The 72089-nt window shown below is 40.3% G+C and overlaps 1 pseudogene; it reads left to right on the forward strand.

Annotated features, from left to right (window-relative positions):
* The first annotated feature begins 10086 nt into the window (after positions 1-10086).
* On the forward strand, positions 10087-31286 carry LOC115275092 (annotated as a pseudogene).
* The last annotated feature ends 40803 nt before the right edge of the window (positions 31287-72089 follow it).

The raw sequence follows: 72089 nt of genomic DNA on the forward strand, positions 1-72089 counted from the left end.
TCTCTATAACGCCCCTGCTCACTCACACAGACACTCTCACTCTCTCTCTCTCAAAAATAAATAAACATTTAAAAAAGAAGTAAAATCATAGAATTTTAGAGCTCCTTGGAATTATGCAATACATATTTTGAGTCTCCTTAGTATAGTGGTTAGGAATGTGGGCTGAGAACCAGGCTGCTTGGGTCCAAATCCTGGTTCCATTGCTTGTATGCTGGCCCTGAGCAACTTACTTTATATTTCTATGTCTTAGTTTATTCTACACAATGGTACCTACCTCATAAAATTTTAACAATTAAGTGAATGAAAGTATGTGAAGCTCATAGTACTTGGATCATGATGAGCAATAGGTAAACTTTAGCCATTAATTAGCTTTATTCTGTTATACAGAGAAGCCTAGAGACCTTTCCAAGGTAATACCCTTAACTTGGGACAGACCTGAGACTAGAACTCATCATATCTCCTAATTTCTAGAACAATTTGGTTTTGGTACAAGTTGCTGAATGATGACAGACAATCTCGAAAGGTGAGATCTTTATTAATATTTAAGAGACAAGGTGAATAATGTTTTGAGAACAATTTAGAAAATCATAAATATCACATTACATAGTACATTCTATCTATGAACATTAAATGTAGATGGAATTAAAACTAATGCACAGAGAGCATTGTGGCATCAAATTATTATAGAAGCTTCCTGAAAGAGAAGAGCTTTGCTTGTAGTTCCTTTGGGTAACACTGGGTTTGGCTGGGAATATAAAATGGGAAAGGCTTTCTTTGTGCGGAAAGGACATGGTGGTAACCATGACCAGGAGTGGGTAAAACAGGGGCTCCCGAGTAGATGGGCTGGATTGTAGGGCACTGAGGTCACTTACTGGGGGCTTGCAAGCATAGGCTTGGTTCATGTAGGTCTTTGTTTGGCCTAAAGAGTTTCATAAAAGTTTGATTTGGCTACTTTATCTGTCAGGATTCTTCAGAGAAACAGAACCAAGAATGTGTGGAGGGGGGGCAAGTCCAAAATCTGTGGGGCAGGCTGTCTGACTGGAAATTAAGATAAAATTTTCATGTTACAGTTTTGAGACAGAATTCCTTACTCTTTCTTCTCCAGGAAACCCCAGTTTTTTGCTCTGAAGGTCTTCAAATGATTGAATGAGTCCTTTCATATTATCAAGGGTATTCTCTTTTGCTTAAAGTCAACAGATTGTGGATGTTAACCACATTTACAAAATACCTTCTCAGCAACACCTAGACTAGTGTTTGACTGAGCAACAGGGAACCATAGCGTAGCAAGTTGACGCATAAACTAACCATCATAGCTACACATTAAAAAGAAACTCAAGATTTTATTTTTTTTATTTTTTAATGTTTATTTATTTTTGAGGGGGATAGAGTGAGGGGCAGAAAGAGACAGACACAGAATCTGAAGCAGGCTCCAGGCTCTGATCTTTCAGCACAGAGCCCGATGTGGGGCTTAAAATCAAAAACTGTGAGATCATGACCTGAGCTGAAGTCAGATGCCCAACTGACTAAGCCACCCAGGCACCCCCAAAATCTCTAGAGTTTAAAAGGAAGAGCCAGATTTCTAGATTCTTTGGACAAATGGAAAGATCTGGCAACTCTGGAATTAAATCGTTTAGATGAGGGATGGATTTCTGGATTGCCTCAATTTTCACCTTGTCCATGGCCATTTGGGCTTGTATCCTGAACCCTGAGGGGGAATGGAGAAACCTGAATTTGATAAAGGAAGGAAAGACCATTTGATGGAAGACATTGAAATCTAAGTTCAGGAGAGAATCCTAGCAACAAGGAAGAAACTTAGAGATCTTCCAAGTCAATGATTTATCTGTGGAGGCTGCTGGGCAGGGTTTCCGGGCATGGTAGAAGCAGTAACATCTGGTTCCTGTGGATGCTTTCATCTGATGGTTCTACTTTAATCTGGTTTATGATTTGGGCTGCTTAAAATTTTGGAGACCACTCTTCAAGACCATCATAGCCATTTCATAATTGAAGAAACTGAACCCATATTCTTAGTTTGGTTTTTATATTAGAGGAAATAGAGCATGTTTGAAACACACCATCCAGGAAAAGAGCAAACTTTCATGGCATCTTTTGTTATGCTGCATATGGTAATATCCTGATGACTATGGATAAAATTCTGAATATGTGTTGATAACTCATTATTGATCCCTATTTCTCAAATGTATCTAACTCCTTCTTGAATCTACTTATATTTTTTACTTTTCCACCTCTCAAGATAATTATTTTCATGCCTCTATTATTAGAAGTATATTTAGGCACCTGGGTGGCTCAGTCGATTGTGCATCCGTCTTCAGCTCAGGTCATGATCCCATGGTTTGTGGGTTTGAGCCCGCGTCAGGCTCTGTACTGACAGCTACCTCAGAGCCTGGAGCCTAACTTAAGATTGACTTTTCAATACAATAATAGAAGTGTTCAGAAATTAAAAAGCCGGATGTCACAAAGATGCAGGGAAAAATGGAAACACATTTTATCTCCAATTATATATGACTGATTGAAAGAACTTTGATGTATACTCACTTGCATATATATAAAGGCATAAAAGTTTTTTTTTTTTTATCTCAGATGATTTTAAAAGTTCATCTCAAAATGATTTAAAACAATTCTTTGAGCTCTCTTAAACTTGGGCAGTCATGGAATCATATGAAAGAGTTACCTGGCGAGAAATAACCAGATGAGGGATTGGGATCAGGAGGACCCTGGAGAAGGCATGTCACTCCCTTTGTTGAAGGATTCATGGCCTTGACCACATAGTAGCTCTGAGATAAAGAAGAATGAGTAATAGTTGCAGACAAGCTGGAGATAAGTAAGAAAGGGGTGGGCAGAGGCGGAGGAATCCCTAAGATGTGAAGCCTGTGCACCAGGGAAATAATGTTACTTTTGACAGAAATAGGAAAGCTAGAACAGATTCCATTTGAAGGGCTAACATCTTGAACATCACTTATGTATTTGGGACTCGAGTTTATTTTAAACTGGGATTGGCTGACTTCACCCTTCCTTCTATTCCTTTTAACAAATGTGTGTTTTACTTTGGCTCGAGGATTTGCCAGGATAAACCTAGTATCTGAATAGGAATGACTGAGGGTTTGGTGATATTATAAATGTATAATTTACACTTGAGATTTTAAAAAACTTATTTTAAAAAGCTTAGAGTCTTAAAGGGTACAGACAAAATATAAACTTTAAATATGTAGCAAAATAAACATATGTAGTATTTAATGAGTTAAATTCTTATTAAAGAAAATGTGTGCAGTAATGAACTTTTAACCTCTGCAGTAAAATCTATTGTAGAAGGAGTTTTAACTGGCTTCCTACAATTGCCTTTTTAATATATGTAAATTAACACCTAGCATTGTGCCCTAAAGTTATTTAATTTTAATAGACTTTTCCCTCTGAGTAGTGTTTTCTTAATTGAACTAGTCTAGTCCCCAATCTGAATTAAATACTGCCCAGTCTCATCCTTAGATGAGAGGATATTCTCAGACATTCTACCTCAAAATACTTTGTGTATATCATGTCAGAATATCATCTTTGACTTTAATATAAAAAGATGATCTAAACTGGCCACTGACTTAAGTAGGCAGCATCTTACCAATACGTTGTAGGTAATATTTTGTATATTACTACTCATGTTGAGATATATAACAATGACATTCACAGGAAATATAAACTATAAGTCCAGCTAGAACACAGTAGGAGGGCAGAGAAGTGGGGGAGACAAGGATGAGTGTAGTAGAAAGCCTGAAGAATGACAACTGGATTTTAGCAGACAACTATGGTTTAGGGCTGGAAGAAGGAAATCCAGCCATTTAAAGAAATAAGAAGAAATACATAGAGAAACAGGAGAATCTGATATTAGAGAAACCAAAGGAAAAGGACCTTCCAACAAAGGGTGAAGGTGACTGATGACCAACCAGGTCAGAAACAGCAGATGAAGATGCTGGACAGGTCATTGGATTCCATCAGGTAGTGTTTGGTAATGATGTGGAGAGAGTAGTTCCAGCAGGTGAAGAGAATAGATGTCATATTGAGGTGAGAGTGGATATTGAGAGAACAAAAGAGAAGGAATAAAAACAGGCTGAGATTCAGAGAAAAATTTACCACCTTTAGCCAAGAGTACAGTGCTGCCTCCCTTGAAATGCCTTGTTTACTTGAATTTACAACTGAAGCAAATCTATTCTGGCTGTGATTCATACTCAAAACAATGACTCCATATTGTTTTCATTAATTACCCAAGACAGAGGTTCATTAGTCAGTGAGTGGACACCCTAATGATTAACCCACATAGTTGGATTTGTGGTATTATTAACATCTTTGGATTAACATTCCCTTTACCATGGATTTGCCTGGTCACAGAGACAACATAGCTGTCAGCTGCAGAAGTAGAATTTTGGTCTTTAGATCTATGAATCTTATTTCTCTGAGGCTGGCAGAGAAAAACTGTACAAAGGAAACAAGTCATAGGAGTTACAGCAATTTCTCTAAGAGATAAGCAGTGCTCAACAGTGAGAGTCACCATGGGAACGTTTTAGATCTTCTTGGGAATCCCTCACCAGTCCTTATATCACAAACCTTCTGTTGTGTCTGTGTTGGTTGGCCATTGTCTTTCTTCAAAATGCGCTCTCTTGGCTCCCCTAGCACTAGCTTTTCTCTGGTTCTCTTCTCTGACCTCCCCTAAGTCTCCTTGGTTCCCTTTTCTCTACCAGCCTCCTAAAGGATGTTTTCTCTTTCCAGATACAGTCACCAGCTCTCTTCTTCCTTTATGCCTTTTTTTTCTTTTGAAAATTTCGTATCTTGCCATGGTATCACCTGTCATCTATATTGAGATGATCTCAAATCTTCAAACACAGTTGCTTTAATATCAATATTCCTAGCTGTCTACTGAATAGCTACTCTGAAAGGTTTTATGAGGCACCTTGAACTCAGCAATCTCAGTACCAGACTTGCAGGCTCCTTACCCAATACATCAGTCTCCACCATACCTGCTCTGCTTCCCTTAGGTGATGACATCAGCATCTACCCAGCTACCTGACCCAGAAATCTTTGTTAAAATTTTATTTGAGAGAGACAGAGGGACAGAGAGAGAGAGAGAGAGAGAGAGAGAGAGAGAGACAGACAGATAGACAGAGAAGGGGAGAGGGGCAGAGGGAGAGAGAGGGAATCTTAAGCAAGCTCCACACTCATCATGGAGCTCCACACAGGTATGGATCCCATGACCCTGGGATCATGACCTTAGCTGAAATCAAGAGTCAGATGCTCAAGTGACTGAGCCACCCAGAACCCCCTGTTCTAGGAATCTTAGAATGGCCCTCATACTTTCTCCATCCCACCTCCCACAGCCAGGTTGTTCCTGAATTATGGTTGCTCTGCTCTTTGACGTTTCCCTATTCATTCATTCATTCATTCATTCATTCATTCACTCATTCATTCAACAGATGAGTCAATTGTACACATGCCAAGCACTGGGGTAATGGCAACAAACAAAACAGATAAAGTCCCTCCTCTTGAAACTTATATCTAATGGGGTGAAATAGGCCATAGAGAAATAAATATATAATGGTAGCTAATATTAATTGCCAGCAAAAAAAGTAAAGCACAGTAAAGGAACACAGAGCAATAGAAGGGATTTGCTATTTTAGATACACTGATTAGAGAGGACATCTCTGCTGAGGTAACAAAGGAAGAGACAGCTGGGTAGGGGAGGGAATGATGCCCATGAATGTCTGAACACAACCCTGTTATTGCATTCTTACTGGCTCTGCCAGGATCCATTCTTCATCACTGTTTTCCTGAGAGTTTTCAGGTTCCATGCTTCAGACTTTATATTTCTTGGTCTCATATGAGTTCTTGTTCCTTTCTGGCCCTGGAGTGTCCACCATAGGGCCAGTGCACTGAGTTCTTTACAGTTCTCTGAACATACCACCCTTTTATTTTCTTAGACATGTTGTGTTATGTCACTCCTTTTGCCTGGAATGTCCCTTCCCCAGTACCACTTGTGGATGAATCCTTAGTTATCCTTTCCACATCCTTGTGCAAACTGCCCTAAATCTGTTCTCAGAGAAGGCAAATAGGGATAGATCATTGAATAAAATTCAGTCCAAATTTTACCTTTTTAACATCTTTGAAATTCCTATAAAAACTTAATTTACCCTTCCTCAGTGCTGCCAAAGCTTTTTTTACTAGAATCTTCTACAGGGGTTAGCAAGCTTTTTCTCGAATGGACCAGAAAGTAAATATTTTAAGCTTTGTAGGCCATATGGCCTCTGTCGTAACTACTATGCTCTGCTTTTGTAGCATGAAAGCAGCCAGAGACTATATGTAAATGAATAAGGATGGATATGTTCCAATAAAATTTATTTACAAAACAGGAGGCAAGTCACAGTTTGCTGATTCCTGATTTATCGCCATCTTGTATTTATTAGAATTATTAGTTTATTTTTCTGTTTCCACAATTAAATTAAGAGCTTCTTTCAGAATAAAGGCCCAGTTATCATATAGTATTCATTTTTAGTCCTAGCCTGTGGCAGATTGTTTTTCCAAGTGGTTGGCCACCCCAGCGTCTCCCATTCCCCACAGTCTTGTGCAGCGATTAATCACTGCCCTTCTGGAGGCAGGGTCTAAGTCTACTCCCTTGAATCGGGGGTGGTTTGTCACCATAGAACATCGTGGAAAGTGAGGCTGTGTGACTTCCATCTCTGCGAAGGCCACACTCTGTGGTTCTCTTGTAACACTCACTCTGGGGTTGCTCCCTCTGGGAACCCAGCCACCATTTTGTCAGAAGCCCAAAACATCTATGAGTGAAGAGGCCACTTACAGATGCTCACATCGACACTGCCAACTGAGCCTATATTTGCATCTTCCCAGTCCAGGTACCAGATAGGTGAGCCAAAAAGACTTCCTATGATTCTAGCCCCAACTCCTCATCCTGTTCTCCCCAAGCCCTTCAGCTGAGGCCCCAGAAACTGCCGAAGAGTGGAGTTACTCCCAACTAGCCATGACCAAATTGTAGATTTGTAAACAAAATGGTAATTAGTGTTGTTTTACTCCATGAGGGTTTTTTCCCCCTGAGATTTAATTTCTGGAGATATAACTGACAGATAGTATTGTGTAGGTTTAAGGTGTACGGCATGTTGACTTGGTACACATATGTGCTGCCAAATGATTACCATCAGAGCTGTTGGCTAACATATCTATCATGCCGCGTAATTACCATTTTTTTTTTTTTTTTTTGTGGTGAGAACATTTAAGGTCTACTCCCTTGGCAACTTTCAAGTATGTAAAATGGTATTATTAACTATAATAACAAACTGTACATTAGATCCTATTACATTTTGAGATAGTTTGTTACATAGTAAAAGATATTGGATCATAGCCCATGCTATGAATTTTGGTTTTATTTTTAACATCAGATCAAGGACAAAAATAAAAACCCGAATGTCATACTGTCTCTGTGTGATTTTAACTTTAAAATATTTCAGTGTGTGATATATATGGGTATAAGTTAACATTAATCTAAATCCTAGGGACTTAAACTAGCATTTTGACAGATTTTAATCAAGAATACACCTTTTAGGCAGGATTGCTTAATTAGTACTTAGAGCCCTCTACCTGGGAATCCACATTCCAAGGAAGTTGGCACTAGTGTTATAAATATAGGCACCTAAGTCTACACGTGAGGGGTTAATTATTATAAGAGATATTAGGAACAATTTCACTGGTGATATTAACAGTTTAAAAAATATGTGGAAAGTTAGATTTGATAGGCCCTTGGATAAATAAACCATCACAGTCAGTAGGCCCAACAACAACACATATTTGAAGTTAGGACCCAAGGTCTGGAAATTGATTTGGTCCTATATTCCCTGCTTAGAGAAGGACCATGCCACCTAGAAGGTTTGCTGATTCTGCTTTCAGAACATCATTCCATCTGCCTCAGAGGGAACTCTTTTTGTAAGATTTTTGTTGGACTACATGGCCCGGGACAGAGAGCAGGGACTTCCCTTAGGGTAACCAGGTTTTGTTCCTGATTACTAATAAATTCATATATATGACAACACTTGGTTTGAGATTTCTATTATATCATACACCTAGTAGTCAGTTTGTAGAGTGACAGCCTGACTTACTTCTAATCTGACAATTTGTTTAATGATCCAATTAGCTTAGATTGGTTTGCAACACAGAAATACAGGTATCCCTGTCTTGTAGAGGGGATCAAAATATTTTCCAGCTTACATTCGGTTTCAGTTTCTGGAAGAAGGAAATCCTTTTTGTCAGGCAATGTGTCACATGGGGGCAATTGCTGTTGATGATGTGATAGACAGTATATTGCTGTGAGTTTATTAATCAGCATCATGCTAAATTGCCTCTGATTTCCCCTGGAAGGTGATGCCGGCACAACCTCACCCGGGTTTAGGATTATAGATTGAACAAGGAGGGTTGGTTAGTGAGTAATGACAAGCAGACACCTTATGAGGTTCATGAATAGCATCATGTAGCATGAAATAATTACTTAGCCCCTTTGAATACAATTTTGTTTCACTCTGCATGTCACTGAAAGACCAGTTTTGATTTGCAGACCCTAATGGCTGTGGAATGGGCATTAATGTTCCAGATGTACTAGTTGTTTGAGTGCAGAGTTAAGTAAAGAGAATCGCAGAGTATGTTAATGGCCTGCAGTCGCTCTAATGGAGATGTATGTCTCCACTCTGCTGTACTTAATTACCAATCAGCCAGCCCATCTTGAAGAGGCCTCCCCCTGGCTGCGGAGAACAAAGAGTGGCTGGGTTTGCCAGTCCTGGCACAGCTGGTGGCTGCTGCTGCTTCTGATTTGCAGCTGTGTCCTCAAAATCTGCTAAGATGTCCCACAGGCATCTCAAAACCAATGGTCCAAAGCTGAACACATCATTCTCCCAGCTGAAACCCCCTCTTTTCCTATGCTCCCTATTTTACTAAATGACACCACCGTCTGCTCCGATGCACGAGTCAGCAACCTGGGGGTTCTCTTTGACCCTTCCTGCTTCTCATAAGCTGTATCCAACCAACCTCAGGTTCTGTTTCCTGGACACTGCCACAACTGTAGTCCAAGGTGTCTAGTGTGACAACATGGTGACCTAATGCTACCTGACCTCCTATGTTGCCTGCAGTAGGAGATTATTTGAGATAAAGACATATATGTATTTTATTCCTGTGTCTCTCCTTTCCCTTTTCCCCAGTTAAGCACGATCAGTAATATCTACAGTGGATATCTACCACAAAGAATAGGAAGAACAGGCTCTAAAAAAACATTAGTAACAAACTATGGGGTTGGGTTATTTCATGAGCAGTGAAATGCCTAGGGTGAGTCTGCATGGTTAGCTGATCAAGAATGCCATGGGTCTGTGGGTACCATTCGGATGATATTGGTTCACTACAGCTGACATATCAGTGGGGGCCATTGTGAGAGTTCTGTGCCTGCTAGGACTTCCAGGACTATAACGGCGACTGCAGAAATTTCCAGATTTGTTGGTGGAGTCTACCTTCCTTCCTGCTCTCTCATCTGGGGTTGCCTTCTATCCTCCCATTCAGCCCGGCTCCTCCTTCCATGTCATTCGTCCACCCCTCCTAGGAAGTGATCATAATTAACCTATCCTTGTTTGAGAATGCAGGCTGGATGGTGGACTTGAGTTCATGGTTAGTCATGTTATGGATGAATTATGATATTGGAGAGAATGTTATCATGGATTTTTGTTTTGTGCTCATTGCTTCAGAGAAGGGATATAGAAGGCAAGAGAACTAAAATTTTTTATTTTGTTCCCATAACTTAATAAATATATTGTGAAGTGCATCGTGAAAAAGACAACTTGTCCAGGTCATAAATAATAGCAGAAAAGACTTTAGCCTAGACTAAACATACAGCCTCCCATTTCTCCCCAGCCTCAGTGCTCAATTCCATTAGTTATAAATGCCAGAAGACCTCAAATGTTTCACTTCTCCCAGGGAGATTTTTATTTTAATGTAAAGCTAAGGAGTCTCTAGTCTTGGAATTTTAGGCCTGGCAAGGGGAACAGGACTAAAATGGCCCTCTTGGGTCTTCAAAGACCACTCTACCTGCTTAATAGCTATGCCATCTATGCTGTCAGCATGGCCGGTAAGGTTTGGTGCAGTACCACAGCTTGGGACTTTTTCTTTTCTCTGCAGTGTGTTAGAAAAAAGAATTAGGAATTGTTACTATTCGTTTCCTACTCCTTATAGAGAATTGAGGATAATCTGATATTTTTTAAAAAATTTTAATGGCACCAGGGCTTAATATGTTCACTACCATTTCAGAACAGACACAGTTCTTTATATTCCTTAATAGAGCTGAGGTAAAGTCCGTTGTGATACATGTGGCAACTCTGCATGGAGCAGGTCTATCGGTGCCATTTTTCCAACAGCATTTGCTCACTTCATGTCTCTGTATCACATTTTGGTAATTCTCATAATATTCAAACTTCTTCATTAATATTATGTTTGCTGTGATGATCCATGATCGGTGATATTCGATGTTACTACTGTAATTGTTTTGGGGTGCCACGAACTGTGCCCACATGAGATGGAGCTCTAAACTGATAAGTGTATGTGTTCTGACCGCTCCACTGACTGTTCTTCATCTCTCTCCCTCTCCTTGGGTCTCCCTTTCCCCTGAGACATAACAATGCTGAATTTGTCAGTTAATAACCCTACAGTGGCTTCTAAGTGCTCAAGTGAAAGAATGGGTCACACGTCTGTCACTTTAAATCAAAACCTAGAAATGGTTAAGCCTAGTGAGGAGGCTAGAGGGCCAAGATAGACCAAAAGCTAGGTGTCTCACTCCACATAGTCAGCCAAGTTCTGAACACAAAGGAAAAGTTCTTTGACGGACAGTAAAAGTAGCACTCCAGTAAGTACAAGGATAATAAAAAAGAGAAACAGCCTTATTGCTGATGTGGAGAAAGTTTGAATGGTCTGGAGAGAAGACCACACCAGCCACAACATTTCCTTGAGCCAAAGCCTAATCCAAGGCAAGACCTTAATTCTCTTCAATTCTGTGAAGGCTGAGAATAACCAGGAAGGTACAGAAGAAAAATTTGAAGCCAGTAGAGGTGATTCAAGAGGTTTAAGGAAAGAAGCCGTCTCTATAACAAAAGTGCAGGGGGAAGCAGTAGGTGCTAATGTAGAAGCTGCAGTAAGTTCTCCAGAAGATCTAGCTGAGATCTTAATGAAGTTTGGCTACACTAAACAACAGATTTTCAGTGCAGATGAAACAGGCTTCTATTAGAAGATATCATCTAGGACTTTCATCATGAGACTTTTGTTTCCCTCTCTTCTCTTTTTACTCCCCTCTCTTATGTATTCATCTGTTTTGTTTCTTATTCCACATATGAGTAAAATCATGTGGTATTTGTCTTTCTCTGACTGACTTATTTTGCTTAGCTCCATCAACACTGTAGCTCCTTCCACAACATTCATAGGAGTTTGGAAGAAGCTGACCCTAAACCTCAGGGATGACTTTGAGGGGTGAGAGACTTTAGTTGAGGAAGGAACTAAAGACAGGGTGGAAACAGCAGGAAAACTAGGATGAGAAGACAGGGCTGCATGGCTACAATCTCATGACGAAACTTTAACGGATGAGGAGTTGCTTCTGATGCCTGAGCAGAGAAAGTGATTTCTTGAGGTGGAACCCATTCCTGGTGAAGAGGCTTTGAGGATTGTTGAAATGACCACAAAAGGGTTAGAATATTACATAAACTTAGTGGATAAGGCAGCACCAGGGTTTGAGAGGACTGACTCCAATTTTGAAAGAAGTTCTACTGTGGTTAAAATTCTATCAAACAGCATTGTGTGCTACAGAGAAATCGTTCATGAAAGGAACAGTTGATCGATGTGGCAAACTTCACTGTCTTATTTTAAGAAATTGCCACAGCCACCCCACCCAGCCACTTCCACCCTGGTCAGTCAGCAGCCAACAACACTGAGGCCAGACCCTCCACCAGCAAAAACATTATGACTTGCTAAAAGCTCAGATGATGTATAACATTTCTTAGCAATAAAGGACATTTACAGTACATTGTATACATTTTTTTAGACATAATACTATTGCACACTTAATAGGCTACCATAAAGCATCAACATAACTTTCATATGCACTAAGAAACAAAAAATTAATTTGGCTCACTTTATTATGATATTTCCTTTATTGTGGTGGTCTGAGGCATGCCCTTTCTTTATAGACTTTATTTTTAAATAATCTGTACACCCAATGTGGAACTCGAACTCACAACCCTGAGAGTAAGAGTCACATGCTGCACCAACTGAGCCAGCCAGGCTTCTCTGTCCCTGTCTCTGTCTGTCTGTCTTTAATGTGAATATATAATAGTGAAGAACAGCAATTACTACTATATTTTATGTCATTGGTTGGTTTTTGCTAAAGCACCAGCAGTTATATCCATCACTGCTCTTGCATCATCTGTACAAATGTTAGGATAATAATTAGAAAAATACTTTAATATTATTATGAAAATAAATTTGATGTTGTGGGTTTCCAGAAAGGGATTTGGAGCTCTGAGGAGGTCATGAGCACACTTTGAGAACATCATTTGATTATACACATACAGGAAAAATAAAAGTGAAGTAAATTGTCAAAAGCATTGTTAAAAGCTCTTTACAGTCAGAGTCTATTCTTTTGAAACACTTTTTGACTTGTGAGCCAAAAGTTCACATGATGTCACATACTGTGTCATACAAATGACTATCACATATGATTGTGATTTATTTGTCTCTTAAAGCAATATCTAAAATCATGCAGCAGTATTTAAAAATGGTATCATGTTTCATGAAGGTCACATCCAAACCTACATGTATATAATTTAAGAGGCACCTGGGTGGCTCAGTTGGTTAAGTGTCTGACTCTGGCTTATGATCTCACCACTGGTGGGTTCGAGCCCCGCATCAGGCTCTGTGCTGACAGCTCAGAGCCTGGAGCCTGCTTTGGATTCTGTGTCTCCCTCTCTCTCTGTTCCTTCCCTGCTCACATTCTATCTGTCTCTCAAAAATGAAAAAAAAAAAGTTAAAAAAAAAGAGTAATGGGTAACTATGAACGGGTTAATAGTACGAGATATATATTCCTAAAAGCCACTGTTTTGCAACAGTTGTAATCTGGTGTCCCCCAGAACTAAGCCCTCTGGGGTTAGAACATGAAGAGAAGCTTTGACACCATGGGGAAATGCTACTTGGTGAATACAAGAATCTACTGCATTCACTTTGAGAAAAACGATTTCAGGAATTAATTAATTTGTATTTTCTCTTAAGTGCTTCTGTATCTCAGATGTCCCCCAAAGTCAAAACCGTATCTCCAAAGTCAGCAAAGTTACCTCACAGAAAGTTTCATGTCGTTCAGTTGCAATCAGCTTTCATTCTGAGATCGTAAGCAATAGGACAAGACACGTAAAGAAATATTGCCCTGGAATCTGAATGGTGTTAGCTATGGGCATGGATGTTTAGGAGTATGGGTTATAATGTGTCAGTTCTCAACACTAGACTCTGAGGGAAGGAGGTGACCATGAGTTCTCTGCTACATTGTTTTTGAGCTTTTGTAACACATGGGGCCTTTAGAGTAGGGGGCCCAGCATTTTGGAAGGAAGATGGCAAAGTGTTAATTGGCTCTATAATGCTTTTTTCAATTTTAGTAAGCATTCAACTTGTGAAAAGGCTGGGAGATGACCAAACTGGAGGATAAGGGCCACACTGAAGATAAGAACATAATGTCTGGTTTTAGGACCAGTGGGTGAGGTCTGTTGCCCTTGGAGCGCCAGACACTGGGGTTTCAGTCTTTGGACTGATGTATTGTTTGGATTTATAAGATGTTAGGGAGATTTGCTGACAATTGACATTTAGAAACATTATTAAATCACACATGCGTAGCAACAAACAAAACTCCACCAAAACATAAACTATAAAACATGGTTTGGCCAAAGTAATCTCAGCAACTTATGAGAACTGCTTACCATTCATACGTAATTACTATGCAGCAAAATGTTAGACGCATCCATGAAGGTGCTGAATGAGCTTTTCTGCACAGTTTTGATAACCCTAAACTCAGTTCACATACACACAATTATCATAGTTTACGGTACATGACATAACAGTTGTTGGCATAAAATAGAGGATGCACTTTCTGTGACTACATTAAGCTCCTAGCGTTTATTTATCTCCATAGGTATTTTCCTACAGAAATTTTGATGGAGTGGTTGAGAATAGATGTTCATCTGTGGACCAAACATGTAATGCCCTGAAGGTCCAGTTGGAGCCCCTCAAGTGCAGAGGAAGAGCCAGTGTGAGGCCAGGGGTGGGCCCAAGGCTTTGGTGGAAACACCCCATTGTCTGGGGTGTTGGCACTGAAAGTGCGTATTGTGAACATGTGTCCCCACTAAGTCCACGTAAGCAAATACCACTAAGTGAACAAAGTCTCCTGGCACTTACACTCTAGCCGTTCATCAGACCTGACCCCGGAGAACCATCCTGTGAAGGTGCGCGGTGTTATTGTTACAGCCAGGACATAAAGAGAAACATGTACCCAATCAAATGAGACACTGTGAATTTTTGTTGAGAATAAGTCTGACTTAGTATACTTTTGGTGTCAGGAAGGATACAGAGAAAGACTTTGCTAAAGTAACAAAGTGACAGAAACAAAACATATGAGAACAGAATGTGTAAAAATGGAGGTATTCATGTAATTCCAGCTACTGCTTATAAAAACTGTCATCCTTTATTTCTTTAAATGTTAGTCATGATCCTAAAAGCCTTCCTGGAAAAGACCTGCTGCCTGCAAGATCTACAGGGTAGGGAAATGGAAATGTAGGTGGTTGTCTTTCTTATTAGGATTGATTTCAGGAAATAATATTTACCCATACTCAAAAATGCTGCTATTCTCTACTTCCAGAGCTGCCAGTAATGGCTCAGATTTGGCCTTTGGCATGGTGTCCTTTTACCACGTGAGAGTAGAGGAAGATGAATTGTGGGAGGCAGTGCAAACCCCAGTAAAGGACGTTTGAAGAGCAAACCTGGCATTTTAGATATATAGATGAAGCGCCATTTGATCAAAATTAGTCAGGCAGAGAGTCTCTCGTTTTTGCTAATGATATTTTGAAGATGCAAAATAAACTTACCTATGTTTGGACTGAGAAATGGAGATACTGGTGGGGAGTTAGGAGAAGCAGGCAGCATTAAAAGCAAACACATTTAAAGTTTTTCTTTGTTACAGTTCTGTTGTTTTTAAAGAGTTCTGCTCTTCAAATTATAGCATTAACAAACACATATAATTCTGTATGGTTAATGGGGGCTGACTCAACCATTTCTTCTTTGCCAATGGTTTAGAGTTACTGTTGGGGGAATTACTTTTAAAGCAGAACCTTTCTAAAGTGCCCCAGGTAATTAATTTTACCACAGATTTGGGTGGTAAATATCAATCCATTACTATTTTAGGTAGAATTAAGAGAAATGTGGTTGGTATTTTTGTTCTTACTGTGAAATTTCAAGAAATGATTTGAGTTTGTGTAAAATGTTAGCACACTCATTCATTCAGTGTCTTAGGTTGGGCTCCTCAGAAACAGATACTGAGTGGGGGCTGCTGGGTGGCTCAGTCAGTTAAGTGGTTAAGTGTCAGACTTGATCACGATCTTATGGCTTGTGGGTTCGAACCGTGCCTTGGGCTCTCTGTGCTGACAGCTCAGAGCCTGGAGCCTGCTTTGGATTCTGTGTCCCCGACCTTTCTCTCCCCCACCCTTACTCATGCTCTGTCTCTCACTCTCTCTCAAAAATAAACATTAAAAAAAAGAAGAAGAAAGAAAAGAAACATACGGAGCTAAGGACCCTCACCCGCCCAGCTCCGCCTCTCCCCCTCTCCCAGTCCCTTGGTCAGGGGAGCTAGGCTCTCTTTATTCATCAGTCAGTCCTTGGCTGTGGGCTGCCCAGGGATGGCATAATTGCCAGGGACTCAGGTCCCTGCCTGAGATGGCAAAGGACTTCTGCTCTGGTGGCCGTGGAGCTGTGTTCTGAAAATGAATTGGAGGGAGGGGGGCCCCTGGAATCAAAAGCACATAAAGGTATGCAAAGAAACACTACAAGAATAAAAAAGATCTGATTAGGAAGGAGAACCCAAAGTGTCCGCTGTACTCAATAAATATATACTGAGCACCTGGTATTTGGTAGGTTCTGTTCAAAGCTGGAGAAGTGAGTAGAATAGAAGACAGGGTTTTCTAGGTTGGTGACTGGAGACAAATAATACAAGTGAGGCAATCCCTGAAAGGCATAACAACTTGGTGATACGTGTCAGGAAGAATATAACACAGGGCAAGGGAATAGACAATGATTGGGGGTACTAGATGAGATGGGGTAGTGAGGGTAGGTTAAATTAACAAATTATACAAGAGATGTATTTGCATTTTCAGGGACTATTGTTTGGGAAGTACTGGCATTGTATATTGTTTTTCCCTAACCCTGGGGAGCTTCTAGAAGGGAAGTGAGCCTTCTATTTCAATAAACCTATCACAATGGGTATTCTTGACATAGGAACAACAAACATAAAATAAAATGCCTTAAAAAATGTTTCCCCTCTGCACTTATTTTTAAATGTTCTGAAGGGAAACATTTGGGGCAGCAAAGGAAAGAGAAAATTGGTTTTGGAAGTTAAGATTCTGCTCATGTATGTTGGAAAGCATCACAGTTCTGATGGAGAACTGAAAACAAAAAAAATCTAAGTTATTTGGGGAATAATGAACAGAAAGGGAGGAAAGCACAATTACCTGGCTTAAAATGCAAAGATATCCTTGATGTTTAAAGCTAAAGATCCTGGAAAATCTAACTAACAGTACAGAGGTGCCTGGGTGGCTCAGCTGGTTAAGCATCTGATTTTAGCTCAGGTCAGGATTTCAGGGTTCATGGGTTTGAGCCCTGCATTGGCCTCTGTGCTGACAGCTCAGAGCCTGGGGCGTACTTTGGATTCCGTGTCTCCCTCTCTCTCTGCTCTTCCTCAACTTGTGCTTTGTCTCTCAAAAAATAAATAAACGTTAAAAGAAACTTTTTTTTTTTTTTAATGACACAATAGACATTTGAAAGAAAAGTATGTGATGAGGCCAGTGTTGCAGAGTGGCTATCAAAGGTCAAGTACGGATCTTTTTTGTTTTCAGAGGCAACTGGACTCCTCTTATTGATTCAAGCCAAAACTCAAGTGATTGCCAATCTATTAATGTCTGGGATCAAGTTGGTGGGGGATCTTACTGGAGAATCCTGGCTTAGAAATTTTTTTCTCTCCCCACCTGACCTTAAAAAAAGAAATTCTTTCTCCTGAGTATTTCACCTGAAGAAATTTCTGGCAAAGCTCATTTATCCACTGTCTCATCACCCCTGATTTCCCTTTGGTTTTTTGGGCCAGATATGCAAGATATGATGGTAGAAAGAGCCAAATAAGAATTTGCTAGAGCAATAGAATAGTTTCCTTTCATTTTCTCTATGATAAATATTTCAAGCTTTTATAGTAGGGAAGAGAGAAGATAGGACATAGATTGTAATGGTCACACTGTATAATTTTTAGTAAGTAATGCTTCCCAGCTTTGTTTTATTAGAGAAATATGCATCATGTTAAGAAATTAAATGGATTGTGGATATTGAAACTTTATTAATTAGGATTAATATTATGATAAAAAAATTTTAATTAAGCAGTAACTTGGGCACCTGGGTGGCTCAGTCGGTTAAGTGCTGACTTCAGCTTAGATCATGATCTTACGGTTTGTGAGTTCAAGCCCCATGTTGGGCTGTATGCTGACAGCTCAGATTCTGGAACCTGCTTTGGATCCTATGTCTTCCTCTCTCTCTGCTCCTCCCCTGCTTGCACTCTGACTCTCTCTCTCATTCTCTCTTCTCTCAAAAATAAATAAACATCAAAATTTAAAAAAAATTAAGCAGTGACCAATTAATTTAAATAAGTTAATATAATGTTGAAATGAATTATGTGGCAATGCCCTTCAGACACCTATTTTATTGTTATTTTATTTTTTTTAAGTTTTATTTTATTATTTATTTTTGAGAGAGAGTGAAGAGAGAGTATACACAAGTAGGGGAGGGGCAGAGAGAGAGAGAGAGAGAGAGAGAGAGAATCCCAAGCAGGCTCAGCACTGTCAGTGATTGATTCCCGGCTTGAACCCACAGACCACGAGATCATGACCTCAACCAAAGTTGGACACCCAGCCAACTGAGCCACCAGGCACCCCAGAGCAAAAAGAGTGCTATTGATGGACAAAAAAAATATATAACAGATATTTTTCTCCTTTGGTTAGCCTAACTATAGAGAAAATCGCCTGCTCTGTCACTCAACAAGCATATAATGATCATCCACTGATCTAGGTGCTCGAGATTTCATGGTGAGGACCACAGGCATGGAGCTTACATCTTATATGCAGGATATGGACACACACACATTATGATAAGTGTTGTGAAGATCGTAAGTGGAGCGACAGGACAGAGCGAGGGTTGGCAAACTTTCCGTGAAGGGCCAGATGGCAAGTATTTTAGGCTTGCAGGTCATATGATCCGTCTCAGTGACTCCAGTCTGCAGCTTCAGTAAGAAAGCAGCCATAGCCAAGAGGTGAATGAATGGGCACGGCTGTGTTCTGACAGAAGTTGATCTATAAAAACAAATAAACAACCCCAAACCAACAACAGGTGGGCCAGATTTGGCCTGCAAATATAGTTTGATGCCTCCTGGGACACAGTGCCACTGGAGTGAGGGATGGTGACCCTGAAGAAAAGACTCATCTGAGGAGGCAACATTTGGGGTGAAAGTAGAACGATGGGTGGCCAGCCACGTGAAACATGGGGAAGAGCATTCCAGGCAGAGGAAATGGTTAGGTCAAAAGTCCTGTGGCAGGAACAGTCCGGGTCCCCTTGATGTGGGTGGCCATCTCATTTTCACTGTGTAACTGTGGGCAAGCCACTGAATTCTTTGAGTTCTTTTCTCACAGATAGAAACGGTGATAAAACAATGCTTACAGGGTTTCTGTGAAGTAATGTAGGTGAGAGCATTTTTTCTGGGTGAATATTAGGGGGTATTATTAATAACTAGGATTTAGAAAAAAATAGTTGTGAATAAACTCTAATAGAATCAGGAGTTTGGTGTCAAAGTACTGGTGCTTTATAGTAGTTCTTCATATTTTTATTACTGGGTATGTTATTTGATCTGTGGCTTACTATATGGTATACTAATTCTTAGTCACCAAATTACTTCCTGCCAACTGCTTTTCAATTTTAGTCAGCCATTTTCTAAACATTTCTGAAAAATTTTTCTTATTATTCTCTATGTACATTAGACACATAGTTGTTAAATTTTTCCTTTGCTTTGTTGTTTTCTTACAGAAACAAATGAAAATATTGAGAAATCCTCAGACCTCAAAGTTTTATTTCTGTGAAAACCTCTGGGCCACTGACTAGCTAACAGTCTGACAAAGTCAGGCCTCAGAATTCCTTCCTCAGATTGTTGAACGGCATGGCCTGTAAGTCTGTTCGTGGCCTAACTCTGGGTGACAGTAAAGCTTGTGCCTGTCACCTCATGACATGCTTTTCCCCAGCTTCATGTCCCCATCTCAGTTCTGCAGCCAGAACTCACGCGTCCTCTGTGTTGCCATGCTGTGAACCCTTCTTGGCCCACAGGGATCTTTTAAATGTCGTGGGGGGAGGGGAGCCGGTGTGAGGAGGGGAGGGGGAGGTCCTGGACAATTATCAGTTTGGGGAGGAGTCAAACAGACTGCTGCCTTCCTTTACACAAGATGGGAGCTGAGTTGATAAGGGCAAACCCTCCACAGATATTTACATCGAGGCTTTTGTTTTTAACCAAGGATGTGTCTACCAACCAAGAATGTGGGAGCAAGAAAGAAACTGGATTCTCTTCTGTGTAATAATGTGACTTCCTGATTCTGTGGAAGGAAAAATGACAATGATTGCAATAAGCATGGCTTTTGACCATCTTGGAACACTAACATTTGTCCCTGGGGGGATATGTGGATGGAGCTGGTGGAATGGGTCCACCTTTGAATCAATAGGTGTTAAGTAAACAGGTGAGTGCTCTCAGCTCACCCTTGTAAGGAGCCCCCCCTGGACAGCCCCTTGCCTCCCAGTTGCTGGTTGTCCAGGCACATGGGGGCATCAAAAGACATTGTGGCTGGTCTTACTGGAGCCCCTGCTGTAAGGCCCAGAGGTGGGCTTTGCTCTAATAGAGGGAGGGTTATGGATTCTAGGGTGGGACTGGATCCCTCTGGGTGAGGGGCACAATTTTCCAGAAGATGTAGAGATTTTTCTTCTGAAAACTAGAGGCAAGAAGCTTTTTGAGGGAGACATTTAGATATGAGGGCTTCAGATTCAGGATGTGAACAGGTTGGTTCTGAGTCCAAGTGGGAGCCTTGTTGTGAAGAGTTAACATCTTAGACTCCTGTTGCCTTTCGATCCTGAAGAAAATCAAACCTAGCATTTAGCTTAACTTTTTGTTCCCTCGTTCCATTTAAAATTACCTTGACCCTTCAGTAAAGAAGTTGTCTCAAAAAGGTTGGCATAGGGGAATTGGGGCCGCTGGATTGCAAGGTCAAGGCAGCACAAGAGAAGGTCTGTGCTGGGTTTGAAGACCCTGCCTAGAAGCAGCAGGGCCATGAATGGGGCCTCAGCAGAGAGAGGGGCACTGGCTGTCGGCCCTAACACAGAACTCTTTGTCTGAGGAGCTTCTCAACCCTTCACCCTTCCTGTCAAAACATTGTGGAAGTTCAGAAGGGAGGATGGGGAAATTTAAGTGTAAAGTATAATTTACTCATAACAAGATCACTTAAGTTGTAATTTATGATTAAAATCTTAAACTGGAAGATTATAATTCTGGTGGCATTTAGACATTGCCCAAGACATGATGCAAGAAATGTATTCAGGAGTAAAAACTTGGTTGCACTTCTGGAATCATTGCCTCTGGGCCATTTTTCATTGATCTACCATGAGGCCAGCCCTGGTGGATGGCAATGGCAGAATTTACTACTCATAACCCAGAAAAGCAGAGATTGCTGAGTCATTGGCCCATGTGATGGATAGCCATAAAATGTGTACATGGTGAATAATGTATTTCTGCCTGTCCTCCCAAAGGAGGACATCTTCCCTGGAGTAGTATCTCTTCAAAGAGCACATGAATACATTTAACAGAATAAGATGCAATCAGAGATGATTAAAAGCATAGGTGATGCTGATTACAAGAGAGATCAACAAGAAAGTATTTTCACTAAAATACCTGGACGTTCCAACCTTGAGAGCCACAGTGTCTGTTTCAGTCTTCTAATGGACTTGCTATAAAGCCCTCTTTTGAAAACTGTAATCACTGTGGTCAGTCGCTACAAACAACCCTTTGCGTACCTCTCCCGTGTCACACCACCTGCTTGGCAAAACCACAGCCCAGATCAATCCGAACCTGCCCAGCACCTGTGTAGTGGATTGTGGCAGGTGAATACACATCACCACCACCCTGGTGTTAATTGAATTATTGACCCTAAGCCTCAAATGAACCTTCAATGCCATACTTTTCTCCTCCATTTACTCTTTCACTGTCCTGAGTGACTTTTCTCCTCTTCCTACTCCCTCTTCTCCTCCTCTTCCTCTTCCTCTTTCTTGCTAAATTGAGGTACAATTTACACTCACTGAAACGCACAGATGATGTTTGATGACACTGACAAATGCATGCACTGTGTAACCCACAGGCCTCTCAAATACAGAATGCTGTAGATCCCCACACTCCTCAAAAAGTTCCTTCAGTCCTGCCCAGCTGATTCCCACCCCAGCACCCCAGCAGCAACCACTGTTCTGATTTCTATCTGGAGGGATAATCTCCCCCCTTTTCCTTTCTCCTCAAATCTCCAGCTCCTCTTCCCCATCCTCACTCTCAACTGCTGATCTTGTTTCTGACTTTGGAAAAATAAAAGCCATAAGAAGAGAACTTTCATACGCTCCCCCTGCTACTTCTTCCCGCCTACCAGCACTTGCAATGTGCTGTCTTCTAGAGGGACTATCTGGGCTCCTGTCTGGAGCGAAGCCCAGTGATCCCCTCTCATGTGGTGAAGAAGAGCACTCCAGCAATTCTTTCTCTTTCTTTTGTATACTTCTCTGCACACTACTGGATGCATTCTGAACAGCATTTATTTCTGTGCTATTACAGATTCCATCTGAAAAGGAAAACAAAACAACTCCCCTCAAGCTCTCCAATCCCATTAGTCCACATTTCTTTGCTCCTCTTCGTAGCAAAAATCATAGTGCAGTTCATATTCTTTAACTTGAATTCTTCTTCCCTATTCTCTCTCAAATCCTTTCTATTCAGGCTTTACTCCTACCACCCCATAGAAACTGCTCTTCTCCAGGTCAGCAAATGATCTCCACATCGCTAAATCCAATAGTAAAATTAACAATTTTTAATGGGATCAGCCCCTCTTGTCTCCTTTGTTAAAATATTCTTACAACACTTTCGTGTGTTTTCTCACTGCTCCATTCTTCTCAGAGTTTCCTCTTCTGGCTCCTCGTCTTCTTCCAGAACCCCCTATGTTAGTGTGCCTCAGGCTCAGCCATTGGTCTCCTACCTTTCTCTGTCTACATGCCCTTTATAATTGCATTAGGCTCATGGCTTTTAAATACCAACCACATGCTGGTGTTTTCCAAATTAATGTCTCCAACCCAGATGTCTGACTTTAAATCCACACTTATATTATCCAGCTACTCACTGGGGATCTCTACTTGGATAGCCGATAGATGGCTTGACCTAAATGTGCCCAAAACTGAAGTCCTGATATTCTATAAACTATTTCACCTGTAGCTTTGCCATTTGGGTTGATGGCAGTCCATCCTTGTGGATGAAGATCTTCAAGTCACTCTTGACACTTTTCTTTCACTCATACCCCACATCCAATCTGGAATTTGTTGGCTCTGTGGACTGATGGTATTACTTTTTATCAAATAATCCAATTTTCCTTCATGTTGTGCCCCTCCTTGCAGGATTAAATATCCCCTGTTGTTGAGTTTAGGAGTGATCATATGACTTGCTTTAACTAAATAAATGTGGGCAGAGTTGATGAATATCCTTTCCTTTGGATGCTCTAAGAGCCACCATGTATGATATGCACATCTACTTTCTCCCACTCCCACAGTGATCCACAATGTTCCAGATAGAGGTTGCTCTGCCAGCCTGGACGTGGACCCAAAGCCAGATCACAAGGAGCTGAGCCACAGCTGACTCACAGCTCACACTGAACATGAAGTGTTGTAAGCTGCTGGTTTGGGGGTCTCTTGTTACTGCAGCACAACTATCAGTTTGGACCAGTACACTATCTCTTCAAAAAGTGGACAGAATCTGCTCCCTTCTACTACCACCCTAGTTTGAGGCATTGCCTTCTCATGCCTGGGTTCCTCCAGTAGCCTCTTTACTGGTCTCCCTGTTCCTTTCCTCAGCCTCCCAGGGTCAGTTCTCACTGAAGCATCCAGAGAGATCCTGTTGAAACCTGTTTCAAGTCTCTGTTTTAAACTCTAATGGCTCCACAAGCCAGTCCTTGCAAGGGTGAAGAAGCCCATGTGACTGGTGCCATTACCTCTATCCTCATCTGTCACCATTTTCCCCCTTGCTCAGTGAGTTCTGACCCCACTCACCTCCTCACTGTTCCTCAGCTCAGCAGCCACCTTCTCAGTTTGCGGCTTCTCTCTGAGCTCTTCTCTCTGTCGAGCAGGCTCTTCTCTGGAGGGCCTCATTTCAAACCTCCTTGCCTCCTTCAAAGTTTTGCTCAAATACCACCCTCTTAGGGAGGCCTACCCTGACCCCTCTCTTGACAGTTGTACCCTCTCCCCTTCCACCTCAGTACCTTTAATCTGCCTTACCCTGCTCTACCTGTTTTCCACATAGCACCTGTCATCTTTCAACCTACTATATCATTTACTTTTTACCTCATATTTAGTGTTTCTTGCTTACAGCCTGCCTCCCCCATTTGAATGTGAGTTCTACATGGGCAGAGATCTGTGTTTCATTCACTGGCTATACTGCACATGAAGTCTTTAGTACTTGGGCGAATTAGAGAAAATATTTATTCATTGTAGGGAAGCTGGAAGAAGGTGATGCTAGGAAGAGAAGATGTAATCAACACAGGGGTACCAGGGACCCATCCACACTGGCTCAGAAGGGCAGGAGACAGTGGTGCTTAGTGGATAATTGGCTGTGGTCATGGTTATGCCTATGGCTCTTCTCATTGGGAGAAGAATCATACATTCTTGCTCTGCTTTCAGGGTATTTGGGGTTTCTTATATTTCAAACATGCCATAGTTACAGAGGGTGTAAGTTTTAGAACAATGCTCACCTGTTATCCAGGAGTTTTTCTTAAGACACCCATCCCTAACTCTTGGTCTATCAATGATCATGGGTCCACTAGAGGCTAGGTACTCTCCTGGGGGTGGGGGTGGGGGGATAAACAACACAGTTCATTTATCTTCTGGGCCAATAAACTTAGAATAATGGCTGGAACATAGTAGTTGCTTGGTAATTTGTAGAATAAATGAATTCAAAAGAACAACCAAGTCCAGGAATAAAAGAAGCATCTTCTTAAAGTGTGGCTGTTCAACCAGACTATATGCAAACTCTGTCGGATAAGACTGGATGATGGTAATTATGAGTGGAATAATTGTCTGATTGAGGCTTAACAGTGGGCTTATTTCCCAAGTAAACACTCTGAAATATTTGGGGTCTTGGACAAAAGTTCAAGTCTAGTGTTACGTAAGATCTTTAAATGACTAACGTGTTCAAACTGTTGGGCAATACTGGTTGACTTGAAGTTAGTAGTTAAGAACATAGACTCTGGAGCCTGATTAGGTTTGAATTCTAACTCTGCCACTTACTGGCTGTGTGAACTTGGCCAAGTTACTTAATTCTCTGTGACTCATTTCCTCATTTGTAAAATGGTGGCAATCATAATTCCTACCTCATAGGGTTATTGTGAAGTTAGATAAGTTAATGCATAGAAGCACTTATATCAATGCCCAACACATAGGGAATAACATATGTTTGCTATTATGTTGTTATTATTTTGTATATTCTAGCTACCCTCTCTACCTATTGTGCTAAGTGAATTATCTACCTGTTGTGCATTCTGAAAGCCAGGAAAAGACAATTCTTTAAAATACTATTGCCCAAATACTGGTCCCGTCTGCAGTAGGCTTGGTCAAAGTAGGCCTGTTAGTTTCCTATTTGTTTAACTTTTGATAGGTGGGGTGAATCATAGAACAACTTTTGTTCTTTTAAAATAGACTTTAGATCCTCTCCTCTCCTCAAATCTCCATCTTCATTTTTTGTAAGTTTCATTTTTAAATAATCTCTACATCCAACATGGGGCTTGAACCTATAGCCCCAAGATCAAGAGTTGTAAGCTCTACCCACTGAGCCATCCAGGCATCCCTCCCCTTCTTAATCTGTAATAATATCACAGTTTTCTCAGAAAAGAGGGAGAGGTCCAAAGGCAAAGAAGATTGTTGACATAGCCCCCAGAAAAATGATCTTTTTCAAGATGTGTGAAAATGTGCATTCAATAGGAAATGGAGATTACAGGTAAGCTTTCTTCTTTTATAGTTGATCCTTGAATGATGCCAACCCCCATGCAGTTGAAAATCTGCATATAAATTTTGACTCCCCAAGAACCTAATTGCTAATAGCCTACTATTGGCAAGAAGGCTTACTGAAAATAGAAAGCCTAGGGGCACCTGGGTGGCTTAGATGGTTAAGTGTTGGACTTTGGCTCAGGTCATGATCTCACAATCTGTGAGTTTGAGCCCCAAGATGGGCTCTGTGCTGACAGCTCAGAGCCTGGAGCCTGTTTCAGGTCTGTGTTTTCGTCTCTCTCTGCCTCTCCCCTGCTCATGCCCTGTCTCTCCCTCTTTCAAAAATAAACATTAAAAAAAGAAAAATAGAAAATCTATTAATACATATTTTGCATATTCTATCTATTATTACTGTACTCTTACAATAAAATAAGCTAGAAAATAGAAAATGTGAAGAAAATTGTAAGGGAGACACAATATATTTACAGTATTATACTGTATTTATTGAAAAAACTCCTGTGTAAGTGAACCCACACAATTCCAGCCCACATTGTTCAACTGTATTTTGTAAACCATGACCAGTGAACATAGATGTTTTAAAAATTTGAGTAAATATGATCTTTGATAAAAGAGGGAATAACAAATCATGTGAAAATCTTGTTAAACAACTAAAAGATCAACTAAAGGAGGACACAGCAGGACATATCGAGTGGGGGGCAGGATAGATCTTGGAGCATGAGTGAGCCCAGAAGAAATATATGAGAAACAGGAGGGAAAGGCAGGCTTCCCTATAAACCTCTAGCCCTCTGGAAGAGTAAAAAAACAATCAGGAGACCAGGAAGACTCTTAGCTGATCACTGAACAATGTTTGAGCACTTGTATGTGAATCACTATGCTAGAGACTGTAGGAGAGATAGCTATGAACAAGACGGGATCTCTGTCCTCCAATTGCATCAAACATGCCCTTCAGAGGACACAGACTCTGCAGCAACTGTGTCACCCCAAGGAAGGAATCTTAAAAGCACAATGCCAATACTCTTCAAAGTATCCTTTGCAGACCAAGCATATCAGGAATATTAGAGCTGACTAGGAATATTGCAGATTCCCATACCTTTCTATTCCTGATGAATCAGTGTCTGGGGCCCAGAGCCAGAAGCTTCTGGCTTTTAATCAAGCACTTTGGGTGATTCTCATGCACAATTTAAAATGTTAGAACTCCCACTGCTTTGTAGTAGGCACCAAATGAATTATAAGAAAAATTGCTTCTGGCTGGAGGGTGGGGATGGATAGTTTTGTGGAGGAAATTTTGAACCAAGTCTTTGGCTGGATTTTGCTACCTGTGGTGGTGGTGGTGGTGGTGGGGGTGGTGTTCCAAGAGCTAGGACTGGGCTTGGTCCAAGGCAATGAAGCACATGGTGGGCAAGCGACAGTAGCCCAGGGAAGAGCTGGCAGCTCTGAGGCTTCAGGCAGACACTTGCTTGCAGACCAACAAGGTGATGTGTTTTCCTTGTACGCTGCTGTTCTGCCATCTCTCAGGTGTTCTCTTCCATGCACAACCAGGAAGACGTTCAAGAAGAATTTCACCATGGAAAGCTGGTTTTGCTTTGTGCCTGCTTGTCACTAAGTGAAGCAAGCTTTCCGGCTTTCTGCCTTCTGTCAAGTCAGCTGTTCTCTGAATTCAAGCAGAAGCATGAAAATTTGTTGCCACTCAGGCTGGAATTTTGCGTTCCTTACCACTTGAGATACCACGAGCTGGCTGTATTTCCATGTGGAAATACACACTCAGGTGCTACTGTCACCTAGAGCAGGACAGGACAGTGCAGTGAAACCAGGCCAGCACTTGGCATACCAGATGGGTTTGCTTTCTTGGGCAGCCTCTGGGGTGCATGAGTGGCAAGCAGCAGGAGATGAGACATTACTAAATAGCATAAATGCCCTGACCAACTGTTGATTATGCATGTGGGTTGGTACCTCCCTTACTCAACCAGCTGGAAGTTGTCAATCAACTGAACAACAAGCATTTAATGACTGATCTTGCTCTTGACTCAGCACTCTCAGCCTCCACCCCTTTCTTGATTCCTAGCTGATGCAATTTGAGGGTTATAAGGGATGAGAACTTGGTGCTCATCTCCCCATGAAGCCTGGGGCTTGGGTTCGCCACTCTAACCTCACCACTACAGCGCTGCCTCCTTCCTGGCCTCCCACCGTTATGGCATAGCAGAAAAACATGACGAGCTGGGAGTACTATATGGACACAGTGCGACAGACATGGAGATGGGCTGCCCAAATGTCCTTCCTGGGATGGACGTGGGGTCCCAGCCCTGAGCGTGCTGTCCGCAGACAGTTGTCAGCCATCAGCCCTTCGGGGTCTCCTCCAGGGCCATGTCCACATCTAACCACTGACTGTGGCAGGTGTATACAAGTGTGGCTGTTTGGCTCAGTGCTGGACAGCACGGATGCGCTTCCCAATTTTACATCTGGCTGCTTCCTTCCACAGATGCTAATCCTAAAGGTATTCCCTAATAAACAACCACAACCTTAGTCCATTTCGTAGTCCAATTCCCAGAGAACCCTACTTCCAATGCATGAATTTGAATTTCAACTAATTAAGAGAGCTGTGATCTTGAGGAAACAATAACTTGTTTTCTGTGAGACTTAACTTCTCTGAAAAATGGGTATAATAAGTTATTTCTTCATTGTATAGTTGTGTGTTCACTTAGTTTAATATGGTGCAGAGTAATCACTCATAAATATTAGATATCATACTTGAGTGAGTTATATAATGTCTATGAGTCTTAGATCCTTTATCTAAAAATGAGAGTAATACCACATACATTCAGGAATTTGGTAAGGATTGTATGTCACAATGTGTGTGTGTGTATCAGGTACTCAACAGATGCTACCCTCCCCCTATCCCCCTATCATTTTCCCTTTAAAATACTAACGGTACCTTTATATAGTGAATTTTAAAAATAATTCATGTTTATTTTCTTCCCTTTATTGGTTACACTTCATCAGAGTATAGGGTGGTTGTATGCAGAGGAGGAAAACTGAATGCAAAGCAGAAAGGTGGCGGCCAGGGTGGAGCCCTGGTTTTGTGCCTTTCCTCCTTTCCATCACAGTTCAAAGGCCAACTCCTCCAGGAAGCTCATTCTGACTGACTCAACACATTCTGTGAAACCCACAACCTTTAACTCACCTCTCCTTTCCATTTTTGTAATCCTTATTATGATACTTTCCTTATTAGGATATATTATGTTGATGTTATCTCTGAGAAGTGGGGATAATATCTGTTTATCAAAGACAGTACATTGGACCGAATGCTGCTTTGTTCCCAGGGAGTGTTCATTGCTTCTTATTCTAGTTCATAGTGATGGACTCTTACAACAATGCTGAGTCCTCCTAGAAAAGCCTTGTGAGATGCTTCAGGAGATCCTGCTGAGTTGACAAGGAATATGAGAGCCAAATGGGGTCTTCTGTGGCACCGTGGTTCCTCATCTTAGTCATGAGAGAACTTTGTTTAGGTCAGCTCTCTTTAAATAATGACATTTTAAGGCTCATGTGAAATTTGCATAGCCCCATCTTTATTACGTTTTCTGTTTTATAACTTGATCCTCTTTTTTGTTTTGTTTCTGCTTAAAAGCTTGTTCAGTTGTAGGAACATTATCTTACACTGACGCCTACTGGGCAGGTGGGAAATAACGAGTAACTGCAACACTGGTGTCTAGAAACAGAAATGTTGTCTTTCTCATTGCAGTAATCTTTAAGAAGCATCTTTCTTATGACTATCCTAGTTTTAAACTTCCATTTCCCACATCTCCTACTAAATGTAAAGGTCCATATTAGATTTTAGGTTTCTTGGGTATGATGATTTCACCCAGTTAAAATGTTAAAAGCCCAAACAAAATACCTTTAATCAATGTCATTCCATAGATATACTTACATCATTTCATGATGAACAATAACCACACTGATTAGATGTGACCTTAATTCTGTGAGCACTGCGGCTCTGAACAGCTGGTGTCAAGTGGGACCTAGGCAGAGTATGGGCATTCTTTCTTCCTCCTAGATTCCCCCAATGGTGGGGACGGCGAGGCACTCTCTAATCAGCATCAAAAGCACTCCACATTTAAGAAACACAACAGATGAACATAGGGGAAGGGAAGGAAAATAAGATAAAAACAGAGAGGGAGGCAAACGATAAGACTGTTAAATACAGAGAGCAAACTGAGGGTTGCTGGTGGGGTGGGGGGTGATGGGCTAAATGGGCACTGGGCATTAAGAAGGGCACTTGTTGAGATGGGCACTGGGTGTTATATATGTGATGAATCACTAAATTCTACTCCTGAAATCATTATTACACTATATGTTAACTAACTTGGATTTAAATAAAATATAAAAATAAATAAAACAAACAAGCAAAAACAAAAGCACTCCATGATGGCAGTAAGAACCATCCATGATGAATGTGGTAAATTCTTTCCTTGAACGTTTCTCCAGGGATCACGACCCCAGTAAAAATTCACCCAAGTGTTTCATCATCCTCATGTTACAAAACCACCTCTCTCCTGCTTTTATCTAAAAGTTTCTTTTGTTTGTTCTCCTAAGGTTTGGAAATGATTAATCAAATTCTACTCATAAACACTTTACAAAATATACCAGTAGGTTATATTCTAATAATTATCTCCTTACCAACCCGTTTGCTGGCACAGAGTGAGCTCTTAACTGGTATTAAATGTGGTATGACAAGGTAGTAAAGAGCTTTAGAATCAGGCTGTGATGCTATACACGTGCATACACATAAATGTATAATATAAAAATATTAAAAAACATATATCTTAAGTAAGCTCTATGCCCAATGTGGAACTTGAGCTCATGAGGCCAAGATCAAGAGTCATATGTTCCACTGACTGAGCCACCCCCAAACCTTTTTTACTGTTCTTTTTCTTTCATTAATAATGAAATCATTTCGCTGCATCTACTGTGAGAATCAAGACTATTCTCGGCAATCAGACTATAGATATCCCAGAAAACGTTGACATCATTCTCAAGGGATGCACTGTTACTGTGAAAGGTCCCATAAGAACCTTGAAAAGGGACCTCAGTCACCTCAATATAGAACTCAGTCTTCTTGGAAAGAAAAAGGAAGCTCTGAATTGACAAATGACAGGGAAATGGAAAAGAACTGGCTTCTGTGTGCACCATCCATAGTCATGTGCAGAGCATGATGAAGGGTTTTACCCTGGGCTTCCAGTACAAGAGGGGGTCTCTGTATGCTCACTTCCCCATCAATGTTATTCTTCAGAAATGGTTCTCTTGTTGAAATCTGAAATTCCTTGGGTGAAAAATATATCCACAGGGTTCAGATGAGGCCAGGTGTTGCTTGTTCAGTATCTTGAACCCAGAAAGGTGAGTTAATGCTTGAAGGGAATGGCATTGAACTTGTATCAAACCCAGCAGCTTGATTCAGGCATACCACAACATTTAAAAAGGATATCAGAAAATGTTTGGGTGGTATCTATGTTTCTGAAAAGGGAACAGTTCAGCAAACTGATAAAAAAAAAAAAGATCTAAGTTGTCCAGCTAAAGAAAGAGCAAGATGGTGGATGATTTTTCAGACTTATTTGTGATATTTTAAAGATGCAATAAAGGGCGCCTGGGTGGTTCAGTTGGTGAGGTGACTGACTCTTGATTTTGGCTCAGATCTTGGTCTCACAGTTGGTAAGTTTGAGACCATTGGGGTCTTCAGTGACAGCTTTGAGCCTGCTTGGGAGTCTCTCCTTCCCTTTCTCTGCCCTTCTCCAACTTTTCTCTCTCTCTCAAAATAGAGAAATTTTTTAAAGAGATACAATAAAAGCTGTATTGATTTGGGGGAAATAATGTAATTATTAAAGGTACTTTCTAGTGAGCTCTATAGTTTTCCTCATGGTGTATATATATATAGATATGTGTGTGTGTGTGTGTGTGTGTGCGTGTGTGTGCATATATACATGTAATAGACTATTATTTAGCTATAAAAGAAAGGAAATTATGCCGTTTTTGATGACAACATGGATAAACTTGGGAGCATATCATGCCAAATGAAATAAGCCCATGAGAAAAAGACAAATACTGCATGGTATCACTTATATATGGAATTTCAAAAAAAAAAAAAGACAAAGAAATTAGACTCATGGAAGCAGAGAACAAAATGGTGATTTCCAGGAGCTGGGAGACTGGGGAAATGAGATATTGGTCAAAAGTTGTAGACTTTCAGTTATAAGATGAATAACTTCTGAGGATCTAATGTATAGCATAGTGACTATAGTTAATAATGCTGTATCGTATAGCTGAAATTTGCTAAGGTTTGCTAAGAGAGTAACTGTTAAGTGTTCTTAGCATGCACACATACAAAATATGGTTACACATATAAATTTGTATGCACACATACAAAGTGATGGTTGTGTTAATTAGCTTTACTGTGGCAAATATTTCACAATGTATACATAGATCACATGTTGTACACTTTAGATATAGATAATTTTATTAATTATACTTGTAGAGCTGAACAAGGTGAAGAAAGGAAGACAGAGTCCAGGGTCTCAGCCTGATAGCATTCATTAGCACATGTCTGGGAACAAGTGGATCCTCCTGGGGTTTAGAGGAGCCCCTGAGAGATTGACACCAGGCATACTTGGAAGGTGCCTGAAGTGGAGGGGAGATGCCAGTTCAGAGAAAGGAGAGGGCATGGATATGGGACCCTGAGAGACAGATTTGGAGGTTGCCTCCCTCCCCACTTCCTAACTGTGGATCTCAGGCAGTTATGTTGCTTTCCTTTGCTTCAGTTTCTTCACTCCATACATGGGGATAGCAACACAGTATAGTTCTTGTGATAAATTAATAACACAGTCTTGGCACATAATAGGTATGTGAGAAGCATTTAAAGAGAGGGAGAGAGAGAGAGAGAGAGAGAGAGAGAGAGAGAGAGAGAGAGAGAGAGAGAGAGAGAGAGAGAGAAGAAGCAGAAGGAACCTCAGATGTTACCTTCAGGGAGCCTATCCTGTTTCTTTGGAACGTAAGAGAGTAGTAGAGGATCTGATATAGTCCTTCAGAGGATAACTTCCTAGTCCTCTTCCTAGAGCAGCTATCCTAAGGTAAGATACCAAGAAATATTGGTAAGAAAAGATTTAGTAAACATGGCACAGTGAAGGGAGCATTGGCTGGAAGAGGGTCTGTGTTCTCCTCTAGGTTGCCTGACTCTTGGCATGCTGAACTACCCCTCCAAATGTTTTTTTCTTCTCTATAAGGAGGAGGCTGACCTCTCTCATCCATTTCTGATACAGAATTCCGTGAAAGTAAAAAGAAATTGGAATTTTATCTCTGTTGTTGGAGTTTTGAATAGAAAATAGAGGGCTTTAGAGCATAGATAAGTATTTTCATTTATTTTTTCTTCTCAGTTGATTTTGGAAGAAAGGGACGCAGGAAAAGAAGAGTTGGCTTTTGTTTTTGGTTTAGAGAAGTAGATTACATTTCTTGGATCTTAGCCAAACATAACAGAGTGCATCTTTTAAAGAGTGAGAAGAATTTGTTTGGCAGAAGAATTGCTGCCTTGATGAAGAAAGCTTTTCCACTCAGTTTTCTGGAGGAGGAAGAGAAAAATTCTGGGAAACTCAAATGCCCCAATTGGGAAGATGCCTGGTCCCTCTACATTGAATCAGTTGCTCCCTCCTCTGTTTTTGCAGAAAAGTAAGGAGCAAGTTGGAGTCGAGGGATAGCAGAAAGGCAAATAACATCATGGAAATGCAGCAGTGAATATAAGATGAACATTAAGTAAGTGTGTGATGAATGGATGAATAAATGAAAGAATGAAACCAAGTTAAGACCAACTGATAGGTAAGAGAAAGAGGGGAAATCAGAAAACCTGACTAAATGTGGTTTATGAGGATTTAGAAAAAGAGTCACCACCAGGACCCAACATTGCTTCACCAAGGAATAGTCTTGCTAGTAATCTCACTGATAGGGTCTTCAGACTTGTAGGTTGCAAGAAGGCTGTGGACATAATCTATCTCAATTTCAGAAAGTCGATTAAAGTACCCCTTGTTGATTGTTTGTTTGTGTTGATTGAGAGTGAGATAGTGAAATGCAGACTCCATCATACTGTTAGGTTAATTTCAGATGGTATAAATACCTTTATTCAAATAGTGTTAATTATGCCATTTTTCTTCCTGGAATGAGGTATCTTTAAAAAGATTTTGAAATAATTATACATTCTCAAGAAGTCATAAAAAATGTATAGAAGCATGTATGCTTCATTCTCTTTCTTCCATTGATAACATTACTATATTATGGTATCAAGACCAGAAAACTGGTGTTGGTACAATATACAGAATTTATTCAGATTTCACCCAGTGATACATGTGAGTGTCTGTGTGTGTCTCTGTGTGTGTGTGTAGCTCTGTGCAACTGTATTATATGTATAATTACATGAATAAGTTAAATGTACAGCATTTTCATACAGATTTCTGAGCCTAAGTTTTCATTTCTGTGGGATACATGCCCAAGGGTGCACCTGCTAGGCACTAGACCATAGAATAATTGTATATTTAGTTTTAACAATTTAGCAAATTTGGGGTCACCTGGATGGTTCAGTCAGTTGAGTGTCCAACTCTTGATTTTGGTTTGGGTCATGATCTCATGGTTGTGGGATCAATCCCCATGTCAGGATCCATGCTGAGTAGGGAGCCTGCTTGGGTTTCTCTATCTTTCCCTTAGCCACTCTCCCCTGCTCCCATGAACTCTTTCTCTAAAATAATAATTTAAAAAAGCAATTTAACAAATTACTATCCAAAGTAACTCTACCATTTTACATTCCCACCAGCAATATATGAGTGACCCAGTTCCTAGGATTTAGTATTAATACTATTTTTAATTTTAGTCATCAGATATGTGTATAATTATACCTCACTGAGGTTTTAATTCACACTTCCATAATGGCTAAGATGTTGAACATCTTTTCACATGCATAATTATTTGCTCTCTGTATATACTCTTCAGTGAAATTTTTGTTCTTGTCTCTGTGCATTTTCTACTTGGATTGAATTGGATTATGTTTCTTATTGTTGAATTTTGAGACTTTTTTATATATTCTAGATACAAGTCCTCTATCAGATATATGATTTGCAAATATTTTTTCCTAGTGTATAACTGATCTTTGTATCCTCTTAACAGTGCCTTTGCAGAGCAGAAGTTTTACATTTTGATGTCCAATTTATCAAGTTTTTCTTTAGTGGATCATGCTTTTGGTATCAAATCTAAAATTTCTTTACCTAATCCTGAAGATATTCTCTCATTCATTTTATCTTTTTATGTTTTACATTTAAGTCTATAATCCATTATAGGTTTATATGCTCAATTAAAATTTTTTAAATGTTTATTTATCTTTGAGAGAGAGGGAAAGAGAGAAAGGGAGAGAGAGAGAAAGGGGAAAGAGAGAGAGAGAGAGAGAGAGAGAATGTCAGTCGGGCAGAGGCAGATAGAGACAGAGACACAGAATATGAAGCAGGCAGCACAGAGCTGTCAGCACAGAACCCACTGCGGGGCTTGAACACACAAGCAGTGAGATCATGACCTGAGCTGACATCAGATGCTCAAGTGACTGAGCCACCCCAGCGCCCCAATACACTCAACTTTTAAAGTCAAAGAGGTTGAAAATATGATGGGCATGCAGGTAATACAAGCTCCTGGAGTAAGATAAGATCATAGGTCACATCAGAGTTTAGTGTGATGGTTGAGAACGTGGGTTCTAGAGCCAGACTACTTCTTGGTTTCAAATGTGTGCCCTGCCTGGGAACCCTAGGGGACTTGGCAAACTCTGTATCTTAGTTTCTGCATCTACAAAATGGGATTAATGAGAGTATTTGCCTTAGATGGTTGTTTTGAGAACTTAATGAGATAAAACAAGCAGAACACTTGCTGCCTAGTGTGCAAAATGTGGGGAGTTACAGGGAAGACAAGTCCAAGTAGGGAGTGCATGTGAAAAAAATCCTTGTATAGACAAAGAAGTAGAGAGGTTAACATACCTGAAATTTTTAACTTAAATCTTTGCACAATTTTTGTCCATTTTTATATGCTTATAAACATGTCTTCATCCCAAAATACCAAAGTTTGCATAGGATCAAAAGAACAAGGAATTTAAATCCATTCAATGAAAACAAAAGTCCCTTGTTTTTAACTGTACAGATTCTCAAATTCATTTTTCATGTTCTTGTTGACATTTTACAAAGGAAAGTCATTGTTTTAGGTTATTAGCAATGAGAAAGTGGTCATGATTTCCATGCAGGTATAATAGCCCAGTAGGAGAGAAAAAGGGTCATGTAGATTCTCAGCCTCTTATAGTGGGGACTTTTTTGCCTCAGCCCTTTGTACTACTAACAGAATGTTTTTGGGGCATGGATCTTTCTTATGGTCTCTATCTTCACTGAAAGTGGGGAAATGAAGGAGATATTGATATAGGAGGGTTGACTAGGTAGAGAAAGAGGTTTCTGGAAGTGAGAGGAAGGAGCTATTACAAATACTAGACATTAAAAAGAGAGAGGATAGAGGAAGTGAAGAACATCTCAGATTACTAAAAAGAGGTGGTCTTCTCTTGGAGTGGTCATTACTTTGCCAGGAAGAAGCTGAGGGACACTGGGCAATTCACCCACTCCCTCTGTGCCTGGGTTTCCTTTTCTGCCTCATCATGAGTGTCTGCCTCACACACACCATGGGCTGTTTTCCATTTACATGAAAGTTCTTTAAGCAAAACATAAATACATGACATTGTTTTATTTCATTGTGGACCAAATAGACATATGTTTTTGTTCATTCTTGTTCTGGGATATATCTAAAGGATTAGCACAATCTCCTTCTCCTGCTCTCTCAGTCTTAGATTTTTTTGGTTCCCCTCTGTGCCTTATTAGCGGTGTCGCCGCAGTGCACTGTAGCTGGTTTTACCAGAGATGCTCTTTTGTCTTAGTAACTGCTACACCGTATTTCTTCTTTTTAAAAATTTTTAATGTTTATTTAATTTATTTATTTATTGGAAAGAGAGACAGAGTGTGAGTAGGGGAGAGCAGAGAGAGAGAGAGAGAGAGAGAGAGAGAGAGAGAGGGCACAGAATCCGAAGCAGGCTCCAGGCTCTGAGCTGTCAGCACAGAGCTCAACGCGGGGCTCGAACTCAGAAGCTGAGAGATCATGACCTTAGCTGAAGTCGGATGCCCAACCAACTGAGCCACCCAGGCACCCCACCATATTTCTAGTTAGATCATTAAGTTCACTCTCCTCTTCTAACTCTGTAATATAGGAAAACAACCCAGATTATTCACCCTATGCCTTGGTACCTCTCAGATGTTTTTGTGCCTGAAAAAACACGGGCTCTAACTCTACCCAGGGAAACAAGCTTGAATTTGTCTTAAAGAATAAATAGATGAATATTAGTTTAATCAATATTATGAAATACAAATGTAGATTCACTTTACTCAGTTCCAGTGAAAACTGTGCATGTGCGCATGTGGAATAGTTTGAAGAGAAGACAATTTTTCAAGTACCATAAGCTTATCTATTTTCTGCAAAAAACAGCATTTCTCAGGATTTGCTAATATGGGTGTTATGATCATCGTTGCCTTCAATTTTTAACTATGTGGGTAATTAATAGAAGTATTTTTAGATGCATTCACAGTTTTAGACCAAAAATGGTAAGTTAAAGAATGAGTCCTTTGGGAGATATTTTGGGGGAAAAATCTAGTGACCACAAAGTCCCTCAATTAACTATGAAAACATGGGAGAAAATTTCTAATAGTGGGCCTCTGAACTAATCTCATGTTTTCTTAATTTAAATGCTTACTTTAAATGTTTGATCTGCAACCTCATAAATATTAAAAAATAGAGTAATACGTGTATCAGGAAAAAAGAAATATATATATATGTTATTTTTTTCATGATTTGAGGAAGCACTAGGAAGACTGTCTTGATAAAAATATCTTTCAAAAGTCTGCCACAAAACCCTAAAAACCTACCATTAGAGCACTATTCTTTTGGGAGTACCAGCTCTCCAGGAGGGAGACCTATCAATCAAGCACACATGTACAAGCCACGTAGGATTATCACAAAACATAGGGTTGAGAGTCAGACGGAGCAAGGGTTTGATTTGCCTTTGGCACTTACTAGCTGTGAGATTCTGGGCAAACTATACTTAACCTTCTCTGAGTCCTAATTTCATCATCTATAAAATGGGGTTAATAAAAATGAAAGACCGAATTTTAACAAGCTGATATATTTGAAGAACCCAATACTGTACTTTGTTTAAAATAGGCTCTTCGTGCATGGCAATAACTATTTGTGATAGCAGCAATATATTTAGTTCTGACTGGGGTTTGCTTAGCTTTGGGGGAACAGAGGTATACAGATTCAGATGATTTTAAGGGAGTCAATTTCTGTGCATATACCCTTTTTCTGTATTCATCTGATTGCAAATACACCTGCATTTGCTTCTCCTTTCCTATCTTCCCTTTTACAATTTCCCTTCTTCTGCCTTTTAAGAAAGAGACATATTTCTCATCCAACCCAAATAATACAATGGTACATTGCCATGGGTGAGGAAATATCTGGTATATCAAGCAAAGACAACTTCATCTATAGGTATTTGAAAGCCTCTATTACTCAAAATGGAACCACAACCCAAACATATTAGGGCATCGTGTCTTTCCTGGTGTTATGCTTATGCTTATCTCTGTTAAGGGTAAAGCATAACTGTTATGGAGTAAATGTTTGTATCCCCCTCCCTCTCAATTCATATGTTGACATTTTAACCCCCAGTATGATTGTATTAGGAGGCAAGGACTTTGGGAGATAATTAGGTCATGAGGATAGACGGAGCCCTCATGAATGGGATAAGTACCCTTGTAAGAAGAGAAATGTAGGCTCCCTCTCTGCTCTCTGCCAAGGAAAAGATGGGCATCTGCAAACAGGAAGAGGGCTCTCATCAGATACCAGATCTTCCATGATCTGGACTTCCTGGTCTTCAGGAGTGTGACAAATTAATGCTTCTATGATAACTTGGTGTAGCATCCTCAACTGGCTAAAATGATACCATAAACAGGTGTGCTGACTGCTGATATATATTTAGATGTGTTGCTTTCAAGTATATTATGGATTAGGTGAGGGGTGGGGTGGATAATGGCTTTTTTTTTTTTTTTTGGTCTTCACTACTAGCAGGGAAAATATTATTCTTGAGGAAAGAATCCCTTGAGAATGGAGTAAAAAGAATATCTCTTGGAAATATTGATGATGGCAGCACATTATTCACTCAGGTGACAAACTCATGATAGGTTTCTGTACTTCAGCTATCTATCTATCTTGAAATGTTCAAGAGTTGTAAGAAGCATTCTGAAAAACGCCAATCTGCTATGAACTGTACTCTCTCTGCAATTTTAGCATCTCAGTAATGAGGATGAGTTCAGTGAATACTCTCATTTATCTGCATTTTAGTCTTATCTCAACAGTATGATTTGCATGATTGCAAGATGAAAAGACCCACAATTTCTTCCAACATACCAATGTTGTCTTTTCTAATGAGAAACATATATTAGAGGCAAGTTCGTGTTTTGTATTCTCTTGAATATTTATTCAAATTAATAAGAAAAACACTTTCATTGATTTTTGCTAAAAGTTAGCAAAATATGAACTCCATAATCATTTTTTTAATGTTTTATTTATTTTTGATACAGAGAGAGACAGAGCATGAGAGGGGGAAAGGCAGAGAGAGAAGGAGACACAGAACTGGAAGCAGGCTCCAGGCTCTGAGCTAGCTGTCAGCACAGAGCCTGATGCAGGGCTTGAACCCACAAATGGGAGATCTGACCTGAGCCAAAGCCAGAGGCTTAACCGACTGAGCCACCCAGGCGCCCCTCCATAATCATTTTTATGTAGTTGCCAGTCTCCTGCTCACTGTCACTCATCAACAACTTTTCTGCTCATTTATTAAATTCTACCAGGTACTTATTAGGAATATTAGTTAGCTCTAACTCCCAAAACAAAATGCCATAGATAGGATGGCTTAACCAAGAGAAGTTTATTTTTTCACAAAGTGTCCTCACATGGTGAAGAGAGAACACTCTGGTGTCTTTCCTTTTCTTATAAAGGCACCTATTGGATTAGTGCTCCACCCTTATGACCTCATTTAATCTTTATCATCTCCTCATAGGCCCTGTCTCCAAACACTTTGGGGGTTAGGGCTTTGATATAGGAATATGGAGGTGGGGGAGGGGCATGTACACTATTCAGTCCATACATTAGGTTTAACTTAACAGGAATACAGTATGTTGCAGATTATACTCTAAATAATGTACTCAACAATCCTTAATGTGTTTTGTAAGCCTGTATTTATTAGTGACTTGGTTTTTTCCCTTCCAATAAATTTACATAAAATATTTAAATTATACTCTTAAAGGCAGAACACATATTTAGGTTCAAAGACAAGTCAAGTTTTCCCCAGATGCAAATCTAGTATAAAATGACCTAAGCTTTAGAAAACTGGTTTGATTTAATTAGTATTAATTTCTTCCTTTCAGATGTCAATATACTGTGAAATTCTGCCTTTAATTACATAAACATCATTGACTTCAACCAACTTTGGGAAGAAATCACTAATATACAAATAAATATCCTCCAGTGTCTGTTTTTTCCATTAATTTCAACAGTTATATAAAAATCTTCAAATATACAGAAGTATCTAATTCATTTTGCATGCTTGATGCCTAGAGGCATAAATACATTTTTGATGATTGATGAATGACTAATTAACAAATATGTGAATGAATGATCTCCCCAATCACCTAATTTATTTGACTTTCTCTCTTTTTTAAAAAAATGTTTATTTAAATGCAAGTTAGTTAATGTACAGTGTAGTATTGGTTTCAAGAAAAAACCCCAGTGATTCATCACTTACATATAACACCCAGTGCTCATCCCAACAAGTGCCCTCCTTAATGTTTATCATCTATTTAACCCATCCCTCACCCACCTCCCCTCCTGTGACCCTGTTTGTTCTCTGTATTAAAGAGTTTCTTATGGGAGCGCCTGGGTGTCTCAGTCAGTTAAGCGTCTGGCTTCGGCTCAGGTCATGATCTCACAGTTCGTGGGTTCAAGCCCCACATTGGGCTCTGTGCTGACAGCTAGCTCAGAACCCGGAGCCTGCTTCAGTTTCTCTGTCTCCCTCTCTCTCTGACCCTCCCCTGCTCATGCTGTCTCTCACTCTCTCTCAAAAATAAACAACTAAAAAAACATTAAAAAAAGAGTCTCTTATGGTTTTCTTCCCTCTCTGTTTTTATCTTATCTTTCCTGCCCTGCCCCTATGTTTATTTGTGACTGACTTTTTGTCATATCTTTACTACACATTTTGAGATGTCCTAAAAAAATAAAATGTGACATTAGCATATAAGTGTTCAGGTCAAGGAGAAAAGTCTTAAAATGCACAATTAGCAATTTTGTTTTTAACTCCACTTTTATCTACTTTGGGAAGGAAGATGCCTCTAAGTAAAAGATGAACACTATAATCAATAGTCATGTAATTATTCTTGGGTAAATTTTTTTTTCATACTTTCTAGAAATTGAGAAAATACAGAACTCTAGAAACGGGTAACAGTGATTTGGTTTGGTTTGTTTTTTTAAATAGGTGGTTTCAAATTCTCCTTTTTCAAGAAAATAGAGGACCTAACCAAGTTGTCGACAGATAATGAAAATATTTTTTTGATAATAGATCACTATGCACTTTTCGACTTAAGAAGGCACTCAAATAAAAGACTGACATTTCCATGAGAAACTGCCTACATTCTCATTACTTATTTAACAGAACAAGTTTTCTCAGGGCTTATGTCTGTAAAATTGAAAAATAGGAATAGAATTGCTGCTGAATCTTGTCTCATTGCAACAATAACTAATAGCCTGATACATGACCTTATTTAAAAAGATTCATTTATTAATTTTTTGATTTTCCAATAAAACTTTACTTGCTATGTTTGATAATTATTTCTCAAAATATTTTACATATTTTTATAGTTTATTGTCAAGTTGGTTTCCATATAACACCCAGTGCTCTTCCCTACAAGTGCCCTCCTCCATGACCATCACCTCCCTTCCCCTCTCCCCCTCCCCCTTCAGCCCTCAGTTTGTTTTTAGTATTCAAGAGTCTCTCATGATTTGCCTCCCTCCCTCTCCCTTACTCTTTTTACCCCCTTCCCCTCCCATGGTCCTCTATTAAGTTTCTCATGTTAGACCTATGAGTGAAAATATATGATATCTGTAGTTCTCTGCCTGACTTATTTCGCTTAGCATGGCATCCTCTAGGTCCATTTACGTTGCTACAAATGGCCAGATTTCATTTTTTCTTATTGCCATGTAGTGTTCTATTGTATATATAAACCACATCTTCTGGATCCATTTGTCAGTTGATGGACATTTAGGCTCTTTCCATGTTTTGGCTATTGTTGACAGTGCTGCTATGAACATTGGGGTACATGTGCTCCTATGCATCAGCATTTCTGTATCCCCTGGATAAATCCCCAGAAGTGCTATTGCTGGGTCATAGGGGACTTCTACTGATAGTTTTTTGAGGAACCTCCACACTGTTTTCCAGAGCAGCTGTATCAGTTTACATTCCCACCAACAGTGTAGGAGGGAGCCCGTTTCTCCACATCCTCGTCAGCATCTATAGTCTCTTGATTTGTTCATTTTACCCACTCTGACCTGTGTGAGGTGGTATCTCAGTGTGGTTTTGATTTGTATTTCCCTGATGCTGAGTGATGCTAGCATCATTTCATGTGTCTGTTGGCCATCTGGATGTCCTCTTTGGAGAAGTGTGTATTCATGTCTTCTGCCCATTTCTTCACTGGATTATTCATTTTTCAGGTGTGGAGTTTGGTGAGTTCCTTGTAGATTTTGGATACTAGCCCTTTATCCAATATGTCATTTGCAACTATCTTTTCCCATTCTGTCGGTTGCCTATTAGTTTTCTTGATTGTTTCCTTTGCCGTGCAAAGCTTTTTATCTTGATGAGGTCTCAATAGTTCATTTTGCTTTTATTTCCCTTGCCTTTGGGGATGTGTCGAGTAGGAAATTGCTGTGGTTGAGGTCAAGGAGGCTGTTTCCTGCTTTCTCCTCTAGGGTTTTGATGGTTTCCTGTCTCACGTTCAGGTCCTTCATCCATTTTGAGCTTATTTTTGTGTATGGTGTAAGAAAGTGGCTTACTTTCATTCTTCTGCATGTTGCTGTCCAGTTCTCTGAGCACCACCTGTTAAAGAGGCTGTCATTTTTCCATTGGATACTCTTTCCTGCTTTGTCAAAGATTAGTTGGCCATCCATTTGTGGGTCCAGTTCTGGGTTTTCTATTCTATTCCATTGGTCTATGTGTCTGTTTTTATGCCAATACTATACTTTCTGGATGAGGACAGCTTTGTAGTAGAGGCTAAAGTCTGGGATTATGATGCCTCCCATTTTGGTTTTCTTCTTCAATATTACTTTGGTTATTCAGAGTCTTTTGTGGCTCCATCCAAATTTTAAGATAGTTTGTTCTAGCTTTCAGAAGAATGCTGGTGCAATTTTATTGAGATTGCATTGAATGTGTAGATTAGTAATAATGACATATTAACAATGTTTATTCTTCTGATCCATGAGCATGGAATGTTTTTCCTTTACTTTGTGTCTTCAATTTCTTTCATAAGTTTTCTATAGTTTTCATTGTACAGATCTTTTCCATCTTTAGTTAGGTTTATTCCTAGGTATTTTGTAGTTTTTTTGTGCAATTGTGAATGGGATCAGTTTCTTGATTTCTCTTTCAGTTGCTTCATTATTGGTGTGTAAAAACGCAACCAATTTCTGTACATTGATTTGTACTCTGCGACTTTCCTGAATTCATGGATCAGTTCTAGAAGGCTTCTGGTGGAATAGGTTGGGTTTTCCATGTACAGTATCCTGTCACCTGTGAAAAGTGAAAGTTTGACTTCATCTCTGCCAATTCTGATGCCTTTTATTTACTTTTGTTTTCTGATTGCTGACGCTAGGACTTCCAGCACCATGTTAAACAACAGTGGAAAGAGTGGACAACCCTGTCATGTTCCTGATCTCAGGGGGAAACCTCCCAAATTTTCCCCATTGAGGATTATATTAGCTGTGGGCTTTTCATAAGTGGCTTTTATGATGTTTAAGTAAGTTTCTTCTATCCAGACTTTCTCAAGGGTTTTTTATTAAGAAAGGATGCTGTATTTTCTCAAATGCTTTTTCTGCATCTGTTGACAGGATCATATGATTTTTATCTTTTCTTTTGTTAACTGTATCACAGTGATGGATTTGAGCATATTGAACCAGTCCTATAACCCAGGAATGAATCCCACTTGATCATGGTGGATAATTCTTTTTATAAGCTGTTGAATTCAATTTGCTAGTATCTTGTTGAGGATTTTTGCATCTGTATTTATCAAGGATATTGGCTTGTAGTTCTCTTTTTGTGTTGGGTCTCTGACTGGTTTGTGAATCAAAGTGATGCTGGCTTCATAGAATGAGTCCAGAAGTTTCCCTTCTATTTCTGTTTTTTGGAATAGCTTGAGAAGGATGGGTATTAACTCTCAATTAATACTCTCAATTAAATGTCTGGTAGAAATCCCCAGGGAAGCCCTCGGGCCCTGGGCTCTTATTCCTTAGGAAATTTTTGATAATTGACTCTATTTCTTCACTGGTTATGGGTCTGTTCAGATTTTCTATCTCTTCCTGATGAATTTTGGCAGTGCATGTGTGTTTAGGAATTTGTCCATTTCTTGTAGGTTGTCCAGTTTGTTGGCATATAATTTTCCATAGTATCCCCTGATGATTGCTTGTATTTCTGAGGGATTGTTTGTAATAGATCGATTTTCATTCGTGATTTTGTCTATTTGGGTGTTCTCTCTTCTCTTTCTGAGGAGCCTGGCTAAAGGTTTATCAATTTTGTTTATTATTTTTTTAAACCAACTCTTGGTTTCATTGATCTGTTCAACTGTTTTTTTCTTCTATATTGTTTATTTCTGCACTGATCTTTATTATTTCTCTACTTCTGCTGGGCTTGGGGATGCTCTTGGTGCTCCTCTTCTAGTTCCTATAGGTGGTCTGTTAGATTTTGAATTTGTGCTTTTTCTAGTTTGTTGAAATAGGCCTGGATTGCAATATACTTTTCTCTTAGGACTGCTTTTGCTGCCTCCCAGAGAGTTTGGATTGTTGTATTTTTGTTTTCATTTGTTTCCATATATTTTTAAATTTCTTCTCTAATTGCCTTGTTGGCCCAGTCGTTCTTTAGTAGGGTGGTCTTTAACCTCCATGTTTTTTGAGGTTTTCCAGACTTTTTCCTGTGGTTAATTTAAAGGTTCATAGCATTGTGATCTGGAAGTGTGTATGGTATGATCTCAATTTGTTTATACTTATGGAGGGCTGCTTTATGACCCAGTATGTGATCTATCTTGGAGAATATGCTATGCACACTTGAGAAGAAAGTGAATTCCCTAGCTTCAGGATGTAGAGGTCTAAATATATCTGTCAAATCCATCTGTTCCAATGAGTTGTTCAGGTCCAGTGTTTCTTTAGTGATTTTCTGTCTAGTTGATCTATCCATTGCTATCAGTGGAGTATTAAAATCTCCTACAATTGGCACATTCTTATCAATATGATGGTTTCTGTTTGTGATTAATTGTCTTATGTACTTCATTGTTCTCAAATTCAGTGTGTAGATGTTTATAATTGTTAGCTCTTCCTGATGGAGAGACCCTGTAATTAATATATAATGTCTTTCTTCATTTTTTGTTACTGCCCTTACATTAAAGTCCAGTTTGTCTCATATACATATGGCTACTCCAGCTTTCTTTTGGCTTCCAGTCACATGATAGATATTTTTCCATCTCTTTACCTTCAATCTGAAGGTGTCTTTAGGTCTAAAATGAATCTCTTGCATACAGAAAATAGATTTTGTTTTTTAATCCATTCTGCTGCCCTATGTCATTTGGTTGTAGCATTCAGTCCATTTAAATACAGCATTATTATTGAAAAATATGCATTTAGATTCATTGTGTTCTCTGTAGAATTCATGTTGATAGCGGTGTCTCTGGCACCTTGTATTCTTTGCAACATTTCTCTCATAAAGTCCCAGTTAGGATTTCTTGTAGGGATGGTTTGGTGGTGATTGATTCTCTTAATTTTTGTTTATTTGGGAAAACTTTATCTCTCCTATTTTGAATGATAGGCTTGCTGGATAAAGGATTCTTGGCTGCATATCTTTTCTGTTCATCACATTGAAAAATTCCTGCCTTTCCTTTCTGGCCTGCCAAGTTTCAGTAGATAGGTCTGTAGCCACTCTGATAGGTTTCCCTTTGTATGTTTGGGCCATTTTATTCCTAGCTGCTTTCAGAATTCTCTTTATCCTTATATTTTGCCAGTTTCACTATGATATGTCATGTCAAAGTTCAATTCAAGTTACATCTGAGGGGAGTTCTCTGTGCCTCTTGGATTTCAATGTCTATTTCCTTCCCCAGATTGGGGAAGTTCTCAGCTATAATTTGATCAAGCACCCCTTTAGGACCCATTTCTCTTTCTTCTTCTTCAGGAAGTCCTATGATATGGATATTATTCTGTTTGATTGTCTCACTCAGGTCTTGAATTCTCCTTTTGTGCTCCTGGATCGATTTCTCTCTTTTTCTCAGCTTCCTCTTTTGCTATAACTGTGTCTTCTAGTTCACCTATTCTTCTTTCCACCTCTTCAATCCATGTAGTGGTAGCTTCCATTTTATTATGCACCTCATTTATAGCATGTTTTTAACTCGTCACAGCTATTTTTAAGGTCCCTAGTCTTTGTATCAATAGCTTCTCTGATATCTTTCATGCTTTTATCAAGCTCAGTGATTAATTTTATGACAATTGTTTTAAATTCTTGCTCCATTATGTTGCTTATATCTGGCTTGAGCAGTTCTGTAGCTATGACTTCTTCCTGGAATTTCTTTAGAGGAGAGTTCTTCCGTTTTGTCATTTTGGTTATCTTTCTGTGTGTTGTCAGTTTTAAAAGCTTGTTATGCACTCTGTGCATATTGCTATGTTAAAAGAGGCTCATTGACTGTCCAGGGTCTGTCCATTCAGGATGTGTTCTTTTAATGGTGTCTCTTGGTTTCTCTTGTTGTGTCTTTGGTATTTTATTTCCCTACTCAGTGATATTTGGGACTCTCCACCATGTGTACTTTGGCTTGTTTCTTGAGATAGCCCTGGAAAGGAAAACAGACAGACAAACACACAGGGAACAAAAGCACGCAAACACACAGACAAATCAAACAAACAAGCCAACCAAAAGGGGAAAGAAAAAAAAAAGGGGGAGGGAACAAAAACAGCAAAAGACAAAGGACAGTCTAAAAGTGTAAAACCAGAAATCCCAGCTACAAATAAAGAGTATGGTGGAGGGAGTGCTGTTGGAAGAGCATCTACAAAGAGAGAAGTGACAGGGGTGTGGAGAAAATGAAATTGAACTTTGACCAGAGAGAGAAGCTTAATTCAGTGAAAGAGGAGAATACAGTAGGAGGACAGGAGAAAAATAAAAAGAAGAAGATATATAGTCTGATTATTCCAGAGAGAAAGAAAGGAAGGTAGCATCAAGAGAATGGATTAAGTATGACTGTTTAGGCGAACCAATGTCCTGCTTGCCCAGTCCAGCCGAGGGGAGAAATAAGAATGAGATAAGGGAAAATATATCTGAATAGTAAGAATTGATCTAATCATGGCAATGTGTCAATGTTGGTGTTTCCCAGGTTGGGGAGGCGGGGGAAAGGAGAAAAAAAAGGCAGCTCTCCCGTGCGGATGGGCATGGTTTGGTGTAGGTAGGTCTCACCTCCTCTGCAGGTCCCATGGGCTGCTCCCTGAGGAGCCACATTGGTGGTTGTGGGGAGAAGAATATCGGCACCCCAATCCTTTCTCGAACCAAGCATTGCAACCCCAAACCAAGCATTGTAACCTACTTTTTTGGGTCCCATCTCCCTGTGCTGTGTGGGTGGACCAAGTTGTATTTTCTGAGCCCCACCTCATTTCCAAATCCTAATCCATGCACTTAGCTACTGCTGCAGATGAGATGTACTCCTGCAGGCAGGTGGCTTCCTAGCTGGGGATTGGGTAGGGGGAGTAGGGGAGCAGTTTCTCCTGGCACCTCCTGGGATTGGGGCACCAAGCCCAAGGAAAACGGGCCAGCTATAGAAAAGATCTCTCTCCTCGCGCCCTGCAGTTATAGATGGGATAATAGGATCCCTCTCACACCCAGGCTGAGGTTTTTCTCTTCTCTAGAGACAGCTCTATGAGCGTTTTCAGCCTCTCATTCTCTTTCCCTCAACTTTCCTCAGCTCTGTGCACTCTCCATGGCTCTGCATGGAGGGGTGCTTCCCTCCTCTCCATGCCTCCAGTTCCAGTAGGTTTTTGTCTTCCCCAGTTCTGACTCACTCACGCATGATGCTGTCTTCTTTGTGGACTCTGTGTCTGTTTGTCCCACTCTTGCAGATCAGAGTATTGTGGCTTCAGTCCTTCTTAGTTTGATAGATGTGGGCGGGTGAGGGAAAATTAAAGAGCTCCCACTTCTCCACCATCTTGTCCCTCACCTGATGTAACTTTTATTTAAAAATCAGGGGCGCCTGTGTGGCTCAGTCAGTTAAGCATCCAACTTTGGCTCAGGTCATGATCCCACGGTTCACGAGTTCAAGCCCCACATCAGACTTTGTGGGGACAGCTTAGAGCCTGGAACCTGCTTCAGATTATATATCTCCCTCTCTGTCTGCCCCTCCCCCACTCATGCTCTGTATCGCTCTCAAAAGTAAATAAACATTAAAAATAATTTTAAAACTCAATCTCTCCAACATGCTAGAAAATACTGTTTTGAAGTTTTTCAAATTTATGATGAAAAAATTTAGATGACTACTAAAAATGTGCAGGACAATTCATAAATTTTCAACATTCTTTTAAGAGGTATGAGAGAAAAAATTTGAAGGCCACTGATTTAATGTGCCAAATATTTACAATTTTAACAGTCGATGATGATGGACTTCATGGGGAAGAAGTGGACAGAAAATTTTAGAGCATAGAGAAAAGCAGACAGGTGTGCTGTTGACATGAGCTGTAGTGACAGAGAAGTAGAGCTGGAGAAATAATTACCAAAAAAATTGCACACGGTTCCCAAAGTTCTGAATTTTTGAGACGTGGTCTCATCTCTTATTGATGAGTTTTTGCAAAGGGGGATTTATGTTGAAATTGGTTCTCTTTTCTGATGGATTTAATTAGGTTGGAGACCAGGACTCCATTATCATACCCATGATTACTATGTGCCTGGGACTATTCTAGGTGCTAGAGACACAAGATGAACGTGAAAAGATCTCTCAAGGCGTGAAGGCATGTACAGGGTAGAAGAAAACTGGAAATTAATAGAAGTTGGAAGTCGCTGAAACTGTGCTTTGAGTACTTTTCATTTATATCCCATGTTTTTCTGCACAAAATATTTGAAGTAAATGTCATTTGAGTTATGGTTAAAGAAGACTTATATGTGTGTAGTGTTTTATAGTTCATACAGTGATTTCATGTAAAATAGCTTACTTGATCTTAATGACAACCTTTTGTGGCAGACAAGACCTGTGTTATTGATCTCGCTTAATTTATTTATTTTTTAATGTTTAATTTGAGGGGAGAGAAGGACGTGGGGGGGTGGGAGGGGACAGAGAGAAAGAGAGAGAGAGAGAGAGAGAGAGAGAGAGAGAGAGAGAGAGAGAGCGAGAGAGAAAGCATGAATTGGGGAGGAACAGAGAGAGAGGGAGACAGAGGATCCAAAGCAGGCTCTGAGCCATCAGCAGAGAGCGCAAGGCAGGGCTCAAACCCATGAACTGTGAGACCATCACCTGAGCTGAAGTCAGACACTTAGCTGACTGAGCCACTTAGGTGCCCCTTGCGCTCACTTTAGAGATGAGAACACTATGGCCTAGAAGGATTAGGTTTTGACCACATCCCATTGTGTGGCTAATAAATGGCAAAATAGGGGGTGCCTGCGTGACTCAGTCGGTTGAGAGTCTGACTTCAGCTCAGGTCTTGATCTCACATTTGTGAGTTTGAGCTCCGTGTAGGGCTCTGTGCTGACAGCTGAGAGCCTGGAGCCTGCTTCAGATTCTGTCTCTCTCTCTGCCCCTCCCCTGCTTGCTCTCTCTTTTCTCTCTCTCTCTGTCCCTCTCCCTCCCTCTCTCTCTCAAATATAAATAAACATTAAAAATTTTTTAATGACAGAATAGGATGGAACTCTGGCACTTTAGGCTTGTAGGTTTTGGCACTTTGTAACCCGAGTCATTAAGCTTCTTTCTCCTTCTGCACATTGGAAAAGACAGTCCCCTTTGGGCCTCATCTGTTCTGACACATCATGCTATTGTAACAAGCCCACAGTGCCCTGACTGCTCTTTTACCTGGGCCATTTCTCAGGGTTGTTTACGTAGCTGGTAACCTGCGGAGAGATCAGGTAACAAGCACCCGAGCTATAAGCTTGGCTTGTTGTTTGCTATAAAAATATAAATTCCTCAAACTCAGTTATGATAGAAGCCCACTGCATACCTGTCATCCATCTGCGCCCATCATGTTGCCCTATGGGTTTTGAGGGCAATTGTAAGCAAGGCAAGTATACTGACAAACTCAAATATATACTCTCAAATATAAACTCACACCTCTTACTGTGCTGTAAGTGATCAAGTCCTTTGTCTTTGACCTACGAGCTTTGTGTCTTCTGCCAGCATCCATGAAATAGCAACAGAATAACTAATCAGTTTGTACTAATTAAAACCAAGATTAAAATCTAATCTCAGACCTGACCATGACACACACTTGCTTCAGAATATTTGAGGACCATGTGTAAGGATGTGTAAGGTGTGATGGGCCTCCTATGGAGCTTCAAATAGGGTGTATCCCCAGAGTCTGAATTCAAGAATCGGAGAATCAGGAAAGAGGCCTCTCTGCAAAAAGCAGACACTTGTTTAGAAATAGGCATACACAGAACAGACTAGGTCCAAGAGATTTGTTGCTCTGTGGAAGGTTTGGTATTTTATGCATGTTATGGTGTCAGACAATGTAACCCCAATGTGCAAAAATGTAATCTTATTGCTCTGTAATGAAATTTAACTTTGCTTTCGGGTTCCAATCTCTGCCAGTGGTAGATAATGGAAACTTACAAAGGTGACAGGTTGAACTCAGAATCCTTCTTCCTTGTTCTTCTTCATGGGGCATGGGGCAGAATAAGGTAATTGCAGGCTAAGGTACCTTCTGTCTCTGTTGGCCTCTGCTGAGGTGCGATTCATCCTCTTCAGTCTTGGGCATCTTGTCACCTCTCACTGCATCAACAGTGATATCACTGGCTCCATCATGGCCTTTAATCGTGACATTCGTATACTCTGTGTCTCCTCTGTAAGGGACCCCTTCTGGTCCAAGTACCCTCTCCCAGCATGTAGTACCTCTTAGTTCCATTTCTTGTGCCTTGCTGGGGTATGCAGGGCTCTCTGAGGCCCATCTGCTTGGCTATTCGCCTCTACAATTTCTCATCTATCACTCATGCACTGTATTGGGCTTAAGGTTTCCCTAGGAAGCTTACATCTCACTAGGATGCCAGGCTCTGGCCCTTTTCCTTTAGAGCCCTCCATAAACAGATCTGGGGTTTCTATCTGAATATATAATTTGGTAGCTCCCATGGCCCCTTTAGAACTTGGATATTGGGAATGGAGAGCTGGGGACTCTCTCAGGGTCTTACACATGAATTCTAGTCGTATCCTGTGTGATTTCTATTTTTTCCCATTTATTAAATTTTTATCTACTTTTAATCTACATTTACATTGTTCTTCCATCAGTGGTTTATGATATAAGGTTCTCTGAATCTTTGGGGTTCAGACCTTGATATTTAAAGTTAAGCCTCTGATATTTAAAAAGAAAAAAGAGCTCTTCCCATAAGCAGCCTGAGGTGATCTCTGAAAATGGTTCGCTATTCACTTGACCCGGAAAACCTGACAAAATCATGCAAATCAAGAGGTTCAAATCTTCGTGTTCACTTTAAGAACACCCGTGAAACTTCCCAGGCCATCAAGGGTATGCATATCCGAAAAGCCACCAAGTGTCTTAAAGAAGTCACTCTGCAGAAGCAATGTGTGCCATTCTGACGCTACAATGGTGGAATTGGTAGGTGTGCCCAGGCCAAACAGTGGGGCTGGACACAGGGTCGGTGGCCCAAAAAGAGTGCTGAATTTTTGCTGCACATGCTTAAAAATGCAGAGAGTAATGCTGAACAGCAGTAATGCTGAAGGGTTTAGATGTAGATTCTCTGGTCATTGAGCACATCCAGGTGAACAAAACCCCCAAGATGCGGCGTAGAACTTACAGGGCTCATGGTCGGATTAACCCCATACGTGAGCTCTCCCTGCCACAGTGAGATGATCCTCACTGAAAAAGAGCAGATTGTCCCTAAACCGGAAGAGGAAGTTGCACAGAAGAAAAAGATATCCCAGAAGAACTGAAGAAACAAAAACTTATGGCCCGGGAGTAAATTCTGCATAAAATACATGCAAATAAAAGTAAAAACAGAAAAAAAAAAAGAAGGAAATATTCTTTTCTTTCAAACACCTGCCACTCACAATAGAGAGCCATGGCCTGCAGAACATGGTCTCTGCCATAGATTTAGCTCATAATCCACAGTTTATGTTCTGCCTAGATGATCCTATCCTGAGAGTGGTTGTACAGAAAGTGCCCACTGGCTGCTGAGTAGTAGGTGAAAGGAAAGGGTAACAGGAATTTCAAAGTACATAGTTTAATAATAATAAAAAAAATTGTCCCACTACCATTGGGAAACCATGTGTGTTTCAAGGATCTTCATCAAGAGATCATGGTGTTCCCAGGAAGTTGGCTAATTGAAACTGGTATAAAGAAGCTGCAACCCACTCAAATTACATTGCAACTTGCCAGGAATTAAGTAACGGTTTTCCTGGAACTGGAGAGTACGATGCATGTGGTATTTATCTAACACTGTCCTGAAGCATCTGGCCTCAGCTTCTGGAAGGCCAACAAGGTTGTCAAAATGGTAATGTCTCTAGAACAGAGAGCAGTCTATTGGTTCATTCAGGGGCCCAGCTTTTGGGAAATAGAGTTGATGGGCTCAGTATGAAAAGCAGGATCCTTTGTTCCAACCCTGAATTGTTTGAAAACTCAATCGGGATTATACTTCTGGGTTGGGATTCAGGAATTTATATTTTTACAGGCTTCTTTTGGACCACATTTTGAGAAGATTAGACTCATTGAAGTGGCTGAGGTAAATATATAATAGTCAGGGGCAGTTAACATCCTTTAATCCATGTCGGAGAATCTAGTCTGAGGTCTGTGTTTAGGGGACCCTGTTCTGGCCATGTCTGACGGGGAGTCTGGGGACTCAAAGGAATATGTCAGCCTGCAGCCTAGGACCAGCCTAGGAATGTTCTGCTCAAATGGCACTGAGCTGGCACCTAGGTTTTGTATGGGTTTTTCCCCAGGTCTGACCTCTAGAATGGGTACCTGGCTATAGACAACCTTAGGCCTCAGTGTAGGCTAGGAAGCAGCTGTTTGAGGGGATGTGAATGGAGCACCCCCTGTGCTGTGTGAACTGCAGTGTCTACCAGTGGCCAGAGGGAGCCTCAAGCAGAGGCCAGGCTTCTGGGCCACGTACCTCTGCATCCTTAACACCTGGTATTCCAGGTGCTTCTGAAGGCGTATTTATGAGATAGGAGGACAGAACATGTTCTATTCAGCAGCTCTTTAACTTTGATTTATAACTTCTCAATATGTAAACATATGGTTTCTGGGCCTTCATTGTATTCTTGCCTGTTTCCACAAATGTTTGTGGTTAGATCTGATCTATGCATTCAAATTGTTAACATATTAGAATCCATTTCTTCTGATCAGGAAACTATCTTTCAAGCCAAGCCTGAGGGAAGGAAAATAGATGAGAAGGGAAAAGAAATATGACCTCTGGAGTGGCTTCACTATATAGCCCAGTGAGGGAGTGAATCAGGGCGATGCTCTTGGTGCAGCATTTGGAAGCCTGTCCACGATCCTCTCCTCTAGGGATGGGGTGGGGCTGGGGACAGGGCGGGCTGAATTGTCACTCTGAAGGTTGTATCAGACCCTGTCCTTCACATCCTGTATGCCATCTGTGACTGCAATGCGCAGGTCCCACTCTCTGCTCCCTTTCCCACCCTGTGCACTCCCTGTAGCACCCTGTTTGCTAGGACTGTGTAACAGGGTGCCATAGACTGGGGGGCTTAAACAACAGGCATTTATTCTCACATGGTTCTGGAGGCTAGACGTCCAAGATCAAGGTGTGGGCAGGTGATTCAGTGCTGCAAGGGAGAATCTGTTCCATGCCTCTCCCTTGCCTTCTTCTGGTGGTTTGTGGGCCCTCTTCGGTGTTCCTTGGCTTGTAGACACATCACTCTAATCTCTGCCTTCATCTTCACATGGCCTTCTCCCCATGTGTGTATCTGTGTCCAAATCTCCCATTTCTATAAAGGCATCGGTCATACTGGATTTAGGGACCCCACCAATTCTCCAATATGGCCTCATCTTAATGTAGCTAATTATATCTGTAGTGGTTGTATTTCTAAGTAAGGTCATATCTGAAGGTACTAAGACTTCAACATATAGATTTTGAGGGGTAGCATGGGTGGCTCAGTCAGTTAAGCGTCTGACTTTGGCTCCGGTCATGATTTCATGGTTCATGGGTTTCAGTCCCACATCTGGCTCTGAGCCAGAACCTGCTTCAGATTCTGTGTCTCCCTCTCTCTCTGCCCCTCCCCCACTTGTGCTCAGTCTGTCTCTTTCTCTCTCTCTCAAAAATAAATAAACGTTAAAAAAGCATATAGCTTTTGAGAGGACACAAATTTAACCCATAACATACTCATCTCCACCAATCCTTCAACACCACTAGGACCTGTAATCTTATCTTGTATGCTTCCCTAATGCCTTCTCCTTCCTCCTTATCCAGCGCCAATACCCCAATATCTTATTAAGACTGCTCCTTTGCCTGCTTCCTTGCAGCTCTCACTTTGTTGACTTTCTTGGTTGTGGTTTAATTGGTTGTGTAAAATCAAGCTCTCCACCTACATGGTACTTGATCCCATGCAGGCTGAATGTGGCTGGAAAAAAATAACACGCTGACTCTTCTGATTTTACATTCATGAACATAAACCCTAAGTGGCCTCTTAATTGCTGCTTGGCAAACTTACTCTCCGGTATCATCAATTTCCTCCTTTCTATTGGATCATTGCTCTCACCACAAAAACATATTTGCATTTCTCTCATATTAATTGTATTTAAAAAAAAACTTTCTTGACCCCACATCTGCCAGTAGCTCTCTCTCCCCAGCTCTACTATCTCTGCTTCTTTTAACAGCACAGTTTTGGAGTTGTCTATATCTACTATCTCCAGTTTATCTCTTTCTGTCCTCTTTGGTCCTTTCCAATTGAGCTTATGCCCCCCTCCCCAAAGTTCTCATGTCAAGAATACCAAAGACCTTCAAGTTGTGATGTCTCATGTCCCATTTTAGTTTTCATTTTATATGGTTTATTAGTGACACTTGGCACAGTTGATCATGCTCTCCTTTTGGAAACAACTATCTTTCCTTGGCTTCCAGGATGCTCTACTATTTTCCTCTTATCTCATTGGCCCACTTTTCTCAGTGTCCTTTGCTGGTATCTCCTCTTCTCTCAGCCTCGGCAATGCCCAGGGCCTTGATTTTGGGCCTCTTGTCTTCTCCATCTACACTTACTTAAGGTGATCTCAGTCAGTGTCATGGGTTTAAGTATGATTAAAATCAGGTTTATGTCTCCAGTCTAGATTTTTTCTTTGAACTATAGGCTGAGACACATTTGCTTCCTCAGCTTCCCCACTTGGATATCTATGTCTCAACTTAATATATCCAAACCTACAGCCCTAATCTCATCCCCATCCTTCCTTCACTGGCTCAGCCCATCCCAGAGTCAGTCTCCTTCCCCTCACAGCTAACAGCTGTGTCTCCCTTCAGAGTGTGTCTGGAGTTCAGTGCCTTTACATCATGACCGCTGTGACCACCTGGCTCCCCCCATCCCATCACCCAGATGGTGGCCTCAGTCTCTGCCTAGCCCCCCGGTCTTTACAGTCTCTTTCCAAGGCAGCAGCCAGAATGATCTGTGTAATACTTCATCAAGATCAGTCTTCCCCTCTCCTCAAATCCTATAATGGCTTTCCCTTTCATTTGAAGTAAAAGCCAAAGTCTTTATAAGGCCTTGCCAGATCTGGGAAACACCATGACTTTCCTGACCATCCCTCCTCCTCTTCCCTGGTGTTTCTTTACCTCCCAAGCTACTCTCCCACCTCTTCCTTGAACACACAAAAGACGCACCCTGCCTCTTCAGCCCTAGGTGCTCTCTCTGCCTGAACTCCCCTTCCTGTAAGTAACGTCATGACTTCAATCTTCGCTCAGATGTCAGCATCTTGGTGAGGCCTCCCTGGCCTCCTCGTTTAAAGTTGGAGACCCTGCCCAGCATTCCAGCTCTCTCTTCCTCTGCTGCATTTCTTTCTATGGCATGTTTTACATTCTCATATACTATGGATGTACTTTTGTATTATGTTTGTTGGTCATTCTGTGTGTCCTCCAGTAGAATGCAAGCTCCATGATGTTTATTGGTGCTTCTTTACTTCCCTGAGTCTAGAACACTGTCAACACCTAGTATGTGCTCAGCAAATATTTGGTGAATGAATGAATGGGAGGTTACTGAGAATTAGGCAACAAAAGAGAATGGACTGGTAAAAAGGGATGGTGGACTTGGCCAGGAGTTAGCTAGTTAACACCAGAATCACTGCAATTTTATCTGGATGCTACTTGAAAGCAATGGTATGAAGGTTGATGTGTGATTTACTTGTTAAGTGAGCTGAGCATGGTTTATTCCTAAGCACAGTTCAGTCAGTACTCCTTTGTTGCTTTTAGAAAGTACTGACCAATAGATGATATCTCCTCCTCCATGAGAGCCCATTATGGGAAGGAACTGGGGGGTGTTAATGTAAAGAGGCTGCAGGGCAGGGTGACCTGATTTTCATTCTACAGGCCCAGACAGATTCTGTGCAAGTCGAGGTCTGTCCATGTCAAAAGATGTTTTTATTTTATTTTATTTTATTTTATTTTATTTTACTTTTATATATGAAAGTTCTTAGTTTGCTAATCCTCTCATGAAAAATCTGCACAATCACCAGAGAGTCACTGCAGAATCTTTACTCCTTCTATTGTTCAATCTCTGGCTCACTTTTTGCCAGCATCAACATTGGCTCAAATTCTCTTATGGAAATTCACAAAACTGGGAAAAGTAGTTCTTATTTTAAAATAGTTTATATTCAAATTGGTTTCCATCTAACACCCAGCGCTCTTCCCCACAAGTGCTCTCCTCCATTACCACCACCCCTCCCCTCTCCCCCTTCCCCTTTGGTTCGTTTTCAGTAATAGTCTCTCATGATTTGCGGCCCTATCTCTCCCCAACTGTCTTTCCCCCTTCCCCTCCCTATGATCCTCTGTCAGGTTTCTTTTGTTAGACCTATGAGTGCAAACATATGATATCTGTCCTTCTCCGCCTTACTTTATTTGCTTAGCATGACACCCTTGAGGTCCATCCACTTTGTTACAAGTGGCCAGATTTCATTCCTTCTCATTGCCGTGTAGTACTGCATTGTATATATATATATACCGCATCTTCCTGATCCATTCATCAGGTGATGGACATTTAGGCTCTTTCCATGATTTGGCTTTTGTAGAAAGTACCGCTATGAACATTGGGGTACATGTGCTCCTATGCATCAGCATTTCTGTATACCTTGGGTAAATCCCTAGCAGTGCTATTGCTGGGTCATAGGGGACTTCTACTGATAGTTTTTTGAGGAACCTCCACACTGTTTTCCAGAGCAGCTGTACCAGTTTACATTCCCACCAACAGTGTAGGAGGGTGCCCGTTTCTCCACATCCTCGCCAGCATCTATAATTTCTTTATTTGTTCATCTTACCCACTCTGACTGGTGTTAGGTGGTATCTCAGTGTGGTTTTGATTTGTATTTCCCTGATGCTGAGTGACCCTGAGCATCGTTTCATGCGTCTGTTGGCCATCTGAATGTCCTCTTTGGAGAAGTGCTGTTCATGTCTTCTGCCCATTTCTTCACTGGATTATTCATTTTTCAGGTGTGGAGTTTGGTGAGTTTTTGGTAGATTTTGGGTACTAGCCCTTTGTCTGGTACGTCATTTACGACTATCTTTTCCCATTCTGTCGGTTGCCTATTAGTTTTCTTGATTGTTTCCTTTGCAGTGCAGAAGGATTTTATCTTGATGAGGTCCCAATAGTTCATTTTTGCTCTTGATTCCCTTGCCTTTTGGGGGTGTATCGAGTAGGAAATTGCTGTGGTTGAGGTCAAGGAGGCTTTCTCCTTGAAGGCTTTGATGGTTTCCTGTCTCACATTCAGGTCCTTCATAAATTTTGAGTTTAATTTTGTGTATGGTGTAAGAAAGTGGTGTAGTTTCATTCTTTTCCATGCTGCTGCCGAGTTCTCTGAGCACCACCTGTTAAAGAGGCTGTCATTTTTCCATTGGATACTCTTTCCTGCTTTGTCAAAGATTAATTGGCCATACATTTGTGGGCCCAGTTCTGGGTTCTCTATTCTATCCCATTGGTCTGTGTGTCTGTTTTTGTGCCAATATTATTCTATCTCAATGATGACTGCTTTGTATTAGAGGCTGAAGTCTGGGATTGTGATGCCTCTTGTTTTGGTTTTCTTCTTCAATATTACTTTGGCTCTTTGGGGCCTTTTGTGGTTCCATACAAATTTTAGGATAATTTTTTCTAGCTTTGAGAAGAACACTCATGGGTTCTTCTGGTGCAATTTTGATTGAGATTGCATTGACTGTGTAGATTCCTTTGGGTAATAATGACATTTTCACAATGTTTATTCTTCTGATCCATGAGCATGGAATGTTTTTCCATTTCTTGGTGTCTTCTTCAATTTCTTTCATAAGTTTTCTATAGCTTCATCGTATAGGTCTTTTACATCCTTGGTTAGGTATATTCCTAGGTATTTTATGGTTTTTCATGCAATTGTGAATGGGATCAGTTTCTTGATTTCTTTCCGTTGCTTCATTATTGGTGTATAGGAATGCAACCTATTTCTGTACATTGATTTTGTACCCTGCAACTTTACTGAATTCATTGATCAGTTCTAGAAGGCTTCTGGTAGAGTTGATTGGGTTTTCCATGTAGAGTATAATGTTACCTGCGAAAAGTGAAAGTTTGACTTCTTTGCCAATTCTGATGCCTTTTATTTATTTTTTTTGTTGTCAGATTGCTGACACTAGGACTTCCAGCACTATGTTAAACAACAGTGGAAAGAGTGGACATCCCTGTCATGTTTCTGATCTCAGAGGGAAAGCTCCCGGTTTTTCCTCATTGAAGATGATATTAGCTGTGGGCTTATAATAAATAGCTTCTATAATGTTTAAATAAGTTTCTTCTATTCTGACATTCTCAAGGGTTTTTATTAAGAAAGGGTGCTTTATTTTGTCAAATGCTTTTCTGCATCTATTGACAGGGTCATATGGTTTTTATCTTTTCTTTTGTTAATGTGATGTATCACATTGATAGATTTGTGAATATTGAACCAGCCCTGTAACCCAGGAATGAATCCCACTTGATCATGGTGGATAATTCTTTTTATATGCTGTTGAATTCTATTTGCTAGTATCTTGTTGAGGATTTTGCATCTGTATTCATTAAGGATATTGGTCTATAGTTGCCTTTTTTGCTGGGTCTCTGTCTGGTGTACGAATCAAAGTAATGCTGGCTTCATAGAATGAGTTTGGAAGTTTTCCTTCTATTTCTATTTTTTGGAATAGTTTGAGAAGAATGGGTATTAGCTCTACTTTAAATGTCTGGTAGAATTCCCCTGGGAAGCCATCTGGCCCTGGGCTCTTATTCATTGGGAGATTTTTGGTAACAAATTCAATTCTTCATTGGTTATGGGTCTGTTCATATTTTCTATCTTTTCTTGTTTGAATTTTGGTAGTGTATGCATGTTTAGGAATTTGTCTATTTCTTCTAGGTTGTCCAGTTGGTTGTCATATAATTTTTCATAGTAATCTCTAATGATTGCTTGTATTTCTAAGGGATTGGTTGTAATAGATCCATCTTCATTCGTGATTTGTCTATTTGGATGTTCTTTCTTTTCGTTCTAAGGAGCATGGCTAGAAGTTTATCAATTTTGTTTATTTCTTCAAAAAACCAACTCAGTTCATTGATCTGTTTAACTGTTTTTATTAATTTATATTATTTATTTCTGCCCTGATCTTTATTATTTCTCTTCTTCTGCTGGGTTTGGGCTGCTCTTAGTGCTCCCCTTCTAGTTCCTATAGGTGCTCTGTTAGATTTTGAATTTGTGCTTTTTCTAGTTTGTTGAAATAGGCCTGGATTACATTATATTTTTCTCTTAGGGCTGCCTTTGCTGCATCCCAGAGAGTTTGGATGGTTGTATTTTTGTTTTCATTTGTTTCCGTATATTTTTAATTTCTTCTCTAATTGCCTGATTAGCCCAACCATTCTTTAGTAGGGTGATTTTTAACCTCCACATTTTTGGAAGTTTTCCAGACTTTTTCCTGTGGTTAATTTCAAGTTTCATAGCATTGTGATCTGAAAGGGTGCATGGTATGATCTCAATTTGTTTATATTTATGGAGGGCTGCTTTATGACCCAGTATGTGATCTATCTTGGAGAATGTGCCATGTGCACTCGAGAAGAAGGTGAGTTTCCTAACTTCAGGATGCAGAGTTCTAAATATATCTGTCAAATCCATCTGTTCCGATGTGTTGTTCAGGTCCATTGTTTCTTTAGTGATTTTCTGTCTAGTTGATCTCTCCATTTCTATCAGTGGAGTATTAAAGTCCCCTGCAATTACCACACTATTATCAATAAGATTGTTTCTGTTTGTGATTAATTGTTTTATGTATTTGGGTGCTTCTGAATTCGGTGCATAGATGTTTATAATTGTTAGCTCTTCCTGATAGAGAGACCCTGTAATTATTATATAATGTCCTTCATCTTTTGTTACTGACTTTACTTTAAAGTCCAGTTTGTCTGATATAAGTATGGCTACTCCAGCTTTCTTTTGGCTTCCAGTCACATGATAGATATTTCTCCATCTCCTTACTTTCAATCTGAAGGTGTCCTCAGGTCTAAAATGAGTCTCTTATAGACAGCAAATAGATGGGTTTTGTTTTTTTATCCATTCTGCTACCCTATATCATTTGGTTGGAGCATTAAGTCTATTTACATTCAGTGTTATTATTGAAAGATGTGGGTTTAGATTCATTGAGTTCTCTGTAGAGTTCATGTTTGAGGTGGTGTGTCTCTGGTACCTTGTAATCTTTGCAACATTTCCCTCATAAAGTCCCAGTTAGGATTTCTTAGGGCTGGTTTGGTGGTGATGAATTCTCTCAAATTTTGTTTACTTGGGAACACTTTTATCTCTCCTATTTTGAATGACAGGCTTTCTGGATAAAGGATTCTTGACTACACTTTTTTTTCTGTTCATCACATTGAAGATTTCCTGCCATTCCTTCCTGGCCTGCCAAGTTTCAGTAGATAGATCTGTAACCACTCTGATAGGTTTCCAATTGTATGTTAGGGCCCTTTTATCCCTAGATGCTTTCAGAATTCTCTCTTTATCCTTACATTTTGCCAGTTTCACTATGATATGTCATGCTGAAGGTCGATTCAAATTAGGTCTTTAGGGGGGTCTTTGTGCCTCTTGAATTTGAACGTCTATTATTTTCCCCAGATTTGGGAAATTCTCAGTTATAATTTTATCTAGTACCCTTCAGGACCCATTTCTCTTTCTCCTTCTTCAGGAAGTCCTATGATATAGATATTGTTCCATTTGATTGTATCACTCAGGTCTCGAATTCTCCTTTCCTGCTCCTGGATTAATTTCTCTCTTTTTTACTCAGCTTCCTCTTTTGCTATAACTGTGTCTTCTAATTCACCTATTCTTCTCTCTGCCTCTTCAATCCTTGAGGTGGCCACCTCCATTTTATTATTCACCTCATTTATCACCTTTTAAACTGGTCACAGCTATTTTTAAAGTCCCTAGTCGTTGTATCAGTAGCTTCTCTTATGCTTTTTATCAAGCCCAGTGATTAACTTTATGACAGTTGTTCTAAATTCTTGTTCAGTTATGTTGTTTAGGTCTGTTTTGAGCAGTTTTGTGGCTGTGACTTCTTCCTGGAGTTTCTTCATGGGAGAGTTCTTTTGTTTTGTCATTTTGGCTATTTTTCTGCTCTTGTCAGTTTTGAAAGCTTGTTGTGCACTGTGCACCTGTTAGTATTGCTCTGGTAAAGGAGGCTTATTGACTGTCCAGGGTCTGTCATTTTAGGAAGTGTTCTTTTAATGGTGTCTCCTAGTTTCTATTGTTGTGCCTTTGATTATTTTATTTCCCTGCTCAGTGATACATACATACTTTGGTTTGTTTCTTGGGGTAGCCCTGAAAAGGAAAACAGACAGATGAACACACAGGGAACAAAAGCATGCAAACACACAGAGAAATAAAACAAACAAACAAATTAAAAGGGGAAAGGAAGAAAAGAAAAGGAAGGGAGAGGAAAGAAGAAAAGAAGTGAAGAGAAGTAAGAAATAAAGGGGCCAGAGACAACAAAGGACAATGGGCAGTCTAAAAGTGTATAACCAGTTGAGGGGAGAGATAAGGATGAGATAAGGGAGAATACATCTGGATGTCAAGAGAAAAAAAGAGGGAGAAAGGAAAAAGGAAAGTAAAGAGTAAAAATAAAAAAAATTTTTTAAGTGTAAAAGGAGTAATAATAATAAAAAATGAATACAAAAAAGCAGCAGCTCCCCCTAGTGGATAGGCGTGGTTTGGTGTATGTAGGTCTGGGTGGGGGGCGGGCTGCTCTCGGAGGCCCCTCATTGGTGGTTGCGGAGAGTAGGTGCCCTGAGCTCCGCTGCAACTAAGCACCGCAAGCCACTTTTATGAGTCCAATCTCCTTGTGCCACAGCTGAGCTAAACTGTATTTTCCAGGCCCACCTCACTTCAAAATCCTAGTCCATGCACTTTTATGCTACCACAGATCAGATGTACCCACTTTGGTGGCCAGATTCTTGGTCAGGATCTGGTAGGGGGAGGGAACTGTTTCTCTTGGCTCTGGCTGGCAGGGATTCGCACTGCAGCTGCTGGAGGCGAGGTATGCTCCTGCTTCCGCTGCTGCCGCCACCACCAACTCCCTGCTGGGATTGCATAGGGGTGGGGACTATTTTCTTTTTCCGGTGCAGTCATTTTTTTTTCTGGTGCCATCCTGGGTTGGCGCTGATGCCGTGGAGCCCACGGAAGAATTCACCAGCTATACAGGACGGGTTTCTCTCCCTGAGCCCAGCGGTTTTATATGGGGTGAGAGTTTTTCTGACTGTACCAGGTTAAGTTTTTTACCTCTTTAGAAACAGTACTATGAGCGTATTCAGTTTCTCTTTCTCTTCCCTTTGTCTCTCAGGGGCTCCGCGCGCTTTCCCTGCACTGGGCTGGGCCTCCCACCTCCTCTGCACCTCTAGGGCTGCCCTGTTTTTCCAATCTCCCCAGTTTGCACTCACTCAGGCATCTTTGAGGTTGTCTTCTTTCTGGAGTCTGTGTTTTCTCCTTCCACTCTTGCAGATGAGAGTAATGTCCTTCTCAGTTCAATAGATGGGGCAGACGAAGTTTACAGAGCTCCCTTCCTCTCTGCCATCTTGCCTCCTCCTCAAAAGGTGCTTTTAAAAAATACCTTTGCAGGCATATTTGGGTAACTCAGTTGGTTAAGCTTCTGACACTTGGTTTTGGCTCATGTTATGATCTTACAGTTTCATGAGTTTGAGCCCTGCATCAGGCTCTGCATGGTCTCTCTCAAAATAAATAAATAAACTTAGAAAAATATTTTTAAAATACTTTACAGACACATGTGTCCTTGTCCTTTGTTAGTGTTGTTATAGTCTGAGGTTGCAGTGGTGACAGGTTTCATCAATGACAGGCTAGTGTCCCTGCTGGCTTAGTAACTGATCATTGTCCTGCAGAATAATAGGCCACAATTTAGGGTGAGAAGGAAATAAAAACTTCTCGATTCATTTATGTGTTATAGGAACTCTTCTTGGGAAGAGTGAGGTGTTAGTAAAAAAGCGTTGCTGATTTTTATATTTACAGAACGTTATTGATATATATGCATAATATTTGAAGTTCAGTAAGAGCCCACATTGGTATCAGGCAGCATCTAAAATATGGGCAGAGAATTAGCACTACAGAGGAGTGTAGCCCTCACACTGTGTGGTTTGTATCCCTGTGTCTGACTTTCTAATTGTTGGATCTAACTTGCAGAAGGTCGCTTTGGTTTTCAGTCTAATTAGTAGTACACCTTCTTAGTTTGATTTCTAGTGTTCTTGAATTTCTTTTTTGTCTTGGATTTCCTCAGCTAATACAAAGATGGACAATTGAACTTACTTCAATTATTTGGATGTGTTAAGTAATGAGGTTTGCCCAAGCTCAGGAAAACAACGGAAAGGTGAAATCATGAATAATGGAAAGATTGACAGGACAGATACAGAGTGCACATATTGTTGAAAAGAAAGTACGTCTTTTACAGAAGTAGCAGTTTCATTGAGATTTGAATTTTAGCATTTTATGTCTACCCTTATCAGCCAATTACCTCATCCACCTGGACTATATGGATGAATTTGAAGGACCACTTGACTTTTTGTGTAAGGCTTTCCTGACCACTCCCTAAATTTGGGATCCCAGGAACTTTCTTGGATTATAACCCAGTCCTGGAACAACCCTCTAGGGATGTGCAGTGTGGGGGGGCAGGAGGTTGACAAGGCAGGACAAAGGGAGTGATGGGGTCAATTTAGTGCAACAAAGGGATGAAAGAAGAGGAAATAAGGAAAAAAGGATCAGACACAGGCAACATGGGCAGTGACTATAATAAAGTTAATTTTTTTCTGTAGTTGGAAATAAATTTTAGAAACATGCTAACTCTTTTAAGTAAACAGACTACTTTGAAGGTGGTTGATTATATAGTTTCTGTTGTGTTACAGGTGAGAAAAAGTTCATCTGAATACTTTCTGGCAACACTTTCAACTCATATCTCTACAATTCTTCAGAAACAGGTAAGGGATACCTGGGTGGAGTCAGACACTTAACTGACTGGAGGTCCATTCTGCTCCCAGAGGGACTGTGGACAAGGGGTGTGTGGGCTCCTTGAGGAGGTTAGGTCAGTACAGTGAGAACGTCTCCAGCCACCACTGTGGCCTGGGTGTCAGAGACAGTGTCAGGGAGCCACTGGAGGGCATGGGAGCCCCCAGGAGAGTGAGGAGCTGAGACTCAGCTGGGTCCTCTGTGAGAGGCCAGTGAGGGCTGTCAGCTCAGGCCCACTAAGCCAGGTGGCAGAGCAACCAGGGGATAGGGTGGAGAATGACAGGGGGCTTTATTTTCATCTAGGTTGTTTTGTTTCAGCCAAGCACACAATTTCATATCATTACCCAGCAGTTAATCTCACTAGAAACTTACTCATTTGCTTGGTAGTGAGTGTCAAGGGTTGAAGGAAATGGAGATATTTGAAAAGCTACCAGCCGAGAGCCAATAGATAGACTTGAGATACATATATGTATTTCTCAGATTGGAACTGTGGCTGTTTATGGGTGCCAAAATACGAAACCTGGCATTAAATCTCCATGAGTGTGACAGCATATTTTAACATTGCTGAATATGGGTGAAGGGGGGAGTATGGAATAAGAAGCATATTGCTAAACTAAAATAGTAGTACAGTCAAAAAGTTATGAAGTTATACATTTTTTTAAAGTTTTATCCCAAATTGTGCTAATCAAAAAATAATTGCTTGGTTAAGTTTATTAGATTAAAAATTTTGCTGAAATCAGGCTAAACATATATGTGAGGTTCCTGCGGATGTGACCTGGCTCTAAAACATTACAAATCAAGAGAATTACAAATTAAACCAGGCCATGGACTGTGGAAGAGGGGAGGGCCGTTATTAGTAAGTCAAGGTTCCTGATAGACAATGACGTAGAGATGTTGCAAGTTGGTTTAAGAACCATTAGAGATCAGTGTTGTTGAAGCCTTTTTAATTTTAGAAACCAAGAAGTTGAGGTTCAAGATGTTTACTTGATTCACTCTAGGTCACATGGCTCAGTGGCAGAGCCAGGCTAGAATATGATCCTGGATTTTCAGTACAGAGCTTCTTTTGCAAAGACAGTCCTGGAATTTTGGTGCTGGTCTGGCTTGCCAGGACTGCCTTTGCAAAATCATATTTAAACATAGCTCTTATTTACTCATTGCTAATGAATTTGCACAGAACCATGTGAATGGAGATCTGAGTTACATGATTAAATGTCTGACAAAATGGTACTGAATGACTGAAAGCCTTAAGTAAATATTGACTTCTAGTCTTTTTGGAGCTGTAACTCCCAATCAGTTTTTTTCTTGAATGCATTTCTTATACATATCACATATATGTGTGTTATATATGTGTGTGCGTTTTAAAGAAAATCAAAATTAATTTTTGTTTTGTTTATTTGATTTTAGAAAATCTTGGCACGATCTGCTGAGATAAGTGGTGCTGGGAAAACAGTGACGTTATAGAGAGATTACCAGGTGCCTGCAGGAATGGACTTTCCATCCTGTCTGGCCCCGCCATTAGCTGCAGAATCACTTCCATTTCCTGGTCAATAAAACAGGGACGTTGATGCCTGCTCTATCTCCAAGAAAACACTCTAAGAATAAATGAAACAAAAGAAGGGAAGCGCTCCAAAGGTTTCATATGTTCCCGATAGAATTAAAGTAGGTGAATTAGGCTTTAGACTACAACTTTTTAAACTTGAAATGTTGATGGCTTCAAGTTTTCCTGTAGCTTTAAGACTCAATGATCTCAGGAATCCCTTTTCACACCATTTAATCTTTACTGAATCTTGGATTCAGAAGACTCTGAGAAGTCACCTAGTGATTACTCCTCTCAGTTCAAGCAAAAACTTCAAGTATACGTTTTCACAGGACTGTATGCATTCTTTTCTTTTATGAGATGCATGTCTAGACTATAACAATAAAAATACAGTATGTCTTGTTTAAAAGGAAATGTTTCATTGAAAGAATAGGATAGGAAGGCTATACATTCTCTTTTGTGTGCATGGGAGAGAATGAGAGAGCAAGGGCAAGCAAGGTATGAGGAGAGAGAGAATCTTAAGCAGAGCAGGGAGCATGATGCAGGGCTCAATCCCATGATCCTGGGACTATGACCTGAGCCAAAACCAGGAGTCAGATGCTCAACCAACTGAGTTACCCAGGCATCTCAATATACGTTCTCAACACAGGTTTCCTATCCTATCCTTTCAATGAAACATTTTCCCTTTGAACAAGACATACTATGGTCTTTTATTGTTGTATTCCAGGTATTCATCTTATACATAAATCTTGATGATTCAGAGGCGATGTTTACCTTTCCTTATCTAAAAATCTTAAATATGTATGTGCTGTGTGCATTGACATACACACATTTGAATCCCGAATTTTTCCTGACCTACTTCTATGAAGATGTCCTCTTGAGGAGCTTTCTCTCTATGGGGTCTCTGCAGTCCTCCATGGTGTCTGGTTTAAAGTAGTTTATGTCTGATTTGCTTTTTTCTGATATTCCATCTTCTCGTTCTTGTACTAGGTTGGTCTTTCCACAGTCCTTCCGACCCCAACAACCAGCGGATTTGAACATAGCCTTCTTCAAATTTTCTTCTGGTAGATTTTCCATTATTCTGGTTCATGTGACATTACCCTAGTTAAAATATCATTTGATGATTTAAAAAAAACAATAAAAGACTTTCTTTTTTTTCTCACAGCCAAGAAAACAAGGTTTGAGAAGAACATAACATTTATTCCCCTTTCAAATATGAGGGCTTGTCATGTGAAACAGGAATGAGACTCATTCTATATAGATTCATGGGTGGAAATTATAGAGGCACATGTGATCATAAGATAATAACCGTAATCATAATCATAATCATAATCAAACAACTTTTTAATGATGAGAGGTGTCCCTAAACAGAAAGAATGGCATGCTTTGCAGGGTTGTCAGCTCTATTTCTGGAAAAGTGGAAGTGTCTTGGGTCATGTTCTCTAGAATCAGAGCCTGAAATGGGGATTTTGTGCAAGTGATTCATTGACAGACTACTCTCAGGAGGAGCTTGTGGAGTAGTAAGGGAAGCAGGAGAGGGCAGGGGAAGAAGCTGGGCAAAGATGAAGGTTCAGCTAAAGTTTAACTTCAACCTGATCCTACGGAATTCTGGAACATGACTGGTATCAGAGTTGTCCTGCTTGGAGACAAGGGAGGTGGGTCTTTTATGCCCCTATAGCAGTCTATTATTGCCTGTGAGATGCCCGTAGGTGTGTGTGTGTGTGTGTGTGTGTGTGTGAGGTGGTCAAGCATAGTCCTGATAGAGATTTCCATGCAAGGTAAATAGGAGACAATTCTCAGGCCATGGGTACATCTGTGATCTGTTTGCAGTCAATACTCACAGCAGTTAAAGGATGAAAGTGTTGGCCAGGTAAATGGGACCTGGGTAGGGCACCAATAGCACCTACTACAAAAGGATAAATGGTCATGTTCCAGAATAGGAATGAAGTAAGGAATCAAGACACTTGCCTTGGTTTGCTTCTATGTTTGGTTTTGCTACTGATAATTTTCCAACATGCCATTTCTAACAGTTTGTAAAATAAAAGTATTCCTTGAAGTCCCTTTATCTCTAAAATTAGTCTACAATGGCATGTTGTGGAGGAATAGGTCTTGGCATATAGGCTGAAGACCCTTAACAGTGGGATTGGTGAGAGAAAAAAAGGCAAAGCTTACTGCAGTGATTCTGTGAGGTCATATACACCTGAAGTACTGTGTTCACATTAATAATGTGAATTATTTACTATTTTTAAAATATATGCAATAAATGATATAGGTTTTCATTTTAAAAGCATTATGGAATTCATTTCAGTTGTTTTGTGTTATGTGTTTTCTTAATCATTGGATTCTTAAGGGACAGCTTTTGTTCTGGGGACAGAGTGGAGAGTCCTCTAAAGCTATATTGACAAAAGAGGAATGCACATGCAGCATTGAGTGGGATGAGGAAGTAGATAAGCGCTAAGAATTCATGTGAATTTAGTCATCTTATCCGGATTTTACCAAATGAGGTTGTGATTTTCTTCATGATAAGTTTTCAGGCATGCATGGTTCATTTAGGCATATGACTATGCAGCAATTAATAATGGAAACATATTAAAATGAATTAAATTCCTTTCTCTGAGCGGTTCTTGGGTGGCTCAGTCAGTTGAACATCTGACTCTTGATTTTGGCTCAGGTCATGATCTCACAGTTCGTCAGCTCAGAACCTGCTTGGGATTTTCTCTCTTCCTCTCTCTGCCCTGCCCCCACATCTCTCTTAAAATAAATAAACAAATGTAAAATAAATTCCCTTCTCTGACAAGTGCACTAGCATTTGCGAACTAGAAAGCTTGATATAGGTTGTGTAGTCTTTCATTTTATTGATGAGGAAACTAAGGCCTGAAGTCATTCTGGGAAGACATCCAATAATGTCCCCTGACTTCCCAGTCCGATTATTACTTCCATTTCATCACAAAGGCAAATAATAACTCAAATTTGTGAAAAATTAAAGACAGTTGATCAGAACCATATTTCCTCCATCAAAAGTGGAATTAGCTGATGACGTATTGTATCTTGAATTTTAGAAACATTTTTTTAATGTTTATTTACTTTTAAGAGAGACAGAGACAGAGGCTCAGGCAGGGTTGGAGCAGAGAGAGAGGGAGACACAGAATCAGAAGCAGGTTCCAGGCTCTGAGCTGTCAGCACAGAGGCTGATGCAGGGCTTGAACTCATGGACCATGAGATCATGACCCGAGTCAAAGTCAGACACTTAACCAACTAAGCCACCCAGGTGCCCCTAGAAACATTTTTATATGGATTCCTGATACCCATTTTCATAGTATGATCACCATACTGTGGTTCTTGCTCTCTGTTTTTAGAATTCTGTTTTTAATTGATTACTTCTTCCATATGGTTTCAAAAATTCATTTCCAACATTTTCCATCAAAGATATATAACAGGTACTATCATTTTAAACCCTTTTCAAATAAAGATAATTTTCCCCCTAGGGTGTTGCAACATTCAAGAACAAAATAAATAATGTAATATGGTGAAGTTGGTTATTTCTATAATAACCATGTGAATCCAGTGCCATGGAAATAATGTTAATATTTTTATTCTCATACTCTTTGTTGCTCAAGTGATTGCATGTGGTTAACAGCTGGGCTTATAATGTTGCAAGGCCCTGACATGGAGAATGGCAAAAAGGAGAACATTCATTGCTGGCATTATGTTCTTTATGCCCTCCCAAATCAAGCTATGGTTCTCTTTTGAAATTCTCTTATGAAGAGAGAGAAAGAAATGCTCCTTTTCCTTATACCATTCAATGTGAGATAAGATATCAATGGTGAGTCTATATATTGTGTTTTCTCTGAGGGCTTCATAAATAGAATTGTGTGCAGAGACAGTTCTGCATAGGTATTGCCATAGGCTGAATGCTTGTCCCACCCTCACCCAAATTTATGTTTAAACCTTAATTCCCAATGTAATGATATTTGGAGGTGGACTTTTAGGAGGTGATTAGTCAAGAGCATGGAGCCATAATGAATGGAATTAGTGCCCTAATACAAGAGGACCTCCTTCACCCCTTCCGTCATATAAGAATGCAGTGAAAAGATAGCCATCAGTAAACCAGGAAATGGGCCTTTACCAGACACTGAGTCTGCTAGCACCTTGATTTTAAACTTCCCAGCCTTCAGAGCTGTGAAAAATAAATGTTTGTTGTTTAAGCCAACCAGTATGTGGTATTTTTGTTATAGCAGACTGAATAGACTAAGGTCTCTAACATTTCTGTACACATTGCATGTAGAGGCACTGATTGTCTTTGTTCTGGATTATCTCCCCCTTCCCCCCATGGGATTTGTATTTATATCTCTTCTTTCCTTCCTTCCTTTCTCTCTCTTTCTCTCTCTGCCTCTGTCCCTCTCTCCCTTTTCTTTCTTTCTTGCTTGCTTGCTTGCTTTCCTTTCATTCAAACTGTGGTATAATTGATCTATCACGTTGTTTTAGTTTTAGGAGTATAACATGATTTGTGTGGATTATCTTTTCAAGAATTTTTGTATAGTATTAGAAGAATAAGATGGTGTCTCTCTATGGAGCTGAGGACAGATTTGTTTGCTGCCCGATATAATAAAGAAACTTTCTCCTTGGAAACAAAAATTGGACAGTTTTGCTTGCAGCCCATTATAAAAGATCAGGGTTCCTTAAACTTGGAATTTTCAGCTATAATGCATATCTGAATGTTCAGCATCCCCCTAGGTTGCTCTGGGGGGTTGGGGATCAGGGGAACTGACACGGACCTTAAGTTCATGCTGTCTTCTATGTTCTGAGTGATAAAGTCCTTTGTCTCTGCCCGAGAAGTCTGGTCCCTACTTCCAGCATCCATGAAATGGTAATAACTAATTTGTTAGTTTTCAAGTAGAGTGTAATTTAAGACTTTTCACAGATCTTGGCAGGTTGACCATTTCCTACTAATGAATCCTTTCCCCAGGGTAATTGGCTGTGCTCATAGAATGAAACACATTGTTGGTTTCCAGAGAAATAAAATAAGGAACTTTGATCCCTTTGACCATAGTCCCTTTAGCTAAAATTCATTGCTAAAGTTTCTGTAAACTCCTTGTGTGTGGGGAGTATGTTATGAGTAACAATTGAAAACAGGTCAACATGGAGATTGGCCAGTCTTAGGCATTTATACAGGCTTTTCTTACATCTCTTACTTCATAGCTGTAGGCAGCCATCCTCTTTACCTTCTTAGGAGATGAATACTGTTTGCTATTTTGTGTCTTAGGAGGACTGGGGGCAACCAAAGAGTGTATGTCCATCAGCGCTTCAGAGAGATGATACAGCCCACAGCTCAGAGGTCCATCAGGATCCATGGCAGAACTCGCTTTGCCTGGGCAGGGCATTATCAACTCCACCTGACCTGAAATATTGTCCCACCTCCTACACCACGAGTTGCTGGTGTTTCTGTCACAAAAGAGCACAAGAGGAGAGGTGAAGGTTTGAGGATGGATGTGGGGTGCCACGTGGGACACTAATTGCTCAAGGCAAAAAACAAAGGAGTTAAATTGAAGCCACCTTAATAAAATTTGATTATTAAATTAATGTATGTTCTGGG

Source organism: Suricata suricatta, chromosome 2, assembly GCF_006229205.1.
Source record: "Suricata suricatta isolate VVHF042 chromosome 2, meerkat_22Aug2017_6uvM2_HiC, whole genome shotgun sequence".
Lineage (NCBI taxonomy): Eukaryota > Metazoa > Chordata > Mammalia > Carnivora > Herpestidae > Suricata > Suricata suricatta.